The 72,089-nt window shown below is 40.9% G+C and overlaps 1 protein-coding gene across 1 annotated transcript; it reads left to right on the top strand.

The window, feature by feature from the left end:
- Window positions 1-12,218: 12,218 nt before the first annotated feature.
- On the top strand, window positions 12,219-48,064 carry LOC141309777 (uncharacterized). The gene is made up of 15 exons (XM_073832556.1): window positions 12,219-12,746; window positions 15,485-15,543; window positions 15,733-15,875; window positions 22,963-23,066; window positions 23,922-23,972; window positions 30,610-30,669; window positions 33,484-33,723; window positions 44,104-44,157; window positions 45,007-45,195; window positions 45,295-46,248; window positions 46,469-46,530; window positions 47,006-47,163; window positions 47,210-47,271; window positions 47,655-47,812; window positions 48,007-48,064. Exons 1-15 carry the CDS (start codon window positions 12,219-12,221, stop codon window positions 48,062-48,064), a joined length of 2,880 nt encoding a protein of 959 aa, XP_073688657.1.
- The last annotated feature ends 24,025 nt before the right edge of the window (window positions 48,065-72,089 follow it).

The following is a 72,089-nucleotide window of genomic DNA, read 5'->3' as shown; positions in this document are numbered from 1 at the left end:
TCTTTTGTCCTCAGTGTTTTTTATGTTCTTGATCCTGGCTTTTGACCTTGTTTTATGTTTTGCTCAGTTTATGTTTGAGTTTATGTTCAGTTACGCCGTGTTGGCTTTTTGTTTGTTTAGTTTTGTTATTATCATTAAAAAATCACTTACCTGCACCTGGACCCAGACCTCCTCTTTCTCACGTGACAAACATGGTCTATGGAGGGTGAGAAAGCTTTTGGATTTTATCAAAAACATCTTAATTTGTGTTCCAAAGATGAATGAAGGTCTCACAGGTTTGGAACGACATATAGGGTGAGTAATTTTTGGTGAACTTCATGAAATTCATGAATGCTATGCTATGCAACACAGATAATGACAAACTAACAACTGTCACCATACAAGTACATTGCATTGTGCAATTAAAAACTCACAATGTATATAAAGTTTCGTTATATATTTATTTAAAAAAGTTGTACGACTTTGTGGACAAAAATTGCAGTGTGTGCCCAGCTATTGCTTTACCAAAACATCAAAACAAGCAGCACTTAATTTAAATACAGTATCTCAAGCATATGGATCCTATGAGGGACATGGTGGTGAAAAAATATGTGATAGGAGCAAAATTTATATTGCAATGCTACAGTGTTCCCCTGTAAAAACTAAAGTTTTGTGAGCGAAAACAAAGTTTGTCAGGGCAAGTAATTATATCTAATTTGCAAGAAGTTTTTAGGTTTCAAAGTATGAAACAACACATTTTAGACTACATCCACAGTTACCCTGCTTGGATATGTGAAAGAGCAACTTTTACTAGATTTACTAGAATGTATAAAAATACAAAATGGTTCAAAGATTGTCACGTGCCTCAATCATCTGATTCATGAAATGACCCAATTAAAAATAAATGTATGTTATAAAAATGTTGTGTAACCAGATATGTCTGTGTTGGTTATAACAAGGATATTTATGCATGTTTTTTTAATTGTTTACGAGAAAGTTCTTTGTTTATTAGTATTCACACAAAGACAAATACAATTAATGGATGAAACTAAACTTCTTATTGAGCTATTGTGTTCGTATTGTCAGTGTTACCGTAACTGACAGGTGCATTTGTGTGGAAATAACATGCTAGTCTTTGACGTCAGTAACAAAAAGGTTATAGGTAGCATTACTGCCTCCCTTTTAAAGCTGAGAAGCCTGTTTATATTGTTATGCCAGCTATGCTAAAGTAAATAATAAAATGCAACTAACCAAATAATTGTATTTTCCCTGCTGTTTTGACTTACTTTTATTCATTTAGCACTAAATTTTGAATTTACCATCATCTCTAAACCCATTATAATCATCTGGTTTATCACTTCTGCACTAGATTAAGTAGGGTGAAATGGACGACGTGGTTAAGCAAATAGTTAACGTAGCTCAGGGCTGGTAACCACAAGGATGAATGGAAGTTTCAGTGCTGGTTTTTGGATGGAAACCCATGAACATCGGCAGTTGCTTCCAACCTAAACAGCATTTGGGCATCATAGATGCTGCCTAAAAATTATTTCTAGGTAGGGAGCCCCTTACTTTTGAAACAGCCCACATCTTTAGTCCAGTTCACCTGCTGTATTTATTTATTTATTTTTAAAAAGAACATACTGTGAAAATTTTGCATGTGACTCTGGGATTCCTGTTGTGTGATGACTTTACAAAATGCATGCGGCTCATCAAGTTTGTTGACCTTTAGAAGTGACAATCAAATCAGATTTTATAAGCCTTTCTGAGCGAAAGAGAAAGTAGTTTAATTACCTGCTTGAACAATTAGATGGACATTTCTATTATGTGAGCATACGCATCACACCCACTCCATTGTAAAACACTTTGTGAGGTAGTCCACAAATATGTCCCAGTTAATTGGGGCACACAAAAAAGACTCTTACTGTAAGATACTTTAAAAGTGGTACATAAAAAGGCAAAAGGTGCTCACATCAAACATTAATTTGATTTGTTATTAGAAATAATCAATAAAAACTACTGTTGGAATTCATTTTGAAAACATCCACACAGTGGTTTTGTGTTAGCTGGTTGTTCCAAGCATTTTGAAGCATTTTGAAGAAGCGGACATCTAGAAGTTTCTTCTAGGAATTAAGTCTGCTTCTCTTTATGTAATCCCAGACACACTTGGTAATCTCAGATCTCTGTGCAAACCACACCCTGCTGTTTTGTAGGACTCCTTGTTTACACAAATCCCAAAATATAGTGATATTTTCAAAAAGAATGTTTAGAAATCCAAAATGGATGTTACCTATTGGTCCACTAAGCCACAAGTAAAAATGTATGTGTAATATGCAGTTAATACATGTTCTATGTGAGCATATTTACAGACTAGTTTGGTCTAGCTAGTTAAATAATGTGATAAATACAGGATATGTTTATGTGTTTGCTAAAATATGCATACCTGGCTAGAGTTTCTGTGTAACTAGAAGCTCTAACCTTTCATGCAATTTCATAAAACTCCCAAATGTTTCTTAAATTTGTATGCCATTTTTTGAAGAGCCTGATGATGATCCAATATCTTATTTAAATAACAAGCCAGCCCACTAAGATCCCAAATTCATACCCTGGGGATCTCTATACAGTAACTGAACTAAAAACAGTAGAGTTTGTTTTACTTAATATCATGTTAAGCACAAGCGCTTCATAGGGGAGAGCGGGGCACAACCCAACACTTTTTGAATTTCGCGGTTTATGTAAATCCACTTGGGGTTCAGAGTACAATTTTTTCCACATTATTTTCACACTTGTCTAGTACAAATATATCGCTTTGTTTCATATTTACAGTGTATACGTTTTTCGTTATTTACCTCAAAAGAAAGGAAGTGAAACGTGACAACATGCCCCATAGATGGGGTACATTGTAACGTCTGAGGGGCACGTTGTAACACGACCATATGACAGCTTAAAATGTTATCTGATCGAATGAAAAAAATATACACAACAAACTAAAATATTTTGTCAGTAAAATACATGTGTTAACTTTTTCAAATGAAGTAATGACGTTTTTTTTAAAAATAAAAATGGTCTAATTTTGGAGTTTGACAATGGACACATCACAACAATGCTTTGAACAGCCCTGATCGCAACACACAGCTGTACAGTAGTTCAGAACAATGTGGACAAATAAATGAAACACATTTAGACATTCAGAAAAACACTCCACTCCTCCACACACAGATCTCACAGAACACGACACACATAAACGAGCAAAAATGCTTTACATTTCTTGAAATAATAACATCTGAACATTAAACATTGATTGTCAGCCTTTATTCACTTGTTTCTTGTGGTTTCTTATCAAAATCCTTAGAAGTAAATTGTGTAAATTGCACCGCATATGCCATAGAATAGCATAGTTTAATAACAGCAGGGAATATTGTAACACAGTGTTACAACGTTCCCCATCTGCGCGACTGGAGTTTCAAAACAGGTTAGTGTCTTCTGCTGGTTTGTCAAGCATTAATAAACTATCTAAACTGATAAATAACAAATTGGAGATTAAAATAATAGCAGTTTTGTCTAACTTTAAATGAATACTAAAAACAGAAATGAACAGTTTACTTCAGCCAGAAATGTACTTTTACTATGGCAAAATAAACATTCAGCGATATCTTCAAAATGTGTATGCCATTGTAAACAGTTTCAATGACATGTAATTTATGTGACCTATGTGACGTCTATTAGGCAGTTTGGTCAGGCCTGTCTGCCTGCTTCCTTCGCCAGGTCCTCAGTGAATGACTACCATCTTTAAAAGAGAGTGACATCTAACCACTTAGACAGTCGCCCTTCTTTTTGTTTATTTTTTTTTCCTGCTATGGCTGGAGATAGCTTCATGTTGCATGTTTTGCATGTTGTTTACATGTAATGTCACCTTTAAAATCAACTAAAATCCGAGTAATTCAGAACAGTATTGTCCCATGTCACCGATGTCACAAATAAGGTTACAGGCATTATACTGTATAGCAGGGGTTCTCAGCTCTGATAATAAAATAATAAAGCTCCAACCTTTATCAAACTCACCTGCCTGTAACTAGTGATCCGCAAGACCTTCATTAACTTGTTTAGGTGTGTTCGATTAGGGTTAGAGCCGAAATCTGCAGGAAAATGGATCTCCTCTGCTGTATACTGTAACTGGCAAATGGCTTTTTTAAAGAATAACGCTTTTTACTATTTGGTCAATTTTATTGTTATCCTTTCTAACAGCTGCTAAAATAGGATTTGGACTTCATTGGTATGTGGCCTGTCTAGTTGGACGCTTGCATCGTGTGTCATCTTTTTAAAGCCTAGTTGAAAGCACTCGGTTTCTAATATGCTGATTAAAATACAAGTATCCTGCTTGTCAAGTCTGAGCTTTTTGTTCTTTTAAATAATGATTGAAGCAACAATACAATAGAACTAAACTTCCTGATTTGCCAACGCTTGAAAAGCACCATTCCTGAGAAACTGCGTCACGAGCATGACAGGATATGATGAGTCTGCATCACTGCAATGGTTTGCTGTGTGGGATGTGTTGCTATTGTTGCTATGTCTTGAGGGTACCTGAGCTCTTTCGAATTTAGATTTTTTTTGGGGTTATATAGTCCAATTTGAATTGTGTTTAAAAAAAATCACTCTTATTCAGTGGTGTTAGAGAGAGTCAGTGCATCTACACTCTCATTTAGTTTACATAATTATCTTAATGAACCCTTTCAGTGTGGCCTCTGCGTAGCACTAAAATTGATTACCTTCACTCATAAATAATGGTTCTTTACTGGCAACTGTGGTTCCATGAAGAACCATTAAATGATTATTAATTAAGGTTTTTGAGGAAAACATTTCAGGATTTTTCTCCATATCATAGACTTCAGTGTCCAAATATATATTATCTAGTTGTACAATTGGTCATTTTCAAAAAAAAAAAAAATCTAATGTATTTAATTTTTAACTACAAATGCTTGTCTTGCACTAGTCAAGATTATTTATACTAGCTCAACCCTCACACATTACATAATCACGCACACACGACAGTCAGTTTCACAGAAAGTCAAACAGCCTTTACAAAAAAATTCAAAACAATGATTTTGGAAAGTTGTTTCCAAATCTTACCATTCAAGCAATTTTAAACAATTCAAGCACAATAAAAGGCGAAAGAGAATTTGCTCTACAGTTTGGTACATGTGCTGTTTTCTGTGCATGCGCAAGAAGTACTTAAAGGATTACTCCACTTCCAAAATAAAAAAATCCTGATAATTTACTCACCCCCATGTCATCCAAGATGTTCATGTCTTTTTTCATTCGCAAAGAAATTACGTTTTTTGAGGAAAACATTCCAGGATTTTTCTCCATATAGTGGATTTCAGTGGTGCTCAGTGGATTGAAGGTTAAAAATTTCTGTGAAGAGCTTCAAAGGGCTCTCTACACGATCCCAGCTAAGGAATAATGGTCTTATCTATTGAGTGGATTGTCAATTTTCTAAAATAAATAAATAAAATGTATGTACTTTTTAACCACAAATGCTTGTCTTGCACTAGCTCAACCTCACATATTACGTAATCACACAGTGCATTTGACAGAAAGTCAAACTGCCATTACAAAAAAATGGTAAACAACGATTTTGGATGATTTTGAAATTGGAGGAGAAAATGAGATGGAGTATTTTGCCATACCCCATCTTTTGGAACCAGAGTACAAGAAGTAACCAAGAAGTAACCATGTGTGACTTTTCCAACATGCTTACACAATGTGCGAAGACATGCATGTGCATCGCAGAGCTAGTTTTTTTATTTTTAATTTATTTGTGATTAAAAAGTATATACATTTTTCATTGTTTTAGAAAATGACAGATCAGTTTGCTAGATAAGACCCTTATTCCTCAGCTGGGATAGTGTAGAGTACTTTGAAGCTGCACTGAAACTGCAATTTGGACCTTTCACCCATTGGGTGCTAATGAAGTCCGCTATATGCAGAAAAATCCTGGAATGTTTTTCTCAAAAACCTTTTTTTATTTTCAACTGAAGAAAGAAAGTCATGAACATCTTGGTTGACACAGGGCTGAGTAAATTATTAGGAATCTGTTTTTCTAGAACTAAACTAATCCATTAATGTCCAGGGAAACTTTTCATTGCACAAGAAGTTCTTTATAGTGTAAAGCAGTACTTTAGACCAGTGTTTCCCAACCAGGGTCTGGCGAGAGCAGGGGTAGCGTGTAGAAAGTCTGTAAAGTGATCCGTATGGACAAGGCCCCACGGTTCGGCATGCATGTCATTCGCAGATTAGTTGCAAAGTTTAACCTTCATAGAGTGAAAGTTTATCATTTGCACGTGTTTTTAAATCTTACCATTCAAGCAATTTAAAACTATTCAAGTGCAATAAGAGGCGAAAGAGAATTTGGTCTACAATTTGGTACACATGTGCTATTTTCTGTGCATGCGCAAGAAGTACTTAAAGGATTTCTCCACTTCCAAAATATAACGTTCCTAATAATTATTTGGATGTCATCCAAGATGTTGATGTCTTTCTTTCTTCAGTCACAAAGAAATTAAGTTTTTTGAGGAAAACATTCCAGGATTTTTCTCCATATAGTGAACTTCAGTGGTGCTCAGTGGATTGAAGGTTTGTAAAGGCCCTTTATAAAAAAAAAAAAAAGAAAAACAGAATTTTTGGACATACCCTAACTGTCTTGAACCAAAGTGCACATGCGCATCGCAAAGCCAAAGAAGATGAGCATTTGTGGTTAAAAAGTGTATAAATATTAATTAATTTAAGAAAATGACAAATCGTTTTACTAGATAAACTGCTTCTTCCTCAGCTGGGATTGTTTAGAGCCCTTTGAAGCTGCATTAAAACCAAATTTTTAACCTTCAATCTGTCAAGCACCATTGAAGTCCACTATATGGAGAAGCATCCCTGAATGTTCTCCACAAAAAGCTTAATTTCTTTGCCACTGAAGAAAGAAAGACATGAATATCTTGGATGACATGGGGGTGAGTACATTATCAGGGAATTTGTATTTGGGAAATGGAGTAATCCTTTAAAGTGCTTTTTAAGATGGTTTTGAACCATCAGGTTCATCCTCATGTAGAAGAGCCAGTAGACTGCGGGGCCTGTAGAGCAGTATTGTGTTTTTGTGTGGTGCCAAATTGTTTATGCAATGGCATTGTTGTGAAAACCCACTTTTGTAATATTTATTCCTTGCATTTCCCTTTTTTGTCGCCTTTTTTGCACTCATTTAGTTGAGTTGCTGAATTCTGATATTCATTGTAACAACTAATCACTTACATTATTCCAACATGATGCAGATTCATTTGCATTAGGATGAAGGTCTAAGGTGGAAAATAAGAGGTAAACAACATCATACCAAGTTTTTGTATTTGACGTGACATTTAAAGTAAAGCATACTACTTCTTGTTACTGTACTCTAAAAGGCATCTCAGCTTTCCTATGTAGAAAAGGGTGCATCTGCCTCATAATTGGTCTGATTGTCCATTGGAAATGGTTATGAGCTCAGTCTATAATGAAGTAAACAATCCCACTGCAAAAGCAAATTAAAAATGTGGTTTGGAGAAGGACCACATACAGCTTCAAATAAAGAGGAAGCATTTAAATAAGCAATACGCATTTAACTGCTGGGGTAAATATTCAGTTGTTATTGATAAATTAATTTATCTAATGAATATAATTATTGCTGATGGGTATCCATGATATTCTTCAACGCGGTATGAGAATTCCGGTTCATTAACCGCTATCAGAAAGAATAACAACGTGGAGTAAACGGTAAAACTGTTGCACTACAAACCAGTGTGCTCAGAATTAAGAGAATACATTAAAATAATATGGTAAGACACACCAATTTGTGATGACAAGCAGCAAAACGACCTGTTTTCTACAGCTAAAAATAGCTGGATGCGGATGAGACCTGAAGCCTGACCGATGACATTTACAAAAGGCTACACCCGCTCTTAGGGGAAAAATAAGGTGAATACTGTATTTATATTTTCAGGAAATAACCCAATGAACAAAGCCTTTATTATTTGTTTATGTAAATGATTTATCCTTTAACCATGGGGCTTACTAGTCCGTACAGAGAATATAGTTTCCTTTATGTGTAATTCTATCACACCCATTTAAAAGAGTGTCATGTGACATTGCAGCACAAGCATGATACATGGTGGATGAACCCTTTTCATTTTGTTTCCACATTCAATATTCAATCTTTCATACATACCTACACAATGCTAAAGCACAAAACCACACTGGTAAAAAATAAAGTGCAGTGAATTCCTCCCCACCAATGGCAACCATGTTAACTCTTCTTTTACCCTTGCTGTACCACGTTTAGGTGCAGTATCACAACCATTCGATAAAATAACAATGATTACATCTTAAATAAATAAATAAATCATAAGAAAATCAGTACAAAAATCAGTACAATCAGTTACACGTTACAGTTAAATAACTGACTCTGGATTGACTGCTTGACTGCAGTCAATCCAGGGAATGACAAATTCAAGGCTGAGTCATCATGTGCAAGCAGACGTTTAGGGCAGCAAGATATATCAATCTCAAAAATGTCATATAAATTCAAATATATCAAATTTATAGTAGATTAATTGATAATCAGGTTGATAGTTGAAGAGTATGAGCTGCAATTTCTGAGGTTTCCTGCTTATCAATATTATGGGTTGATTTCCTGCTGACTGACTGACAGAAAGAACATTTTTTTTATAAGAATGTGGAATCCAATTTTATAGACATTAATAATTTAAAATCATTCAAGTTATGAAGTAATCATTCTAAACCTATAATCTTTCTCAGAGAATTTTAGATTTAGATTTAAATCTGTAGAATTTATTTTTAAATTTAGAATATTGTATATAATTATAGTGTATACTGGATCCTTGTCAAAATGCAGACATTTGCTGGCATGATGTTTTGTGACATTTGCTATAAATCCTCACCCGGGAACCTGCTCGGGAGCTAGTGAAGTTCACAGAAAAGGTTGCTATTTTTACTAACACACCCTGATAATTAGTCTGGTTAAGGTACACATCTATGCAAGTATCTAAGTGTATGTACCATGTATACACACATCAACACAGATAAATTGGACAGTTTAGTAATTAGACAATAATACCATTTCCTTCATGTTATGCTATTTAATATAAAACATCTCTCCTAAGTTTCACATGATGTCCACAGCATCACTAGGGAAGTTTCAGAAAGTGGTGGGTGGTTCTGAGTAACACCCACCACACCCATCTATTCACTTCTAAGACTTGATTGTAATGGCAAGAATGACAGCTTCTTGGGTTTACATTATAAGCAAAGTGACACTTAAAAACAAAACAACTTACTGAAAAACTTTATACTTACACTTTTAATGACATACTCCAAAGCTGCTTATTGTTTGCTATTCAATAATTTCCTTTCAATACCTGTTTATATTCATTACCTATATTCAGCAAATGTCATTTCTAATTAAAAAATAAATAAAAAGAGATTTGATTTGTCCATATTTAGTTTATTTATTGGATTTCCACTTAAAACCATTCAATACTTCTTTAAACATTTACATTTGAATTCAATTTAAACTCTATAAACACAATATGAACAAGCAACAAAACTTATTATTGATTAGTAACATGCTAACGAACTGAATTAAAGTGTATCTGTGCAGTATATACATTGATTTTCTACCTGTTAGACCTGTAAAGAAATATATCAGTTTCATATTGTGCTAAAGATTTTCTTTAATCCAATCAGCACTAGGAGTTCAACTAGTGACACAAAAAGAGGTCTATGTGGGAAATGTTCCCAGAAGCAGTGAATGTGAAGAATGCGTTGGTTAATCAGGTGTCTCTTGACATCTTGCATGTGTAACAAGCGTGAACATTTGACGTAGGAAAAATAAACACGCATATATGTAAATGTGCGCTGCATGATTATCTAAATGAAAGCATGCACCTACGTACTCACCAGGCATGAATCCAGGTTTTCCAGTTTTATATATGTTTGCTTATGATTGCTTTATTCAAGAAGAAACTAAAAATGTTTGTAATTAGTGCAATATTAACTGAATAAACATATTATAATATTTAAAGCATTATTTACTTACATCAAAAAACTCTGAATATGCCTATTTTGTTTTATAAATACATGTGACATAACTATAATCTTGTTTATCAGTATTAATGACAATCAGCAAACAGAAAGATAAGTTCCTAACATTACAAAGAATAGAACTATTTTAACAAAAATAGCAAGTTTAGAATTACTTATGAAAGTAATTGCAACGTTCCATAACAAAATACACTCTATAACATATAATATTGTCACACTTATATTTGTATCTCCAGCCTTTTAAAGACAGGGTTGTCAAGTTGTTTAGCAGCCTCTATTAATAAACCTGGCAAACTTTCCTTTAGCAGCATCATCACAGCTGTAATAAATTGGTCTGGAGAGAGAGAGAGAGAGAGAGAGAGAGAGAGCACACATACTGTTGACAGACACAATAATACAACAAATCACAGCCCCTGCCGAGTAGCATTCCATTGTGTATTTTTGCATTTCAATAAAGGGTAAAAAAACCAACCACGTCATGCATCCTATTTAAGGCAGTATTGCTACAGGTGAGTGAAGAAAAGTGCTGAAACTTGAGCAAAGGATAACTAGTCCTTGCAGCTATTGAACCAACAGTGGATTAACAATTTCACAGTTCAGTGTATTTTCAAGATATATGCTCAAGGATAAGGTAAGGACATTATATAAATGTATTTTATTAAAGATGCTTGTGTAAATTAAAAATGTAACAAGATATTTTAACAGAAAGGAAATATATAGGACATAGGATAACAAAAATTGCATTCATTTCTTGTATGAGTTCTCAAACAATTTAAGGAAAAAAATGGATTTGTGGTAAATTGGTTGTAGAAAAAGTGTGTAGTGTTTGTACTGTCATTAAATGTATTTTGTGAGATATTAAGTTAAATTTCTTCAGTTTATATATGGTCTTTTTTATATATTTTTTATAGCTCATAAAACTGTTTTGGCTGATTTGGCTGTTTTAATTTTGGTTTATTTGAGCTGATAACAGACAGTTGTCTAAATCGACACTTCTATAGACTGCATATATACTTTATGTAATGATTTATTTACCTTTGCCACATGAAATCTGAAGTAAAAACCATTATTTTGATTATTTTAATGCTTTTGTGTTTGTTTTAACGAATACAGTAGATGGCTCATTTTATTTAATGTTTTATTGTATTTTATGTGTTTTATGTTGATTGTGCAGCGCTTTGATCTACATGTGTAATTGTAAATTGCTCTGTGAATGAATGAATTTAGTGAATGATTTGTGCTTTGTTTTCCTTTGATTTAGGAAAATATGTTTGTGCATATATAAAAAAATATCCTAAGTGATCTATTGCTTACTTTACAGATTCTTTTCTTCATCACTTGACACTTTCCACAATGGAGTGGAGAGCTTTAGTTATAATATGGATTTTTGTCTGTAAGTGTTTCAACATTCAACACTAGTATTTCTTTATTTGTTTATTAGAAAAAAGACACCTACATGCAAAATAATTTGGAGAGTGGATCTAAGACACTTGTGGAGAACATGTCAATAAATAGACAAATCTGAAGTGAGAAGTACTGAGAGTAGTGAGAGTACAGAGTAGTGAGGCTGAACAGTTCTGATGATATTCTTAACTTGTAGCGCCCTCTATCATTGGAAAATTGCCCTGTTCCATGTTAACTGAGATTATACACACTATATTGCCACCTTGTGGCTGATTCTTGTCAAATGAGGTATACCACTTCTGTAGGGGCAAAAAAATCCACATTGATCATAGTTTATTCATAGTTAAAATATCATATCATTTTTAGATTTCTTGTAGTTAGTGAAACATTTTAGTGGCATGAATTTTCCTATTGACAAATCAAAAATTATATACCATTATATATATTTTTGTGTGTGTGTGTATATAAGCTTCATCAGTACACTAACTTTTGCCTCTTCTCTAGCAATAGCCAAATCACAAAACACCAATGTTGCGGCGGACACATCTACAACAACAGAGCCTACCACAGTCACAACAGCTCCTGCTGAAACAACCCCCTCTAGTGCACCAGAGCTCAACACAGTCACAACAGCTCCTGCTGAAACAACCACCGCTAATGCACCAGAGCCCAACACAGTTACAACAGCTCCTGCTGAAATGACCACCACTACTGTAACACTAGAGCCCACCACACTCACAACAGCTCCTGCTGAAACAACCACCACTAGTGCACCAGAGCCCACCACAGTCACAACAGCTCCTGCTGAAATGACCACCACTACTGTAACACTAGAGCCCACCACACTCACAACAGCTCCTGCTGAAACAACCCCCTCTAGTGCACCAGAGCCCAACACAGTCACAACAGCTCCTGCTGAAACAACCACCGCTAATGCACCAGAGCCCACCACAGTCACAACAGCTCCTGCTGAAACAACCACCACTAGTGCACCAGAGCCCACCACAGTCACAACAGCTCCTGCTGAAATGACCACCACTACTGTAACACTAGAGCCCACCACAGTCACAACAGCTCCTGCTGAAACAACCACCACTAGTGCACCAGAGCCCAACACAGTCACAACAGCTCCTGCTGAAACAACCCTCACTAGTGCACCAGAGCCCACCACAGTCACAACAGCTCCTGCTGAAACAACCCCCACTAGTGCACCAGAGTCCACCACAGTCACAACAGCTCCTGCTGAAACAACCCCCACTAGTGCACCAGAACCCACCACAGTCACAACAGCTCCTGCTGAAACAACCCCCACTAGTGCACCAGAACCCACCACAGTCACAACAGCTCCTGCTGAAACAACCCCCACTAGTGCACCAGAGTCCACCACAGTCACAACAGCTCCTGCTGAAACAACCCCCACTAGTGCACCAGAACCCACCACAGTCACAACAGCTCCTGCTGAAACAACCCCCACTAGTGCACCAGAGTCCACCACAGTCACAACAGCTCCTGCTGAAACAACCCCCACTAGTGCACCAGAACCCACCACAGTCACAACAGCTCCTGCTGAAACAACCCCCACTAGTGCACCAGAGTCCACCACAGTCACAACAGCTCCTGCTGAAACAACCCTCACTAGTGCACCAGAACCCACCACAGTCACAACAGCTCCTGCTGAAACAACCCCCACTAGTGCACCAGAGTCCACCACAGTCACAACAGCTCCTGCTGAAACAACCCCCACTAGTGCACCAGAACCCACCACAGTCACAACAGCTCCTGCTGAAACAACCCCCGCTAGTGCACCAGAACCCACCACAGTCACAACAGCTCCTGCTGAAACAACCCCCACTAGTGCACCAGAACCCACCACAGTCACAACAGCTCCTGCTGAAACAACCCCCACTAGTGCACCAGAGCCCACCACAGTCACAACAGCTCCTGCTGAAACAACCCCCGCTAGTGCACCAGAGCCCACCACAGTCACAACATCTCCTGCTGAAACAACCCCCGCTAGTGCACCAGAACCCACCACAGTCACAACAGCTCCTGCTGAAACAACCACCACTAGTGCACCAGAACCCACCACAGTCACAACAGCTCCTGCTGAAACAACCCCCGCTAGTGCACCAGAACCCACCACAGTCACAACAGCTCCTGCTGAATCAACCACCGCTAGTGCACCAGAACCCACCACAGTCACAACAGCTCCTGCTGAAACAACCACCGCTAGTGCACCAGAACCCACCACAGTCACAACAGCTCCTGCTGAAACAACCACCGCTAGTGCACCAGAACCCACCACAGTCACAACAGCTCCTGCTGAATCAACCACCACTAGTGCACCAGAACCCACCACAGTCACAACAGCTCCTGCTGAAACAACCACCGCTAGTGCACCAGAACCCACCACAGTCACAACAGCTCCTGCTGAAACAACCCCCGCTAGTGCACCAGAGCCCACCACAGTCACAACAGCTCCTGCTGAAACGACCACCGCTAGTGCACCAGAACCCACAACAGTCACAACAGCTCCTGCTGAAACAACCACCGCTAGTGCACCAGAACCCACCACAGTCACAACAGCTCCTGCTGAAACAACCCCCACTAGTGCACCAGAACCCACCACAGTCACAACAGCTCCTGCTGAAACAACCACCGCTAGTGCACCAGAACCCACAACAGTCACAACAGCTCCTGCTGAAACAACCACCGCTAGTGCACCAGAACCCACCACAGTCACAACAGCTCCTGCTGAAACAACCCCCGCTAGTGCACCAGAACCCACCACAGTCACAACAGCTCCTGCTGAAACAACCACCGCTAGTGCACCAGAACTCACAACAGTCACAACAGCTCCTGCTGAAACAACCACCGCTAGTGCACCAGAACCCACCACAGTCACAACAGCTCCTGCTGAAACAACCCCCGCTAGTGCACCAGAACCCACAACAGTCACAACAGCTCCTGCTGAAACAACCACCGCTAGTGCACCAGAACCCACCACAGTCACAACAGCTCCTGCTGAAACAACCACCGCTAGTGCACCAGAACCCACAACAGTCACAACAGCTCCTGCTGAAACAACCACCGCTAGTGCACCAGAACCCACCACAGTCACAACAGCTCCTGCTGAAACAACCCCCACTAGTGCACCAGAACCCACCACAGTCACAACAGCTCCTGCTGAAACAACCACCGCTAGTGCACCAGAACCCACAACAGTCACAACAGCTCCTGCTGAAACAACCACCGCTAGTGCACCAGAGCCCACCACAGTCACAACAGCTCCTGCTGAAACAACCACCACTAGTGCACCAGAACCCACCACAGTCACAACAGCTCCTGCTGAAACAACCACCACTACTGCACCAGAGCCCACCACAGTCACAACAGCTCCTGCTGAAACAACCACCACTAGTGCACCAGAACCCACCACAGTCACAACAGCTCCTGCTGAAACAACCACCACTAGTGCACCAGAACCCACCACAGTCACAACAGCTCCTGCTGAAACAACCACCACTAGTGCACCAGAACCCACCACAGTCACAACAGCTCCTGCTGAAACAACCACCGCTAGTGCACCAGAACCCACCACAGTCACAACAGCTCCTGCTGAAACAACCACCGCTAGTGCACCAGAACCCACCACAGTCACAACAGCTCCTGCTGAAACAACCACCACTACTACAATTAAAAAGCCGTCTATAACAACTACTGCAAATATAATACCAGTGGAGAAAATAAAGATGCAGTTCAGCTCTTCAGAGACATTTGTAGAAGAACTCAATAATCCAAACTCACAAGTTTACAAAGACAGGGTGAAGCTTGTTAAGGACATAGTGAGTTAAGATCCTTATGACAGATTTCCTGTAATAACTTATTATTAATAATTTCATGGTTAATAAAAAGTAGCCATTACATCAGTAACAATGTTGTAATTGTCTGTCATTTGTTACAGCTTGAAGCCCTCTTCAAAAGATTTTGTTCCTTCTTAAGAGTTGATGTCCTAGGATTCAGGTAAGAGAGAGTCTACTGTCATATTGTTTACACTGTGTGTGTGTGTGTGTGTGTGTGTGTGTGTGTGTGTGTGAGAGAGAGAGAGAGAGAGAGAGAGAGAACACAAGACAGTCCAATATGTAGAAATTATGTAGTAGCCAGATGATCATATTAAAAATAAATTGTATCTCATTGTTTCTTAAATATCAGACGGGGCTCAACCATCACAGACACAGAATTGTTCTTCAACTCCACACAATCTGCACCATCATCTAATGAGATTGAAAACACAATGAATGACTCAAGTGTCAGTGCCCTGAATATTACCGCTGGATCTATCACAGTCGAAGCAGGTTCCACAATCACAACAACTGTGGCTGAAACATCTACAACAACAGAGACTTCCACAATCACAACAACTGCACCTGAAACATCTACAACAACAGAGACTTCCACAATCGCAACAACTGCACCTGAAACATCCACAACAACAGAGACTTCCACATACGCACCAACTGCACCTAAAACATCTGCAACAACAGAGACGTCCACAATCGCAACAACTGCACCTGAAACAACTACAACAACAGAGACGTCCACAATCACAACAAATGCACCTGAAACATCTACGACAACAGAGACTTCCACAATCACAACAACTGCACCTGAAACATCTGCAACAACAGAGACGTCCACAATCGCAACAACTGCACCTGAAACAACTACAACAACAGAGACGTCCACAATCACAACAAATGCACCTGAAACATCTACGACAACAGAGACTTCCACAATCGCAACAACTGCACCTGAAACATCTACAACAACAGAGACGTCCACAATCACAACAAATGCACCTGAAACATCTACGACAACAGAGACTTCCACAATCACAACAACTGCACCTGAAACATCTACAACAACAGAGACTTCCACAATCACAACAAATGCACCTGAAACATCTACAACAACAGAGACGTCCACAATCACAACAACTGCACCTGAAACATCTACAACAACAGAGACGTCCACAATCACAACAAATGCACCTGAAACATCTACGACAACAGAGACGTCCACAATCACAACAACTGCACCTGAAACATCTACAACAACAGAGACGTCCACAATCACAACAAATGCACCTGAAACATCTACAACAACAGAGACTTCCACAATCACAACAACTGCACCTGAAACATCTACAACAACAGAGACGTCCACAATCACAACAAATGCACCTGAAACATCTACGACAACAGAGACGTCCACAATCACAACAACTGCACCTGAAACATCTACAACAACAGAGACGTCCACAATCGCAACAACTGCACCTGAAACATCTACAACAACAGAGACGTCCACAATCACAACAACTGCACCTGAAACATCTACAACAACAGAGACGTCCACAATCACAACAAATGCACCTGAAACATCTACGACAACAGAGACTTCCACAATCACAACAACTGCACCTGAAACATCTACAACAACAGAGACTTCCACAATCGCAACAACTGCACCTGAAACATCCACAACAACAGAGACTTCCACAATCACAACAACTGCACCTGAAACATCTACAACAACAGAGACTTCCACAATCACAACAACAGCACCTGAAACATCTACAACAACAGAGACTTCCACAATCACAACATCTGCACCTGAAACATCTACAACAACAGAGACTTCCACAATCACAACAACAGCACCTGAAACATCTACAACAGAGACTTCCACAATCACAACAACTGCACCTGAAACATCTACAACAGAGACTTCCACAATCACAACAACAGCACCTGAAACATCTACAACAGAGACTTCCACAATCACAACAACTGCACCTGAAACATCTACAACAACAGAGACCTCTACAATCACAACAACTGCACCTGAAACATCTACAACAACAGAGACTTCCACAATCGCAACAACTGCACCTGAAACATCTACAACAACAGAGACTTCCACAATCGCAACAACTGCACCTGAAACATCCACAACAACAGAGACTTCCACAATCACAACAACTGCACCTGAAACATCTACAACAACAGAGACTTCCACAATCACAACAACTGCACCTGAAACATCTACAACAACAGAGACTTCCACAATCGCAACAACTGCACCTGAAACATCTACAACAACAGAGACTTCCACAATCACAACAACAGCACCTGAAACATCTACAACAACAGAGACTTCCACAATCGCAACAACTGCACCTGAAACATCCACAACAACAGAGACTTCCACAATCACAACAACAGCACCTGAAACATCTACAACAACAGAGACTTCCACAATCGCAACAACTGCACCTGAAACATCTACAACAACAGAGACTTCCACAATCACAACATCTGCACCTGAAACATCTACAACAGAGACTTCCACAATCACAACAACTGCACCTGAAACATCTACAACAGAGACTTCCACAATCACAACAACTGCACCTGAAACATCCACAACAACTGCACCTGAAACATCTACAACAACAGAGACTTCCACAATCGCAACAACTGCACCTGAAACATCCACAACAACTGCACCTGAAACATCTACAACAACAGAGACTTCTACAATCACAACAACTGCACCTGAAACATCTACAACAACAGAGACTTCCACAATCGCAACAACTGCACCTGAAACATCTACAACAACAGAGACGTCCACAATCACAACAAATGCACCTGAAACATCTACAACAACAGAGACTTCCACAATCACAACAACTGCACCTGAAACATCTACAACAACAGAGACTTCCACAATCGCAACAACTGCACCTGAAACATCTACAACAACAGAGACTTCCACAATCGCAACAACTGCACCTGAAACATCTACAACAACAGAGACTTCCACAATCACAACATCTGCACCTGAAACATCTACAACAGAGACTTCCACAATCACAACAACTGCACCTGAAACATCTACAACAGAGACTTCCACAATCACAACAACTGCACCTGAAACATCCACAACAACTGCACCTGAAACATCTACAACAACAGAGACTTCTACAATCACAACAACTGCACCTGAAACATCTACAACACAGACTTCCACAATCACAACAACTGCACCTGAAACATCTACAACAACTGCACCTGAAACATCTACAACAACAGAGACTTCTACAATCGCAACAACTGCACCTGAAACATCTACAACAACAGAGACTTCCACAATCACAACAACTGCACCTGAAACATCTACAACAACTGCACCTGAAACATCTACAACAACAGAGACTTCTACAATCGCAACAACTGCACCTGAAACATCTACAACAGAGACTTCCACAATCACAACAACTGCACCTGAAACATCTACAACAACAGAGACTTCCACAATCGCAACAACTGCACCTGAAACATCTACAACAACAGAGACTTCAACAATCACAACAACTGCACCTGAAACATCTACAACAACAGAGACTTCCACAATCACAACAACTGCACCTGAAACATCTACAACAACAGAGACTTCCACAATCGCAACAACTGCACCTGAAACATCTACAACAACAGAGACTTCAACAATCACAACAACTGCACCTGAACCATCTACAACAGAGACTTCCACAATCGCAACAACTGCACCTGAAACATCTACAACAACAGAGACTTCCACAATCGCAACAACTGCACCTGAAACATCTACAACAACAGAGACTTCCACAATCGCAACAACTGCACCTGAAACATCTACAACAACAGAGACTTCAACAATCACAACAACTGCACCTGAAACATCTACAACAACAGAGACTTCCACAATCACAACAACTGCACCTGAAACATCTACAACAACAGAGACTTCCACAATCACAACAACTGCACCTGAAACATCTACAACAACAGAGACTTCCACAATCACAACAACTGCACCTGAAACATCTACAACAACAGAGACTTCCACAATCGCAACAACTGCACCTGAAACATCTACAACAACAGAGACTTCCACAATCGCAACAACTGCACCTGAAACATCTACAACAACAGAGACTTCCACAATCACAACAACTGCACCTGAAACATCTACAACAACAGAGACTTCCACAATCACAACAACTGCACCTGAAACATCTACAACAACAGAGACTTCCACAATCGCAACAACTGCACCTGAAACATCTACAACAACAGAGACTTCCACAATCGCAACAACTGCACCTGAAACATCTACAACAACAGAGACTTCCACAATCACAACAACTGCACCTGAAACATCTACAACAACAGAGACTTCCACAATCACAACAACTGCACCTGAAACATCTACAACAGAGACTTCCACAATCGCAACAACTGCACCTGAAACATCTACAACAACAGAGACTTCCACAATCGCAACAACTGCACCTGAAACATCTACAACAACAGAGACTTCCACAATCGCAACAACTGCACCTGAAACATCTACAACAACAGAGACTTCCACAATCACAACAACTGCACCTGAAACATCTACAACAACAGAGACTTCCACAATCACAACAACTGCACCTGAAACATCTACAACAGAGACTTCCACAATCGCAACAACTGCACCTGAAACATCTACAACAACAGAGACTTCCACAATCACAACAACTGCACCTGAAACATCTACAACAACAGAGACTTCCACAATCGCAACAACTGCACCTGAAACATCTACAACAACAGAGACTTCCACAATCGCAACAACTGCACCTGAAACATCTACAACAACAGAGACTTCCACAATCACAACAACTGCACCTGAAACATCTACAACAACAGAGACTTCCACAATCACAACAACTGCACCTGAAACATCTACAACAGAGACTTCCACAATCGCAACAACTGCACCTGAAACATCTACAACAACAGAGACCTCTACAATCACAACAACTGCACCTGAAACATCTACAACAACAGAGACTTCCACAATCGCAACAACTGCACCTGAAACATCTACAACAACAGAGACTTCCACAATCGAAACAGAACCTGACTTATCACCTACAATATCAACAGGACTTTCAGCTTTTATAACAACTACAGCCAAAATAATAACTGAGAAGAAAATAAGGTTGCAGTTCAGGTCTTCAGACACATTTGTAGATGAACTCAGTAATACAAACTCTCAAGTTTACAAATACCTGGAGAAGCTTGTTAAGGACATAGTGAGTTAAAATCCTTATAACAGATTTTCAATAATTACATATTTCATGGTAAATAAAAAGTAGCCATTATATCAGTAACCATGTTGTAAACTTCTGTCATTTGTTACAGCTTGAAGCCCTTTTCAAAAGGCACTTTCGTTACTTCTCAAGAGTTGATGTCCTAGGATTCAGGTAACTAGGGTATATTGTTTACACTGTGTGTGTGTGTGTGTGTGTGTGTGTGTGCCATTTAGTAGCCAAATGTTAATATTAGAAAATGAATAGTAAATAATTATTTCTTCCAATCCATTTCAGCCGGGGGTCAGTTGTCACAGAGGCAGACTTAGTCTTCAACTCCACACAATCGACACCATCATCTGATGAAATTAAAAACACAATGAATGACACAAGTGTCAGTGCCCTAAACATTACTGCTGGATCTATCGTAGTTGATGACGGCTCATCAATCACAACAACTGTGGCTGAAACCACTAGTCCAGCAGAAACATCTACAACAACAGAGGCTTCCACAATTACAACTCCTGCTGAAACAACTACAACAACAGAGGCTTCCACAATTACAACTCCTGCTGAAACAACTACAACAACAGAGGCTTCCACAATTACAACTCCAGCTGAAACATCTACAACAACAGAGACTTCCACAATTACAACTCCAGCTGAAACATCTACAGAGGCTTCCACAGTTACAACTCCAGCTGAAACATCTACAACAACAGAGGCTTCCACAATTACAACTCCAGCTGAAACATCTACAACAACAGAGGCTTCCACAATTACAACTCCAGCTGAAACATCTACAACAACAGAGGCTTCCACAGTTACAACTCCAGCTGAAACATCTACAACAACAGAGGCTTCCACAGTTACAACTCCTGCTGAAACATCTACAACAACAGAGGCTTCCACAGTTACAACTCCTGCTGAAACATCTACAACAACAGAGGCTTCCACAGTTACAACTCCAGCTGAAACATCTACAACAACAGAGGCTTCCACAGTTACAACTCCTGCTGAAACATCTACAACAACAGAGGCTTCCACAGTTACAACTCCTGCTGAAACATCTACAACAACAGAGGCTTCCACAATTACAACTCCAGCTGAAACATCTACAACAACAGAGACTTCCACAGTTACAACTCCTGCTGAAACATCTACAACAACAGAGGCTTCCACAATTACAACTCCTGCTGAAACATCTACAACAACAGAGACTTCCACAGTTACAACTCCTGCTGAAACAACTACAACAACAGAGACTTCCACAATTACAACTCCTGCTGAAACATCTACAACAACAGAGGCTTCCACAATTACAACTCCTGCTGAAACATCTACAACAACAGAGACTTCCACAGTTACAACTCCTGCTGAAACAACTACAACAACAGAGACTTCCACAATTACAACTCCAGCTGAAACATCTACAACAACAGAGACTTCCACAGTTACAACTCCTGCTGAAACAACTACAACAACAGAGGCTTCCACAATTACATCTCCAGCTGAAACATCTACAACAACAGAGACTTCCACAGTTACAACTCCAGCTGAAACAACTACAACAACAGAGGCTTCCACAATTACATCTCCAGCTGAAACATCTACAACAACAGAGGCTTCCACAGTTACAACTCCAGCTGAAACATCTACAACAACAGAGACTTCCACAGTTACAACTCCAGCTGAAACAACTACAACAACAGAGACTTCCACAATTACAACTCCAGCTGAAACATCTACAACAACAGAGACTTCCACAGTTACAACTCCTGCTGAAACAACTACAACAACAGAGGCTTCCACAATTACAACTCCAGCTGAAACATCTACAACAACAGAGGCTTCCACAATTACATCTCCAGCTGAAACAACTACAACAACAGAGGCTTCCACAATTACATCTCCAGCTGAAACATCTACAACAACAGAGGCTTCCACAGTTACAACTCCAGCTGAAACATCTACAACAACAGAGACTTCCACAGTTACAACTCCTGCTGAAACAACTACAACAACAGAGGCTTCCACAATTACAACTCCAGCTGAAACATCTACAACAACAGAGACTTCCACAGTTACAACTCCAGCTGAAACAACTACAACAACAGAGACTTCCACAATTACAACTCCAGCTGAAACAACTACAACAACAGAGACTTCCACAATTACAACTCCTGCTGAAACATCTACAACAACAGAGGCTTCCACAGTTACAACTCCTGCTGAAACAACTACAACAACAGAGGCTTCCACAATTACAACTCCAGCTGAAACAACTACAACAACAGAGACTTCCACAGTTACAACTCCTGCTGAAACATCTACAACAACAGAGGCTTCCACAGTTACAACTCCTGCTGAAACATCTACAACAACAGAGGCTTCCACAATTACAACTCCAGCTGAAACAACTACAACAACAGAGGCTTCCACAATTACAACTCCTGCTGAAACATCTACAACAACAGAGGCTTCCACAATTACAACTCCTGCTGAAACGACTACAACAACAGAGACTTCCACAATTACAACTCCTGCTGAAACAACTACAACAACAGAGGCTTCCACAATTACAACTCCAGCTGAAACAACTACAACAACAGAGGCTTCCACAATTGTGACATCTACAACAACAGAGGCTTCCACAATTACAACTCCAGCTGAAACAACTACAACAACAGAGGCTTCCACAATTACAACTCCAGCTGAAACAACTACAACAACAGAGGCTTCCACAATTACAACTCCAGCTGAAACAACTACAACAGAGACATCCACAATTACAACTCCAGCTGAAACAACTACAACAGAGACATCCACAATTACAACTCCAGCTGAAACAACTACAACAGAGACTTCCACAATTACAACTCCAGCTGAAACTACAACAACAGAGACATCCACAATTACAACTCCAGCTGAAACTACAACAGAGACATCCACAATTACAACTCCAGCTGAAACAACTACAACAGAGACATCCACAATTACAACTCCAGCTGAAACAACTACAACAGAGGCTTCCACAATTACAACTCCTGCTGAAACGACTACAACAACAGAGACTTCCACAATTACAACTCCAGCTGAAACAACTACAACAACAGAGGCTTCCACAATTACAACTCCAGCTGAAACAACTACAACAGAGACTTCCACAGTCACAACTCCAGCTGAAACAACTACAACAGAGACTTCCACAGTCACAACTCCAGCTGAAACAACTACAACAGAGACTTCCACAGTCACAACTCCAGCTGAAACAACTACAACAGAGACTTCCACAGTTACAACTCCAGCTGAAACAACTACAACAGAGACTTCCACAGTTACAACTCCAGCTGAAACATCTACAACAGAGACTTCCACAATTACAACTCCAGCTGAAACAACTACAACAGAGACTTCCACAATTACAACTCCAGCTGAAACTACAACAACAGAGACATCCACAATTACAACTCCAGCTGAAACAACTACAACAGAGACATCCACAATTACAACTCCAGCTGAAACAACTACAACAGAGACTTCCACAATTACAACTCCAGCTGAAACTACAACAACAAAGACATCCACAATTACAACTCCAGCTGAAACTACAACAGAGACATCCACAATTACAACTCCAGCTGAAACAACTACAACAGAGACATCCACAATTACAACTCCAGCTGAAACAACTACAACAGAGACATCCACAATTACAACTCCAGCTGAAACAACTACAACAACAGAGACTTCCACAATTACAACTCCAGCTGAAACTACAACAGAGACATCCACAATTACAACTCCAGCTGAAACTACAACAGAGACATCCACAATTACAACTCCAGCTGAAACTACAACAGAGACTTCCACAATTACAACTCCAGCTGAAACTACAACAACAGAGACATCCACAATTACAACTCCAGCTGAAACAACTACAACAGAGACATCCACAATTACAACTCCAGCTGAAACAACTACAACAGAGACATCCACAATTACAACTCCAGCTGAAACAACTACAACAACAGAGACTTCCACAATTACAACTCCAGCTGAAACTACAACAGAGACTTCCACAATTACAACTCCAGCTGAAACTACAACAACAGAGACATCCACAATTACAACTCCAGCTGAAACAACTACAACAGAGACTTCCACAATTACAACTCCAGCTGAAACAACTACAACAGAGACATCCACAATTACAACTCCAGCTGAAACAACTACAACAGAGACTTCCACAGTTACAACTCCAGCTGAAACTACAACAACAGAGACATCCACAATTACAACTCCAGCTGAAACAACTACAACAGAGACTTCCACAGTTACAACTCCAGCTGAAACTACAACAACAGAGACATCCACAATTACAACTCCAGCTGAAACTACAACAACTGAGACATCCACAATTACAACTCCTGCTGAAACTACAACAACAGAGACTTCCACAAATACAACTCCTGCTGAAACAACTACAACAGAGACATCCACAATTACAACTCTAGCTGAAACTACAACAACAGAGACCTCCACAATTACAACTCCTGCTGAAACTACAACAACAGAGACATCCACAATTACAACTCCAGCTGAAACTACAACAGAGACATCCACAATTACAACTCCAGCTGAAACAACTACAACAGAGACATCCACAATTACAACTCCAGCTGAAACTACAACAGAGACATCCACAATTACAACTCTAGCTGAAACTACAACAACAGAGACATCCACAATTACAACTCCAGCTGAAACTACAACAACAGAGACATCCACAATTACAACTCCTGCTGAAACTACAACAACAGAGACATCCACAATTACAACTCCAGCTGAAACTACAACAGAGACATCCACAATTACAACTCCAGCTGAAACAACTACAACAGAGACATCCACAATTACAACTCCAGCTGAAACAACTACAACAGAGACATCCACAATTACAACTCCAGCTGAAACTACAACAGAGACATCCACAATTACAACTCCAGCTGAAACTACAACAACAGAGACATCCACAATTACAACTCCAGCTGAAACTACAACAACAGAGACATCCACAATCACAACTCCAGCTGAAACTACAACAACAGAGACCTCCACAATTACAACTCCAGCTGAAACTACAACAACAGAGACATCCACAATTACAACTCCAGCTGAAACAACTACAACAGAGACATCCACATTTACAACTCCAGCTGAAACTACAACAACAGAGACATCCACAATTACAACTCTAGCTGAAACTCCAACAACAGAGACATCCACAATTACAACTCCAGCTGAAACAACTACAACAGCGACATCCACAATTACAACTCCAGCTGAAACTACAACAACAGAGACATCCACAATTACAACTCCAGCTGAAACAACTACAACAGAGACATCCACAATTACAACTCCAGCTGAAACAACTACAACAGAGACATCCACAATTACAACTCCAGTTGAAACAACTACAACAGAGACATCCACAATTACAACTCCAGCTGAAACAACTACAACAGAGACATCCACAATTACAACTCCAGCTGAAACAACTACAACAGAGACATCCACAATTACAACTCCAGTTGAAACAACTACAACAGAGACATCCACAATTACAACTCCTGCTGAAACAACTACAACAGAGACATCCACAATTACAACTCCTGCTGAAACAACTACAACAGAGACATCCACAATTACAACTCTAGCTGAAACAACTACAACAGAGACATCCACAATTACAACTCCTGCTGAAACAACTACAACAGAGACATCCACAATTACAACTCCTGCTGAAACAACTACAACAGAGACATCCACAATTACAACTCCAGTTGAAACAACTACAACAGAGACATCCACAATTACAACTCCTGCTGAAACAACTACAACAGAGACATCCACAATTACAACTCCTGCTGAAACAACTACAACAGAGACATCCACAATTACAACTCCAGTTGAAACAACTACAACAACAGAGACTTCCACAATTACAACTCTAGCAGAAACTACAACAACAGAGACATCCACAATTACAACTCCAGCTGAAACTACAACAACAGAGACATCCACAATTACAACTCCTGCTGAAACTACAACAACAGAGACCTCCACAATTACAACTCCAGCTGAAACAACTACAACAACAGAGACTTCCACAATTACAACTCTAGCTGAAACTACAACAACAGAGACCTCCACAATTACAACTCCAGCTGAAACAACTACAACAACAGAGACTTCCACAATTACAACTCCAGCTGAAACTACAACAGAGACTTCCACAATTACAACTCTAGCTGAAACTACAACAACAGAGACATCCACAATTACAACTCCAGCTGAAACTACAACAACAGAGACCTCCACAATTACAACTCCAGCTGAAACAACTACAACAGAGACACCCACAATTACAACTCCTGCTGAAACAACTACAACAGAGACATCCACAATTACAACTCCTGCTGAAACAACTACAACAGAGACATCCACAATTACAACTCCAGCTGAAACTACAACAACAGAGACATCCACAATTACAACTCCAGCTGAAACTACAACAACAGAGACATCCACAATTACAACTCCAGCTGAAACTACAACAACAGAGACATCCACAATTACAACTCCAGCTGAAACTACAACAACAGAGACATCCACAATTACAACTCCAGCTGAAACAACTACAACAGAGACATCCACAATTACAACTCCAGCTGAAACAACTACAACAGAGACACCCACAATTAAAACTCCAGCTGAAACTACAACAACAGAGACATCCACAATTACAACTCTAGCTGAAACTACAACAACAGAGACATCCACAATTACAACTCCAGCTGAAACAACAACAACAGAGACATCCACAATTACAACTCCTGCTGAAACAACTACAACAGAGACATCCACAATTACAACTCCAGCTGAAACTACAACAACAGAGACATCCACAATTACAACTCCAGCTGAAACTACAACAACAGAGACATCCACAATTACAACTCCAGCTGAAACTACAACAGAGACATCCACAATTACAACTCCAGCTGAAACTACAACAACAGAGACATCCACAATTACAACTCTAGCTGAAACTACAACAACAGAGACATCCACAATTACAACTCCAGCTGAAACTACAACAACAGAGACATCCACAATTACAACTCCTGCTGAAACAACTACAACAATAGAGACTTCCACAATTACAACAACAGCTTCCACAATGAAGCCTGTAAATGAAGTGAAAATTCGGATAGTGTTTCACTCCAGAGATTCCTTTATAGCTGACTACAGAAATTCACAATCGTACGCTTTCCAACAAAGGGCTCGATTTGTTGAGGCTTTAGTGAGTTCAAATCCACATACTCTATTCACCATACAGTTCATTAATGAGAAAACTGCAATTGCATTTAATATTAAAAAGTTTCTTAAAAGTTATAATATTTTGTTTAAAATGTCTCTATTTTGTTTCAGCTTAAAGCAATTTTCCAGAGGGCTTTTTCTTCCTTCATAAGAATCACTGTAATAATGTTCAGGTAAATAATCTACATTTTCGTGCAGATTATGTTTTTAATACAGTGCCATTGTTAATGTTTGAAACTGTGAGAGACAAAAGTAAAATGTAAAGATAAAATGTGATTAATCCATTTATTGGTCAGGTGGGAATATTAAGATGTAATTCCATTATGACAATATTTCTAAAAACATTTTTTCCAGCCAAGGGTCAGTCATTACCACAACAGATGGCATTTTCAACAGTTCAGAGGTCATCCCAACAGAAACCGAAATTGCACAAGCATTATTAAATGACACAGAAAACAGTGGCCTGAACATGACTTCTTTAAAAGTTAATGATACAGGTATGTTTGACAAAACCTAAAAGCAATATGAATGTCTAAGCAAATCTTGTATTGCACATGTGTGAGACACTGTATTGACTGGTAAAATGTTTAGATGAGACATGGTTTTTAGATTAGCTTTGGTCATTTTTAATGTTTTAAAACAAAATCTCAGCAAACTTGTTTTAATTTGTCACTGCTTTTGAGTGCCATCTAAACTGACAAGCATTTTCTTATGAATCAACAACAGTTCTTGTACTTACAACAACTCCTGAACCAACTACAACATCAGAGACTTCCGCAATTACAACTCCAGCTGAAACATCTACAACAACAGAGGCTTCCACAATTACAACTCCAGCTGAAACAACTACAACAACAGAGGCTTCCACAATTACAACTCCAGCTGAAACATCTACAACAACAGAGACTTCCACACTTACAACTCCTGCTGAAACATCTACAACAACAGAGGCTTCCACAATTACAACTCCAGCTGAAACAACTACAACAACAGAGGCTTCCACAATTACAACTCCAGCTGAAACAACTACAACAACAGAGGCTTCCACAATTACAACTCCAGCTGAAACAACTACAACAACAGAGGCTTCCACAATTACAACTCCAGCTGAAACAACTACAACAACAGAGACTTCCACAATCGCAACAACTGCACCAGAAACATCTACAACAACAGAGACTTCCACAATCACAACAACTGCACCAGAAACATCTACAACAACAGAGACTTCCACAATCGCAACAACTGCACCTGAAACATTTACAACAACAGAGACTTCCACAATCACAACAACTGCACCTGAAACATCTACAACAGAGACTTCCACAATCACAACAACTGCACCTGAAACATCTACAACAGAGACTTCCACAATCACAACAACTGCACCAGAAACATCTACAACAACAGAGACTTCCACAATCACAACAACTGCACCTGAAACATTTACAACAGAGACTTCCACAATCACAACAACTGCACCTGAAACATCTACAACAGAGACTTCCACAATCACAACAACTGCACCTGAAACATCTACAACAGAGACTTCCACAATCACAACAACTGCACCTGAAACATCTACAACAACAGAGACTTCCACAATCGCAACAACTGCACCTGAAACATCTACAACAACAGAGACTTCCACAATCGCAACAACTGCACCTGAAACATCCACAACAACAGAGACTTCCACAATCACAACAACTGCACCTGAAACATCTACAACAACAGAGACTTCCACAATCACAACAACTGCACCTGAAACATCTACAACAACAGAGACTTCCACAATCACAACAACTGCACCTGAAACATCTACAACAGAGACTTCCACAATCACAACAACTGCACCAGAAACATCTACAACAGAGACTTCCACAATCACAACAACTGCACCTGAAACATCTACAACAACAGAGACTTCCACAATCGCAACAACTGCACCTGAAACATCTACAACAGAGACTTCCACAATCACAACAACTGCACCTGAAACATCTACAACAGAGACTTCCACAATCACAACAACTGCACCAGAAACATCTACAACAGAGACTTCCACAATCACAACAACTGCACCTGAAACATCTACAACAACAGAGACTTCCACAATCGCAACAACTGCACCAGAAACATCTACAATAGAGACTTCCACAATCACAACAACTGCACCAGAAACATCTACAACAACAGAGACTTCCACAATCGCAACAACTGCACCTGAAACATCTACAACAGAGACTTCCACAATCACAACAATTGCACCTGAAACATCTACAACAACAGAGACTTCCACAATCGCAACAACTGCACCTGAAACAACTACAACAACAGAGACTTCCACAATCACAACAACTGCACCAGAAACATCTACAACAACAGAGACTTCCACAATCACAACAACTGCACCTGAAACAACTACAACAACAGAGACTTCCACAATCGCAACAACTGCACCTGAAACAACTACAACAACAGAGACGTCCACAATCACAACAACTGCACCTGAAATATCTACAACAACAGAGACGTCCACAATCACAACAACTGCACCTGAAACATCTACAACAACAGAGACGTCCACAATCACAACAACTGCACCTGAAACATCTACAACAACAGAGACGTCCACAATCACAACAACTGCACCAGAAACATCTACAACAGAGACTTCCACAATCACAACAACTGCACCAGAAACATCTACAACAGACACTTCCACAATCACAACAACTGCACCTGAAACATCTACAACAACAGAGACTTCCACAATCACAACAACTGCACCTGAAACAACTACAACAACAGAGACTTCCACAATCGCAACAACTGCACCTGAAACATCTACAACAACAGAGACGTCCACAATCGCAACAACTGTACCTGAAACAACTACAACAACAGAGACGTCCACAATCACAACAACTGCACCTGAAACATCTACAACAACAGAGACGTCCACAATCGCAACAACTGTACCTGAAACAACTACAACAACAGAGACGTCCACAATCGCAACAACTGCACCTGAAACATCTACAACAACAGAGACGTCCACAATCGCAACAACTGTACCTGAAACAACTACAACAACAGAGACGTCCACAATCGCAACAACTGTACCTGAAACAACTACAACAACAGAGACGTCCACAATCACAACAACTGCACCTGAAACATCTACAACAGAGACTTCCACAATCACAACAACTGCACCTGAAACATCTACAACAGAGACTTCCACAATCACAACAACTGCACCTGAAACAACTACAACAACAGAGACTTCCACAATCGCAACAACTGTACCTGAAACAACTACAACAACAGAGACGTCCACAATCACAACAACTGCACCTGAAACATCTACAACAGAGACTTCCACAATCACAACAACTGCACCTGAAACAACTACAACAACAGAGACTTCCACAATCGCAACAACTGTACCTGAAACAACTACAACAACAGAGACGTCCACAATCACAACAACTGCACCAGAAACATCTACAACAACAGAGACGTCCACAATCACAACAACTGCACCTGAAACATCTACAACAACAGAGACGTCCACAATCACAACAACTGCACCTGAAACATCTACAACAACAGAGACTTTCACAATCACAACAACTACACCTGAAACATCTACAACAACAGAGACTTCCACAATCACAACAACTGCACCTGAAACATCTACAACAGAGACTTCCACAATCGCAACAACTGCACCTGAAACAACAACAACAGAGACTTCCACAATCGCAACAACTGCACCTGAAACATCTACAACAGAGACTTCCACAATCACAACAACTGCACCAGAAACATCTACAACAACAGAGACTTCAAAAATCACAACAACTGCACCTGAAACATCAACAACAACAGAAACTTCCACAATCACAACAACTGCACCTGAAACATCTACAACAGAGACTTCCACAATCGCAACAACTGCACCTGAAACATCTACAACAACAGAGACTTCAACAATCACAACAACTGCACCTGAAACATCTACAACAACAGAAACTTCTACAATCACAACAACTGCACCTGAAACATCTACAACAGAAACTTCCACAATCGCAACAACTGCACCTGAAACATCTACAACAGAGACTTCCACAATCGCAACAACTGCACCTGAAACATCTACAACAACAGAAACTTCCACAATCACAACAACTGCACCTGAAACATCTACAACAGAGACTTCCACAATCGAAACAACTGCACCTGAAACATCTACAACAGAGACTTCCACAATCGCAACAACTGCACCTGAAACATCTACAACAGAGACTTCCACAATCGCAACAACTGCACCTGAAACATCTACAACAACAGAGACTTCCACAATCACAACAACTGCACCTGAAACATCTACAACAGCAGAGACTTCCACAATCACAACAACTGCACCTGAAACATCTACAACAGAGACTTCCACAATCACAACTGCACCTGAAACATCTACAACAGAGACTTCCACAATCGCAACAACTGCACCTGAAACATCTACAACAACAGAGACTTCCACAATCGCAACAACTGCACTTGAAACATCTACAACAACAGAGACTTCCACAATCGCAACAACTGCACCAGAAACATCTACAACAACAGAGACTTCCACAATCGCAACAACTGCACCTGAAACAACTACAACAACAGAGACTTCCACAATCGCAACAACTGCACCTGAAACATCTACAACAACAGAGACTTCCACAATCACAACAACTGCACCAGAAACATCTACAACAACAGAGACTTCCACAATCGCAACAACTGCACCTGAAACAACTACAACAACAGAGACTTCCACAATCACAACAACTGCACCTGAAACATCTACAACAGAGACTTCCACAATCACAACAACTGCACCAGAAACATCTACAACAGAGACTTCCACAATCACAACAACTGCACCAGAAACATCTACAACAGAGACTTCCACAATCACAACAACTGCACCAGAAACATCTACAACAACAGAGACTTCAACAATCACAACAACTGCACCTGAAACATCAACAACAACAGAAACTTCCACAATCACAACAACTGCACCTGAAACATCTACAACAGAGACTTCCACAATCGCAACAACTGCACCTGAAACATCTACAACAACAGAGACTTCAACAATCACAACAACTGCACCTGAAACATCTACAACAACAGAAACTTCCACAATCACAACAACTGCACCTGAAACATCTACAACAGAAACTTCCACAATCACAACAACTGCACCTGAAACATCTACAACAGAGACTTCCACAATCGCAACAACTGCACCTGAAACATCTACAACAGAGACTTCCACAATCGCAACAACTGCACCTGAAACATCTACAACAACAGAGACTTCCACAATCACAACAACTGCACCTGAAACATCTACAACAACAGAGACTTCCACAATCGCAACAACTGCACCTGAAACATCTACAACAACAGAGACTTCCACAATCACAACAACTGCACCTGAAACATCTACAACAACAGAGACTTCCACAATCACAACAACTGCACCTGAAACATCTACAACAGAGACTTCCACAATCACAACTGCACCTGAAACATCTACAACAGAGACTTCCACAATCGCAACAACTGCACCAGAAACATCTACAACAACAGAGACTTCCACAATCGCAACAACTGCACCTGAAACAACTACAACAACAGAGACTTCCACAATCGCAACAACTGCACCAGAAACATCTACAACAACAGAGACTTCCACAATCGCAACAACTGCACCTGAAACAACTACAACAACAGAGACTTCCACAATCACAACAACTGCACCTGAAACATCTACAACAACAGAGACTTCCACAATCACAACAACTGCACCTGAAACATCTACAACAACAGAGACTTCCACAATCACAACAACTGCACCTGAAACATCTACAACAGAGACTTCCACAATCACAACAACTGCACCAGAAACATCTACAACAGAGACATCCACAATCACAACAACTGCACCAGAAACATCTACAACAGAGACATCCACAATCACAACAACTGCACCAGAAACATCTACAACAGAGACATCCACAATCACAACAACTGCACCAGAAACATCTACAACAGAGACTTCCACAATCACAACAACTGCACCTGAAACATCTACAACAACAGAGACTTCCACAATCACAACAACTGCACCTGAAACATCTACAACAGAGACATCCACAATCACAACTGCACCTGAAACATCTACAACAGAGACTTCCACAATCGCAACAACTGCACCTGAAACATCTACAACAACAGAGACTTCCACAATCACAACAACTGCACCTGAAACATCTACAACAACAGAGACTTCCACAATCACAACAACTGCACCTGAAACATCTACAACAGAGACTTCCACAATCACAACTGCACCTGAAACATCTACAACAGAGACTTCCACAATCGCAACAACTGCACCTGAAACATCAACAACAGAGACTTCCACAATCACAACAACTGCACCTGAAACATCTACAACAGAGACTTCCACAATCACAACAACTGCACCAGAAACATCTACAACAGAGACATCCACAATCACAACAACTGCACCAGAAACATCTACAACAGAGACATCCACAATCACAACAACTGCACCAGAAACATCTACAACAGAGACATCCACAATCACAACAACTGCACCAGAAACATCTACAACAGAGACATCCACAATCACAACAACTGCACCAGAAACATCTACAACAGAGACTTCCACAATCACAACAACTGCACCAGAAACATCTACAACAGAGACTTCCACAATCACAACAACTGCACCAGAAACATCTACAACAACAGAGACTTCCACAATCGCAACAACTGCACCTGAAACATCTACAACAACAGAGACTTCCACAATCGCAACAACTGCACCTGAAACATCTACAACAACAGAGACTTCCACAATCACAACAACTACACCTGAAACATCTACAACAGAGACTTCCACAATCACAACAACTGCACCTGAAACATCTACAACAACAGAGACTTCCACAATCGCAACAACTGCACCTGAAACATCTACAACAACAGAGACTTCCACAATCGCAACAACTGCACCTGAAACATCTACAACAACAGAGACTTCCACAATCGCAACAACTGCACCTGAAACATCTACAACAACAGAGACTTCCACAATCACAACAACTGCACCTGAAACATCTACAACAACAACAGAGACTTCCACAATCACAACAACTGCACCTGAAACATCTACAACAGAGACTTCCACAATCACAACAACTGCACCAGAAACATCTACAACAACAGAGACTTCCACAATCACAACAACTGCACCTGAAACATCTACAACAACAGAGACTTCCACAATCACAACAACTGCACCTGAAACATCTACAACAGAGACTTCCACAATCACAACAACTGCACCAGAAACATCTACAACAACAGAGACTTCCACAATCACAACAACTGCACCAGAAACATCTACAACAACAGAGACTTCCACAATCACAACAACTGCACCTGAAACATCTACAACAACAGAGACTTCCACAATCACAACAACTGCACCTGAAACATCTACAACAGAGACTTCCACAATCACAACAACTGCACCAGAAACATCTACAACAACAGAGACTTCCACAATCACAACAACTGCACCAGAAACATCTACAACAACAGAGACTTCCACAATCACAACAACTGCACCTGAAACATCTACAACAGAGACTTCCACAATCACAACAACTGCACCAGAAACATCTACAACAACAGAGACTTCCACAATCACAACAACTGCACCTGAAACATCTACAACAACAGAGACTTCCACAATCACAACAACTGCACCTGAAACATCTACAACAGAGACTTCCACAATCACAACAACTGCACCTGAAACATCTACAACAACAGAGACTTCCACAATCGCAACAACTGCACCTGAAACATCTACAACAGAGACTTCCACAATCGCAACAACTGCACCTGAAACATCTACAACAACAGAGACTTCCACAATCGCAACAACTGCACCTGAAACATCTACAACAACAGAGACTTCCACAATCACAACAACTGCACCTGAAACATCTACAACAACAGAGACTTCCACAATCACAACAACTGCACCTGAAACATCTACAACAACAGAGACTTCCACAATCACAACAACTGCACCTGAAACATCTACAACAACAGAGACTTCCACAATCGCAACAACTGAACCTGAAACATCTACAACAACAGAGACTTCCACAATCGCAACAACTGAACCTGAAACATCTACAACAACAGAGACTTCCACAATCGCAACAACTGCACCTGAAACATCTACAACAACAGAGACTTCCACAATCGCAACAACTGAACCTGAAACATCTACAACAACAGAGACTTCCACAATCACAACAACTGCACCTGAAACATCTACAACAACAGAGACTTCCACAATCACAACAACTGCACCTGAAACATCTACAACAACAGAGACTTCCACAATCACAACAACTGCACCTGAAACATCTACAACAACAGAGACTTCCACAATCGCAACAACTGCACCTGAAACATCTACAACAACAGAGACTTCCACAATCGCAACAACTGCACCTGAAACATCTACAACAACAGAGACTTCCACAATCACAACAACTGAACCTGAAACATCTACAACAACAGAGACTTCCACAATCGCAACAACTGCACCTGAAACATCTACAACAACAGAGACTTCCACAATCGCAACAACTGAACCTGAAACATCTACAACAACAGAGACTTCCACAATCGCAACAACTGCACCTGAAACATCTACAACAACAGAGACTTCCACAATCGCAACAACTGAACCTGAAACAACTACAACAACAGAGACTTTCACAATCGCAACAACTGCACCTGAAACATCTACAACAACAGAGACTTCCACAATCACAACAACTGCACCTGAAACATCTACAACAGAGACTTCCACAATCACAACAACTGCACCTGAAACATCTACAACAGAGACTTCCACAATCACAACAACTGCACCTGAAACATCTACAACAACAGAGATTTCAACAATCACAACAACTGCACCTGAAACATCTACAACAACAGAGACTTCCACAATTACAACAACTGCACCTGAAACATCTACAACAACAGAGACTTCCACAATCACAACAACTGCACCTGAAACATCTACAACAACAGAGACTTCCACAATCGCAACAACTGCACATGAAACATCCACCACTACTGCAGCAGAAACATCCACAACAACAGAGACATCAGCAACCACAACAACTGCACCTGAAACATCTACAGCAGAGACTTCCACAATCGCAACAACTGGTCCTGAAACATCCACCACTACTGCAGCAGTAACATCCACAACAACAGAGACATCCGCAACCACGACAACTGCACCTGAAACATCTACAGCAGAGACTTCCACAATCACAACAACTGCACCTGAAACATCTACAGCAGAGACTTCCACAATCACAACAACTGGTCCTGAAACATCCACCACTACTGCAGCAGTAACATCCACAACAACAGAGACATCCGCAACCACAACAACTGCACCTGAAACATCCACCACTAGCGCAGCAGAAACATCCACAACAACAGAGACATCCACAACCACAACAACTGCACCTGAAACATCTACAGCAGAGACTTCCACAATCACAACAACTGCACCTGAAACATCTACAGCAGAGACTTCCACAATCACAACAACTGGTCCTGAAACATCCACCACTACTGCAGCAGTAACATCCACAACAACAGAGACATCCGCAACCACAACAACTGCACCTGAAACATCCACCACTAGTGCAGCAGTAACATCCACAACAACAGAGACATCCGCAACCACAACAACTGCACCTGAAACATCCACCACTAGTGCAGCAGTAACATCCACAACAACAGAGACATCCGCAACCACAACAACTGCACCTGAAACATCCACAACTACTGCAGCAGAAACATCCACAACAACAGAGACATCCGCAATCAGAACTGCACCTGAAACATCCACCACTAGCGCAGCAGTAACATCCACAACAACAGAGACATCCGCAATCACAACTGCACCTGAAACATCCACAACTACTGCAGCAGAAACATCCACAACAACAGAGACATCCGCAATCACAACTGCACCTGAAACATCCACCACTAGCGCAGCAGTAACATCCACAACAACAGAGACATCCGCAATCACAACTGCACCTGAAACATCCACCACTAGCGCAGCAGTAACATTCGCAACCACAACAACTGCACCTGAAACATCCACCACTAGCGCAGCAGTAACATTCACAACCACAACAACTGCACCTGAAACATCCACAACTACTGCAGCAGAAACATCCACGACAACAGAGACATCCGCAACCACAACAACTGCACCTGAAACATCCACCACTAGTGCAGCAGAAACATCCACGACAACAGAGACATTCGCAACCACAACAACTGCACCTGAAACATCCACCACTACTGCAGCAGAAACATCCACAACAACAGAGACATCCGCAACCACAACAACTGCACCTGAAACATCCACCACTAGTGCAGCAGAAACATCCACGACAACAGAGACATCCGCAACCACAACAACTGCACCTGAAACATCCACAACTACTGCAGCAGAAACATCCACGACAACAGAGACATCCGCAACCACAACAACTGCACCTGAAACATCCACCACTAGTGCAGCAGAAACATCCACGACAACAGAGACATCCGCAACCACAACAACTGCACCTGAAACATCCACCACTAGTGCAGCAGAAACATCCACAACAACAGAGACATCTGCAACCACAACTGCTCCTGAAACATCCACAACAACTGCACCTGAAACATCTACAGCAGAGACTTCCACAATCACAACAACTGGTCCTGAAACATCCACCACTACTGCAGCAGTAACATCCACAACAACAGAGACATCCGCAACCACAACAACTGCACCTGAAACATCCACAACTACTGCAGCAGAAACATCCACAACAACAGAGACATCCGCAATCACAACTGCACCTGAAACATCCACCACTAGCGCAGCAGTAACATCCACAACAACAGAGACATCCGCAATCACAACTGCACCTGAAACATCCACCACTAGCGCAGCAGTAACATTCGCAACCACAACAACTGCACCTGAAACATCCACCACTAGCGCAGCAGTAACATTCACAACCACAACAACTGCACCTGAAACATCCACAACTACTGCAGCAGAAACATCCACGACAACAGAGACATCCGCAACCACAACAACTGCACCTGAAACATCCACCACTAGTGCAGCAGAAACATCCACGACAACAGAGACATTCGCAACCACAACAACTGCACCTGAAACATCCACCACTACTGCAGCAGAAACATCCACAACAACAGAGACATCCGCAACCACAACAACTGCACCTGAAACATCCACCACTAGTGCAGCAGAAACATCCACGACAACAGAGACATCCGCAACCACAACAACTGCACCTGAAACATCCACAACTACTGCAGCAGAAACATCCACGACAACAGAGACATCCGCAACCACAACAACTGCACCTGAAACATCCACCACTAGTGCAGCAGAAACATCCACGACAACAGAGACATCCGCAACCACAACAACTGCACCTGAAACATCCACAACTACTGCAGCAGAAACATCCACGACAACAGAGACATCCGCAACCACAACAACTGCACCTGAAACATCCACCACTAGTGCAGCAGAAACATCCACGACAACAGAGACATCCGCAACCACAACAACTGCACCTGAAACATCCACCACTAGTGCAGCAGAAACATCCACAACAACAGAGACATCTGCAACCACAACTGCTCCTGAAACATCCACAACAACTGCACCTGAAACATCTACAGCAGAGACTTCCACAATCACAACAACTGGTCCTGAAACATCCACCACTACTGCAGCAGTAACATCCACAACAACAGAGACATCCGCAACCACAACAACTGCACCTGAAACATCCACAACTACTGCAGCAGAAACATCCACAACAACAGAGACATCCGCAATCAGAACTGCACCTGAAACATCCACCACTAGTGCAGCAGTAACATCCACAACAACAGAGACATCCGCAATCACAACTGCACCTGAAACATCCACCACTAGTGCAGCAGAAACATCCACAACAACAGAGACATCCGCAATCACAACTGCACCTGAAACATCCACCACTAGCGCAGCAGTAACATTCGCAACCACAACAACTGCACCTGAAACATCCACCACTAGCGCAGCAGTAACATTCGCAACCACAACAACTGCACCTGAAACATCCACCACTAGCGCAGCAGTAACATCCACAACAACAGAGACATCCGCAATCACAACTGCACCTGAAACATCCACAACTACAGCAGCAGAAACATCCACGACAACAGAGACATCCGCAACCACAACAACTGCACCTGAAACATCCACCACTAGTGCAGCAGAAACATCCACGACAACAGAGACATTCGCAACCACAACAACTGCACCTGAAACATCCACCACTACTGCAGCAGAAACATCCACAACAACAGAGACATCCGCAACCACAACAACTGCACCTGAAACATCCACCACTAGTGCAGCAGAAACATCCACGACAACAGAGACATCCGCAACCACAACAACTGCACCTGAAACATCCACCACTAGTGCAGCAGAAACATCCACGACAACAGAGACATCCGCAACCACAACAACTGCACCTGAAACATCCACAACTACTGCAGCAGAAACATCCACGACAACAGAGACATCCGCAACCACAACAACTGCACCTGAAACATCCACCACTAGTGCAGCAGAAACATCCACAACAACAGAGACATCTGCAACCACAACTGCTCCTGAAACATCCACAACAACTGCACCTGAAACATCTACAGCAGAGACTTCCACAATCACAACAACTGGTCCTGAAACATCCACCACTACTGCAGCAGTAACATCCACAACAACAGAGACATCCGCAACCACAACAACTGCACCTGAAACATCCACAACTACTGCAGCAGAAACATCCACAACAACAGAGACATCCGCAATCAGAACTGCACCTGAAACATCCACCACTAGTGCAGCAGTAACATCCACAACAACAGAGACATCCGCAATCACAACTGCACCTGAAACATCCACCACTAGTGCAGCAGAAACATCCACAACAACAGAGACATCCGCAATCACAACTGCACCTGAAACATCCACCACTAGCGCAGCAGTAACATTCGCAACCACAACAACTGCACCTGAAACATCCACCACTAGCGCAGCAGTAACATTCGCAACCACAACAACTGCACCTGAAACATCCACCACTAGCGCAGCAGTAACATCCACAACAACAGAGACATCCGCAATCACAACTGCACCTGAAACATCCACAACTACAGCAGCAGAAACATCCACGACAACAGAGACATCCGCAACCACAACAACTGCACCTGAAACATCCACCACTAGTGCAGCAGAAACATCCACGACAACAGAGACATTCGCAACCACAACAACTGCACCTGAAACATCCACCACTACTGCAGCAGAAACATCCACAACAACAGAGACATCCGCAACCACAACAACTGCACCTGAAACATCCACCACTAGTGCAGCAGAAACATCCACGACAACAGAGACATCCGCAACCACAACAACTGCACCTGAAACATCCACCACTAGTGCAGCAGAAACATCCACGACAACAGAGACATCCGCAACCACAACAACTGCACCTGAAACATCCACAACTACTGCAGCAGAAACATCCACGACAACAGAGACATCCGCAACCACAACAACTGCACCTGAAACATCCACCACTAGTGCAGCAGAAACATCCACAACAACAGAGACATCTGCAACCACAACTGCTCCTGAAACATCCACCACTACTGCAGCAGAAACATCCACAACAACAGAGACATCCGCAACCACAACAACTGCACCTGAAACATCCACCACTAGTGCAGCACTAACATCCACAACAACAGAGACATCCGCAACCACAACAACTGCACCTGAAACATCCACCACTAGTGCAGCAGAAACATCCACAACAACAGAGACATCCGCAACCACAACAACTGCTCCTGAAACATCCACTACTAGTGCAGCAGAAACATCCACAACAACAGAGACATCCGCAACCACAACAACTGCACCTGAAACATCCACCACTAGTGCAGCAGAAACATCCACAACAACAGAGACATCCGCAACCACAACAACTGCACCAGAAACATCCACCACTAGTGCAGCAGAAACATCCACAATGACAGAGACATCCGCAACCACAACAACTGCACCAGAAACATCCACCACTACTGCAGCAGAAACATCCACAACAACAGAGACATCCGCAACCACAACAACTGCACCTGAAACATCCACAACTACTGCAGCAGAAACATCCACAACAACAGAGACATCCGCAACCACAACAACTGCTCCTGAAACATCCACTACTACTGCAGCAGAAACATCCACAACAACAGAGACATCCGCAACCACAACAACTGCACCTGAAACATCCACCACTAGTGCAGCAGAAACATCCACAACAACAGAGACATCTGCAACCACAACTGCTCCTGAAACATCCACCACTACTGCAGCAGAAACATCCACAACAACAGAGACATCCGCAACCACAACAACTGCACCTGAAACATCCACCACTACTGCAGCAGAAACATCCACAACAACAGAGACATCCGCAACCACAACAACTGCTCCTGAAACATCCACTACTACTGCAGCAGAAACATCCACAACAACAGAGACATCCGCAACCACAACAACTGCTCCTGAAACATCCACTACTACTGCAGCAGAAACATCCACAATGACAGAGACATCCGCAACCACAACAACTGCACCAGAAACATCCACCACTACTGCAGCGGTAACATCCACGACAACAGAGACATCCGCAACCACAACTGCTCCTGAAACATCCACCACTACTGCAGCAGAAACATCCACAACAACAGAGACATCTGCAACCACAACTGCTCCTGAAACATCCACCACTACTGCAGCCACAACTGCTCCTGAAACATCCACCACTACTGCAGCAGAAACATCCACAACAACAGAGACATCTGCAACCACAACTGCTCCTGAAACATCCACCACTACTGCAGCAGAAACATCCACAACAACAGAGACATCCGCAACCACAACAACTGCACCTGAAACATCCACCACTACTGCAGCAGTAACATCCACAACAACAGAGACATCCGCAACCACAACTGCTCCTGAAACATCCACCACTACTGCAGCAGTAACATCCACAACAACAGAGACATCCGCAACCACAACAACTGCACCTGAAACATCCACCACTAGTGCAGCAGTAACATCCACAACCACAACAACTGCACCTGAAACATCCACCACTAGTGCAGCAGAAACATCCACGACAACAGAGACATCCGCAACCACAACAACTGCACCTGAAACATCCACCACTAGTGCAGCAGAAACATCCACAACAACAGAGACATCCGCAACCACAACAACTGCACCTGAAACATCCACCACTAGTGCAGCAGAAACATCCACGACAACAGAGACATCCGCAACCACAACAACTGCACCTGAAACATCCACCACTACTGCAGCAGTAACATCCACAACAACAGAGAAATCCGCAACCACAACTGCTCCTGAAACATCCACCACTAGTGCAGCACTAACATCCACAACAACAGAGACATCCGCAACCACAACAACTGCACCTGAAACATCCACCACTACTGCAGCAGTAACATCCACAACAACAGAGACATCCGCAACCACAACTGCTCCTGAAACATCCACCACTAGTGCAGCAGTAACATCCACAACAACAGAGACATCCGCAACCACAACAACTGCACCTGAAACATCCACCACTAGTGCAGCAGTAACATCCACAACCACAACAACTGCACCTGAAACATCCACCACTAGTGCAGCAATAACATCCACAACAACAGAGACATCCGCAACCACAACAACTGCACCTGAAACATCCACCACTAGTGCAGCAGTAACATCCACAACCACAACAACTGCACCTGAAACATCCACCACTAGTGCAGCAGTAACATCCACAACAACAACTGCACCTGAAACATCCACCACTAGTGCAGCAGTAACATCCACAACAACAGAGACATCCACAACAACTGCACCTGAAACATCCACCACTAGTGCAGCAGTAACATCCACAACCACAACAACTGCACCTGAAACATCCACCACTAGTGCAGCAGTAACATCCACAACCACAACAACTGCACCTGAAACATCCACCACTAGTGCAGCAGTAACATCCACAACAACAGAGACTTCCTCAATCACAACAACTGCACCTATAACATCCACCACTAGTGCAGCAGTAACATCCACAACCACAACAACTGCACCTGAAACATCTACAGCAGAGACTTCCACAATCACAACAACTGCACCTGAAACATCCACAACAACAGAGACATCCACAACAACTGCACCTGAAACATCCACCACTAGTGCAGCAGTAACATCCACAACAACAGAGACTTCCTCAATCACAACAACTGCACCTATAACATCCACCACTAGTGCAGCAGTAACATCCACAACAACAGAGACTTCCTCAGTCACAACAACTGCACCTATAACATCCACCACTAGTGCAGCAGTAACATCCACAACAACAGAGACTTCCTCAATCACAACAACTGCACCTATAACATCCACCACTAGTGCAGCAGTAACATCCACAACAACAGAGACTTCCTCAGTCACAACAACTGCACCTATAAAATCCACCACTAGTGCAGCAGTAACATCCACAACAACAGAGACTTCCTCAATCACAACAACTGCACCTATAACATCCACCACTAGTGCAGCAGTAACATCCACAACAACAGAGACATCCTCAATCACAACAACTGCACCTATAACATCCACCACTAGTGCAGCAGTAACATCCACAACCCCAACAACTGCACCTGAAACATCCACCACTAGTGCAGCAGTAACATCCACAACAACAGAGACATCCTCAATCACAACAACTGCACCTATAACATCCACCACTAGTGCAGCAGTAACATCCACAATAACAGAGACTTCCTCAATCACAGCAACTGCACCTATAACATCCACCACTAGTGCAGCAGTAACATCCACAATAACAGAGACTTCCTCAATCACAGCAACTGCACCTATAACATCCACCACTAGTGCAGCAGTAACATCCACAATAACAGAGACTTCCTCAATCACAGCAACTGCACCTATAACATCCACCACTAGTGCCGCGGTTACATCTATGACACCAACAACAGTAGTCACAGCTCTTGCTGCAAGTAGTACTGCAGGAATTTCCACAACAGCTTCACAAACAACATCTTCTGCAGTATCTGTTGTGATTGCCTCTTCAACCACTGTTGAAAGCACCACTGTCAGTATGGCCACAACACCAACAGCTACAATAACGGGGCCCACAACTACCACAGCATCTCCCAGTGAATTTACAACACTGTCACAAACAGTGTCTTCTTCTGCCTCAGCAACTCAGTCTTCAGCAGTCTTTGAAAGTACAACATCCATACCAGCTCCTGCTACTAGTGGAGCAGTCACCATGATAAAACCACCAACGTTTATGTCATTATCTCCATCTCAAAATGTCTCCAAGAGCACAACTGTTAGTACCATTGAAACATCTGCAACAACAACAACAGGATTCCCTCCACTAAAAACAGAAACTTCTGTTTTTACTTCAGCAACTCCTTCTTCAACTACCTTTAACACTACAACTGGTAGCACAGCTGGAACATCAACACATTCATTTGCCTCAACCACTAATAAAACCACTGTCTCAATCACTAATGCAACAACAACAACAACAACAACAACAACAACACCATCTACAACTAAAGTGCCTACACCTACAATTACACCATTTGTACCTGTGTATCGAACATTTCTAGTGTTCCGCTCTTTAGACAACTTTACAGTTGAGCTCAGTGATCCAGCCTCTCAGACCTTCAAGACAAGATCTGACCTTGTCAGAGCTCATGTGAGTTAAAATGAAGATTCGCTGGTATTTTAAGTAACAGAGAACAGATAATTTAGACCAAAGCCAAACATATTTTATACAGGGGTTTGTTATTATTTTATTTGTTTAGTTTACCATAAATAATTGGCACATTTTTTCACCTCATAAAGTTAAAAAGGCCTCAAAAGATATCAATTTAATTTAACAAATGAAAAAGTTAATTGTTAATTGTATGTTACAGATTGAACCAATCTACAGAGCAAAATATCCTTCCTTTATCAAAGTGACTGTCTTACGTTTCCGGTAAATATTGAATTTATGTGCATATTCTATGCTTTTATACAGTACAATTGTTATACAGTGGTAATATGCTCATATTAAGGAATGCTATTTTCTCCAGTCCTGGGTCAGTCATCACGGAGAATGAACTAGTTTTCAACTCCACACAAGCTGTTCCAACTGTTCAACAGATTTCAGATGACCTCTTTACAGCAGTGATAGCAGGACATGTTGATCGACTGAACATAACTCCTTATTCAATTTCAGTCAATGGTTCAAGTAAGTTTGCTTGCATTTCAGAACACAATTTGCAAATTTTGTCTTAGCACTTTTTATTGAATACTTCTTGTTGAATTTACAACATTCAATAGCAGTAGTCTATCATAAGAAGGACACATGAAACACAAAGTAAATTTAGATTGTAATGAAACAAACAACAAAAAAATAGGCCCTAAGACCCTACATTTTCATTATCTAATTTGTAAATCTTTTTTCTTAGTTATAAATGCGACTACTTCAACTACAACATCAACAACAACAACAACAGCAGCAACGACACTGACAACAAGAACGACTACAGCAACGACAACAACAACAACAACACCCTTGACATCTACAACCAAAGCACCTACAGCTACAACTACAAAATTTATACCCGTGTATATAACAGCTCTGGTGTTCCGCTCTTTTGACATATTTATAGTTGAACTTAGTGACCAAAACTCTCAGGCCTTCAAGAGAAGATCTGAGCTTGTCAGAAATCAGGTGAGTTAAAATGAAGATTCACTGGTATTTTAGGTAACATACAACAGATATTTTAGACCAAAGCCAAACATATTGTAAATAGGGGTTTGTTATTATTTATACTGTCAATTTACCATGAGTAATTGACACATTTTCCCCTCATAAACTTCAATTCAATATATTTTAACAAATTAAAAAGTTAATTCTGCCTGTTATTGTATGTTACAGCTTGAACCGATCTACAGAGCAAAATATCCTTCCTTTATCAGAGTGATTGTCTTACGTTTCCGGTAAATATTGAATTTATATGCATTATGTGGGTTTATATATGGAGTAAACATATTATATAATAGTAATATGTTCGTATAAACAGATCCTATATGACATTCTTCTATTTTTTCCAGTGCCGGATCAATCGTCACAGACACCCAACTTGTTTTCAACTCTTCACAAACTGCTCCAACAGTTCAAGAGATTTCAGACGACCTTGTGTCAGCAGTTGTAACAGGAGGTGTGGATCCACTAAAAATAATCCCTACTTCAGTTTCAGTCAATGGTTCTGGTAAGTTTGGTTGCATTTCAAAACATATCTTGCAGCATGTTCTAAAAGTCTTACAACACTGCACTTTTGCTCAATATATCTATAAGATAGACCTAGAATATAAGAACACACAAAACGCATGGTACATTTGAACTGTAATGAAAAAAAGAGATACAGTAATTGGTTGATCTAATTCGTTCATCTTTTTCTCACAGTTATAGCTACAACTGTCGCTCCAACTACAGCTACAACTGCAGCTGCAACTACAGCTAAAACTGCAGCTGCAACTACAGCTTCAAGTGGTTTGAAGATTGAATCCAGCATGCTCCTAGCAACATGGCTCATTATTTTGGCAAAAATATTACAGCTTCTCCTATAGATCCCTTAACATTGAATGCAAGTTGTGAGAAATGCAAGGCATGTGCAAGGCACAAATTATATTAGCAAATTATATTATTTTTGTATGTGTATGTGTATTATGTGTTATTTAGAGTTGTAGCACACTCTCAAAATATGGCAATGGCAATATAAGCATAAGCCTAAAATGGCATTGATTCTCAGGAGTATAATTTGTAATGAGAAAAATTAATATATATACCTATTTATTTATCGTCAGGTTGTAGAAATCATTCAAAAAAGGAAAATTCCTTTTTGATCTTTTCCTCAGTGTTTTAAATGTAATGCTTTTGTTCACCTGTCTGCAGGTTCAAGACTATTTATACTGTGATTCTCTTTTGTCTAGTACTGTATGTGCTGACATTGCAAGACCTTAAAATCAAATAAACCTATTTATTAAGTTCATATTGTCCAAATTTGTTTGACTGTTTGAAGTATCTACATTTATTTTGCATGTACATTCACAAAGGGTTTTATGTTAATTTAATTAAACATGCATAATTTAACATGCATAATTCTTTCATTGTAAACTATTTATAGCTCAATTGTCAAAACTGGTCATTTAAACAAATGATCATAAATTTAAGAAAGTATGATTAATAAGGCCTATTAAATAGTATGCATTAATGAGGTCTATAATGTTCTTTCTTCATAGCATATTTGGTTACAATGAAAGCTTTTTTTACTGAAATGAAATGCATGATAATGACGCATATGACAGCTAGGTGGCCCATATATTATTATACACCTTACTTTCCACCTTACTAGCAATTACTGTATTTTAAATGAATATATATTTTAATTTATAGCCAGAGTGGGTTATGGCTGGGGAAAACAATAAAAGTGTCTTTAAAAACAGTTGTAATATCCGCATAATAACCTGCTCTGCAAACCATGTTTTTGCAGAGGTTTTCATCTTCCACTTCAGGTATGTACCGCTCACAAACAATGCAAAGCATTAAAACATTATTATGGTGCCAAAACACTCACAAATTGAACTACTGTAATCTAATGTCATAATCAACTGCCTTATTTTTACTGCATATGGTATTTTAAAGTCAGCTTTTTGCTAAAAGTGTATGACTTTTTTCACATACTGTATGATTACAGATTGATAAATTGCATGCAGTGGGGAAATATCTCCTTCTCATGCCATGAAAAATAACATCTCTGGGTCTTTGTCAGGTGATATGATTATAGCACATGACCTCTTATTTCTCTATATCCTTGCCTGTGTCCATTCTGGTGTGCAAGGCATATTTGTCAGAAAGTTTTAATGACCGACAGTACATTTTATTTATTGATAGTGAAAACCAGTTGATAGCAGTATGATACGCAAGAGCTATTTATTGGCTTAAAGATAAAAGTCAGTTACATTTAATACTAAAAGCTTTTTCATTTCTAGATTTCATGTCTACATGCATGGCTATTACACTGAATAGATGTCTGGGTGACGTCCAGCGCTATCAAGCATAACCATGAAATACTGTGTTTTAGTGGCAGTTTATAGAATCAGATAGTTAATTTCTTTTATTATAACCTCAGCTAAGTGCAATCGTACTGTGACTTGACCTTATCTTTCACAGGACTTAAATTGTTTGCGGTGAGCCACTGACTTGACCAGTCTTGCTTGCTTGTTTGCATTACAGACTTGACTCGAAACTTAATTTGCAACATACTTGATATACTCAATCACAGCTTTGGTAAAGCAGTGCATTAATGAGTCAATAACAGATGGAACAAAAGACTGAATACTGCCTTTTGTAAAAAATAAAGATAAGTTGTCAGCATATGTTTATGAAAAGAGAGCACACCTTTACATCAAAGGAAATCCTATTTTACCTAATTTCTTACTCATCTTGGCTATTTCAGAGAAGGCGATGTTAGCTTTTACCCCAGGTAAACCCATGTCTTCATGCGTGCCTTTTTTAGCCTTTAGTTTTCATTCATTCGACAGGAGACTTGTCTTGCATAACAGTTTAGCTTTTTTTAACTGTGTATGTCATGTTATTGTGCATTTTAGAAAATGTGTGAAAAAAATAACAATAAAGTCTATGCATAACATTACGTAGGGTTGCATACTGTATATCTTTAAGGCTTTAGGAGGACTTATGTCGGATGAATTACAAAGCATTTCAGTCGTGATCGGTCTTAGTACTGCTGAAACAGGCGAGTCTTGGGTCACTGCCTGAGGGATTCTACTAATCTGACATTCCGCCTTTACACCTTCTTTTTATTCTAGATGCTGAAAGAGTCCTTTATAAAACAGTCCGCAGAGATTAAAGAAGTTATAATTAAAGGTAAATAAAACGCCCACATTTTTAGAGTGTCACCATGAATGGAATGTCACACGGTCACATTCTGCTGTTTGATAACACTGTGCAACCTGCCATGTTTGCCCCAGATAATTCTAGGTTCTTTTTATCTCTCTGTGAAGACTGTTTCCTGATTAATGGGACTTCAAAATACACTCTAAAAAATGCTGGGTTAAAAACAACCCAGTGCTGGGTGAAATATGGACAAACCCAGCGATTGGGTTGTTTTGACCCAGCAGTTGGGTTAAATGTTTAACCCATCCTTCTGGGTAGTTTTATTTAACTCAAATATTGCTTTAAAATTACTATATTTCTTGTTTAAAACATGCCCAAATAGCTTAGAAAGTAACATTTATTAATCATTTAAAAAATAAACATTTAACAAGTTGAATAAATAATAATTTAAAAAAAAATTAATTGCTTAATAAGTAATAAATAATAATAAATGCATGTTCACCTTTTGATTATTGCTGATGCCTAGGTTACTTTCTAAGCTCTTTGGGCATGTTTTAAGCAAGAAATATAGTAATTTTAAAGCAATATATGAATTAAATAAAACTACCCAGAAGGATGGGTTAAACGTTTAACCCAACTGCTGGGTCAAAACAACCCAATCGCTGGGTTTGTCCATATTTCACCCAACATTACTTATAAGAATCTTTGTGGTTATTTGTCCTGCACTGTGGTGTTTCACATGAGTTTTTTTCTGAGTGCTTAAATGATGATTCACTTATATTTGATCAGCAACAAGTAGTTAAATTGCAATGTTGAAATTAAAAAATGTATACAAGGTTTATTTTCTTTGTACCTGCCTGCAGTATACAATTTAAAGAGATAGCTCACTCAGAATTGGAAATTAGGTCATTGTTTATTCAACTTGGGAATGTCAACTAACTTTAAAAATATATTCTTTTGCTTTCCAGAGAAATAAGAAAATCATACAGGTTTGGAACGCCAAGGGGTGAGTAAATGAATTATTTTGGGGTGAACTACCTCTTTCAACCTCAGTATAACTGGTGTCAACAAGACATGCATGAATATGTAGTTTTAGCCTGCCCTCTGCTGGTCAAACACAAGCTTATCTTAAAAAAAAAAAGAGTAGGTTACATGAGGACAGAGTAACTGGGACATCCATGCACAACTCCATGAACTGCTGGACTTTTATTCTGTCTTATTCTCAGTTTTGCTCGATAATGTCCCAAATAGCCAGTGCATAAATAACAGCAGACTACAGCCATGACAACTTGGGAAAGTATCATTAAAATAATTTATATTTAAGTGTGCTGATATGAAAAAAACCCTAAGAAAAAAGGTACAAAAGCTATCACTGGACTTGTAACCTTTCGAAAGGTACTTTTATGTACCAATTACATATTAATATGTACACTTTAGATACTAATATATACATTTAAGGTATTAATATAGGTATTATCCAAATTAGTTTGGTTGTTTGAAGTATCTACATTTATTTTGCATGTACATTCACAAAGGGTTGTATGTTAATTTAATGAATCATGCATAATTCTTTCATTGTAAACTATTTATAGCTCAATTGTCTGAACCGTTCATTTAAAATAATGACTATAAATCACCAGAAAATCACTCTGGACCCCTCACATCCAAGCCATCCCCTCTTTGAACTCTTACCATCCGGCCGGCGCTACAGAGCCCCAAATATCAGTACTACCAGACGCATGAACCGTTTTTTCCCCCACTCAATCCACCTTATGAACAGTTAAAATGTTCCTCCCATTGTGCAAAAAATGTGTGGCATAATCTGACATCTGCTACCACCTCCACCCTAACACATCCCTGCATTCCATCCTATCACATATAGCACAACTGTACATACATATTTATTTGTCAATTTATTTATTTTTTCATAACTATTTATGCTTACATATGTGTAATTTTTCTTATTCTCTTATTTTTATTGTCTGTGCGTCTCTGTGTACTGGAAGCTAATAACACTGAAACAAATTCCTTGAATGCGCAAGCATACTTGACAATAAAGCTCTGTCTGATTCTGATTCTGAATGTAAGATAGTATAATTAATAAGGCCTATTAAATAGTAGGCATTAATGAGGCCTATAATGTTCTTTCTTCATAGCATATTTGGTTACAATGAAAGTTTTTTTTTTTTTTTTTTACTGAAATTAAATGCATGACAATGACGCATATGGGACAGCTGGGTGGCCCACATATTATTATACACCTTACTTTCCAGCTTACTAGCAATTACTGTATTGTAAATTAAGATATATATTTTAATTTATAGCCAGAGTGGGTTATGGCCGGGAAAACAATAAAAGTGTCTTTAAAAACAGTTGTAATATCCACATAATAAACTGCTCTGCAAACCATGTTTTTGCAGAGGTTTTCCACTTCCACTTCAGGTATGTACCACTCACAAACAATGCAAAGCATTAAAACATTATTATGGTGCCAAAACGCTCAAATTGAACTACTGTAATCTAATGTCATAATCAACTGCCTTATTTTTACTGCATATGGTATTTTAAAGTCAGCTTTTTGCTAAAAGTGTATGACTTTTTTCACATACTGTATGATTATATGAATGTATGAAATAAGGTAGTATCTTTTAAAAAGATACATTCTCAGTCACAGCTTTTGTACCTTTTTGTCTGAGAGTGTAAAACATTTGCTCAGAATATTTGCACTGGCTAATTTTCTTCTATCTAAAAATATTGCTTCATTGTGAATGCATTCCGTTAGCAACATTTGTTTATTCAGTACTTTCTTTTCCAAGTCCACCTGCATTGTGGCAATTTCGCCAGTAGAGAACGCTTTCGCTCCCTGAATCTCTTTTAATCAAGCCTTTTACGTCTTAGTGGGTGCGGAGCAAAACGTGAAATTTGATCGAAAAAAATTAGCTGCAGATACAATATACAAGTATCCTGATTACTAAGTTTGATATTCTTCTTATTGTTTTTAATAGTGACAATACCTATAATAGATGTGCACTACTTTGAGTTTAGCAAACCAATAGTGTTGAAGTTTTTGAATCCAGGAAGAAGGAAGAAAGCCAAATGGGGAAATTTGATTTGAAATTCTTTACTGAGGGATTTCAGTAAAGTTTTGCGTTGGATTTGTGTAATAAATATAAATTAAACATATACATCCCGACTAAGGCTGCCATAGATGAAATTAAAGAACTATGCTGATGAACAATCTATTTATCTGCTGTTATCTACTGATAATTCAAATTCTTCGCTCTGCAAGACAAAATTTAACACACATGGATTTATGTTCTACAGTTTCAAAATATTTAGACTGGATAGTCTTTTTCTGTAAAAATGTATTTCATAATACAATCAAAAATTAAAAATTAAAAAATCATCCATTCGGACTACTACTGTAGGCTATTGTAGGTGGCACCATGTCTTTTTAATTGCGCATCTGTTTTTTTTTTTTCTTATGCACTTCAGATTTGTTTATCAAGTCAAGTACAAAAGCATCACTGTGTTTCTGGAAATAAAGTGATGGGTGTTCACCGGTACCGCCCACCACACCTTAAGGATTCATTTGTTAAACTTGATTGTAATGACTGGAATGACAACTACTTCACTTGACTCGATTATCAAAGATGGCACTTAAAATACTATGACTGTACTTATGCTTCTATTACAACCCACTTATTAGCCACTTACTGGCGTCCTGCCTTTTCAACAAATGTTGTTTCTGATTATGATATCGTTTTCCTTTTATTATTAGTATTATTTCTCTTCTACTTTCTTAAATTAAATGCTCTTTTTATAATTAAATTAAATAATCTATTGTTTTTCTATCATAACAAAACACATTTCAAGAAGGTTCTTTCAAAAGTATAATTGACTTTTCGAGTTGCCTTTTAGCCATGGTGATTGAAACGAAATAATATCATTTATATAGGTCACAACTGAAAACAAATTACGAGATACAAACACATCAGCAAACATTACTGACCAGTATGTTCCAGCGTCAAAAGTTTTATTTTTATTTCGATGAAAACATTTTTTCTAACCAAATAAAAAACGTGTCATCATACTTTATGTCAAATATTTATTTTAAACAGATATTTAAAATATATTGTCTGTCTTAAAAAAATATTATAGGTCTACATCAATTGTTATGAATAAAAAATAAATCGTTGACTTTACAATTAGTCTGCATTACATTCGATATCGGCTGGAAAACAAATACGTAAGGAAATTCCCAGATTTGTCCTAGGCCTACTAAACATGCACTTCTCAGCATTACGAATGTAATTTTTTATTTTGATTTTTTATTAATGCTTGAACAGATAGTACAAAAAGAACAAAGCCAAGGGATCACATACAAATTCATAAAATAATGACCAATAATTTAAATTAAATATTGATGACACAAACATATACACATTAAAAGTAAATAAACATTGATACAAAAAAAACCCACCAGAATTTACATGAAATTACAAAGACATTACAAAGAAATTGAAACAAACACATATAAGGAAAGCATCTACACACACAGGTTTTCTTTAAATAACTCAGTATAATAATTCAGGAATCTTGCGTTCCCTTCCGGGAACTCGAGCCGCGTCTGGAAACGCTATGGGGAACGCCATTGGCGGGCCGCACTCTGAATCATGTCTAACAACCAATGAAATGACGGGAGTGACGTCACAGGCGCGGTGACGTCATCGACCGGGAAGTATAAAGCACGTGCGTTTGAAGCCCGCGGCAGCTTTTGTCATTCAGCGAGAGCGCTCTGTGTCTGTGTCTGTCCCGGTCATGCTGCTGTTTTTTCGTGCCAGTTTGCACGGCTTTTATTTGAGCCGTATGACCACTTAAAATGCAACCAAGGGGGAAAGAAAGAAAGTTTTAATTTAGGCGGTTCAAGCAGCTAAATAGATAGTGAAACACAGTCTGTTTAGTCTGCTTGTGTGTAGAGCACACACAGTCAGCCCTCGAAAAGGCTGACTGTCCACAGTGTGAGCATAAATTTCTCCACTGCGGGTGCTCCACGGAAGGCTCTCTTCGAGGAGGGAGCTTTCGCCAGCGTTTCCCGCGGGTCTGGCTCCGCTGCCGCGATGCGGAGCGGCTGCTGCACTCGCTGGGATCGCGGCTCGATCCATTAGAAGGATGGCAGACGGGTGTTGAAAAATACCCTATCTCCTCTCCTATCTCGTGGATCGGTAAACCTTATGCTGGATAGGAAGCCCGCAATGCGGTTACTTCCCTCCAGGAAAGGTTTTCAGCGCTTTCCATATCTTCCTCCGAGGAGGTCGATGTGAAGTGCGTTGTCAAAAGTATTCAACCGCCCCCCCTGATCGCCTCAGTATGATGAGCTGGTGGTTGTGCTGACTAATGCATTAGCTAATTAAGCAACTATGAGCCGCAGAAAAGCAAACGTTTTGCTTCCTGCGGACTAAGTCAGCACTTCCAAACGGAGCTTTCTGTCCTTCTCAAGCTAGAAAGCTAAGATGATACCACGGGTTGGACAGACGCTATCTGCTATCTGTCACCCAGTCTGGCATCATCCTTGAAGGCTCCGTCTTTGCTTTCCAAGCCGCCTAAAATAAAAAATTTCAGGCTTGATCAGCAAATATACACGTCCTGGGATTCTTGACGGGAAAAATAACCCCAGTCGTGTTCCAGCTCCTCACACAGAGGCTCATAATAGGAGCATTGCAGCCCGTTTTCCTCCGGTGACACCTAGAGGGCGGGGTTAGCAATACTTCTCGACCTAACGGCCCCGACTTTCATAAAAATACATGTGTACACACATATATAGGGCCGATGAGGGCAGCCCCTCTCAGGGAGATTTGTGGTGCACCATAGAAAAAATACGGTGACCACATCTTCTAGGGCCCTCAGGAGATATGTCGGTAAAACCCGCCAGTATTATAGGGCGCGACAATCTCCCGCGAACATCATTCTCTAGCGGTCCTAGGGAGTTCGCAACCCCCACGGGGGTCTTCAGAGAAACTAGTTCAGGATTATCCTGCCAGCACGCTGTTACAGGTCCCTGATCTAGTCCCTCAAACAAATCCAGAAGCCAGTCTCGAGAGACTGGTTCCCTAAGTAGATTTTCTGGCAGCGTGGAAACTACTGCCGAATATCTCCACATGGGTCCTGCGCACTGTAGAGAAAGGTTACTGCATTCAGTTCGGCGCAAAGCCGCCACCTTTCAGCGGGGTATTCCCAACTCTAATGAGCCCCGAGCAGGGTCTGGTAATGGAACGAGAAGTAGAAACTCTCTTAAGGAAGGAGGCCATCGAGGTGGTCCCTCCTCAAGGTAGAGAATCCGGGTTCTACAGCCGGTACTTCATAGTTCCCAAAAGGATGGCGGGCTCCGGCCCATATTAGATCTCAGGCAACTGAACCGCTCAGTAAAGAAACTGAAGTTCAGAATGCTCACTATCAAGCAGATAGTGTCACAAATCAGGTCCTAGGACTGGTTTGTCACGATAGATCTAAAAGACGCATACTTTCACGTCTCCATCCTTCCTTAACACTGGAAGCTACTTAGGCGTGGTGTGGGATTCGACCACGAGGCAGGCACGAATGTCTCCTGCTCGGACCGAGTCGATCCCCACTGCAGCGAATGCGGTCAAGCTAGGCCAGTCACTCACTGTCAAACAGTTCCAAGTACTGTTAGGCCTTATGGCAGCTGCATCCAACGTGATACCCTTTGGACTGCTGCACATGAAGCCACTACAGTGGTGGCTCAAAACCAGGGGGTTCTCCCCGAGGGGAAACCCATTTCGCAAGATCAAGGTCACGCGGCGTTGCCTACGTGCCTTGGCCATGTGGAAAAATCCCTGGTTCCTCTCTCAGGGCCCAGTTCTGGGAGCTCCGTGTCGCCGTATCACACTAGCGACGGACGCTTCCCTCACTGGATGGGGAGCGGTCATGAGTGGCCGCTCAGCCACTGAGAGCAGTCCAGTATCTCTGGACATGGGAGCAGACGTCCTGCTGAGGCAGGGGCCGAGGCCCGGGGAATACATGCTTCACCTAGAAGGTACAAGAAGCAAATCTGGAGAGTGTTTGTCCAGGTTCAGTGGACCTCCTTGCGACTCAAAAGATATCGCAATGTCCCCTCTGGTACTCTCTAATGCCTCCAGTTCCTAAAACAGCACTGGACGCTATGGTACAGATGTGGCCGAGGCCTCGTCTGTACGCCCTTTCCCCGATCGCTCTGCTCCCGGGAGTTCTGGAACAGGTGTGACCCCCGAGGGGGCACACCTCATAGAGGCCGGTATCTCAATTAAGGTTGCCGAGACCATCCCTCACTCCAGAGCTCCCCGTATGAGGAAACCCTATGACCTTAAAGGAAGTGGTCGACTGCACGGTGTAACCCACACCAGTTTGACCCAGTTTACTGCCCGCTCGGTACAGTACTGGAGTCTCTGCAGTCTCACTGTCCGCAGGACTAACCCACTCCACCTGATAAAGCAGAACCGGTTAGTGGGCAAAATCCCCTGGTCACACGTTTCCTCCACGGTCGAGAATTCTAGCGTACGGACTGGACGCCATAAGCACAGACGTGGCCATAGCTGCGTCCATACGCATTCTCCCGATCGCTGTGCACCCTGGAGCCCTGGAAAGAGCATGCCGGCATCGACTCGGCTAGTCCGACCATGGTCTCGGACCTCCCCTCTCAGGCTGGGGGCGCGGTTCGCTACCCCCACATGGAGAGATGGAAAGTCATGGCCCCCGGGGGGGCGCTACTCATAGACTCAGGTCTCCCAACCGAGGTTGTTGAGACCCTGCTCCTTTCCAGAGCTCCCTCTACGAGGAAACCTTAAGTGGAACTTGTTTGCTTCATGGTGTCACGAACACCATCCAGACCCAGTTACTGCCCTTTTGTACAGTACTAGAGTCCCCGCAAACTTTCCTGTCCACAAAACCAGCTCACTCCACCCTGAGGGTGTTCGTGGCGGCTTTGGCCTACCACGCCCCTCGTGGAGGCTTGTCGACATGGTTTCCTTGGTGGTGCACTTAGGTTGAGACCCCGAGGGGTCTCAAGCCTCTATTAGCTCCATCCTATGGAGTACGACTCATGGGAAGTATATTTGTCCAGTGTGAGCACTGGACTCATACGGCCACAAAAGAAAGCATGTGGCACGATCAGAGCTGTCAGTAGATGAAGCACGGATGCTATTCCTACTACGTCCAAGCCCTCTGGTCTCCCAACTCCATGGGGAGCCAAGACTTACTCCTACTGAGGCTGTCTGCCTCGAGAAAGCTCTGACGGCAAAGTGTCCCCATTCAGGACATTTGCAACGCTGCGGGTTGGTCCTCGCCCCTGACGTCGTCAGGAATTGACCTCGAAGCCACCAAGCGTAAGAGCTGATGGATCGAGCGTTGCCAGGCCTCCTCTCATTGTAGAGACTCTTATATGAGGCCTCCGTTCTCCAGAGGCTCCGCTTCTGTACTTACAAGCGTGGGTTTGGTCAGGTCTCCCCTCACAAAAGGGTTCATGTTTGAGACCTTCACTCCTAAGAGCTTCTCATAGGGTTGAGCGTTAGCAAGCCTCCTCTCACTGTAGAGAGTCGTTTATGAAGCCTCCGCTCCCCAGAAGCTCCGCTTCCAGTACTTCTTAGCGTGAGTGTAGCTAGGTCTCCCTTCACGGAAGGGTTATCTGAGACCTCCACTCTTAAGAGCTGTCGGATCGAGCGTTGAGATTTCCTCTCATTTAGAGAATCCCCCGTTCTCCAGAAGCTCCGCGTCTAGTACTAGAATAAGCCAAAAGAAATCAGCCATCTCCCTAGCCAGGAGGAGACTTCTCAAGGCGCATTCTTTTAATTAAAAGAAGAGAAGTCGTTAATCGCCATTGGATCCTCGTGTGCCTGAGGGCCGAGGATCACAATACCATTTGTCCTAGTCCCTCGTGTGCTGGCAAACTCCAGACAAAGGACTACTATTCCCCGTGGGCCTGAGGGCCGGGGATCATGTCACCTCTTGTCAGTAGAAAGCTAGACAAAGGTTGTTTCTCTCAAGCCCTGGCAAGATTACCAGGCCGAATTCATCTAGTCCCTCTTGCTCTGGCGTATTCGCAGACAAAGGACTAAGACTCCTTGAGTGCCTGAGGGCCGAGGAGTACCTCTCTCTTGGCTTACGACTCAGCAAGGCTAAGGTAAGTATAGTTCGGTCCCTCTTGTTCTGGCCCTTCCCAGACAACGGACTAAGACTCCTCGTGTGCCCGAGGGCCGAGGAGTGCCCCTTGCACTAACTACGTAAGCCAAGTAGAAGGTCTGCTCTTACCCTCGTTACTAGCGTGAGTGTAGTCAAGGTCTCCCCTCACGGAAGGGTTATTTGAGACCTCCACTCTTAAGAGCTGTCGGATTGAGCGTTGAGATTTCCTCCCTTTTCGGAGAATACTCTACGGAACCTCCGCTCTCCAGAAGCTCCGCTTCGAGCATCTTACAACCCTCTTGTCCGCGGAATGCTAGACAATGGTCCATTTCCCTCGCGTTCTGGCAAATTCACCAGACCGAGTGTAATTCGGTCCCTCTGGTTTCTGGCTTTCTCCAGACCACGGACTAAGACTCCTCGTCTGCCTTCAATAAGGCCGAGGAGTGCCTCATGCTCTGGCTGGCTACCAGGCAGAGGCCCATACTGTCCTCCCCGTGTGCCCGAGGGCCGGGGAGCGCAGTGTCCTGTTGTCCGCTTAGGCTAGACAAAGGCTTATCTTCTCGCGTCCTGGCGGAGCACCAGGCCGAGCCTTGAGTCCCTCTTGCTCTGGCAGTACCCCAGACAATGGACTACCCTCTCCTCGTGAGCCCGAGGGCCGAGGAGTACCTCTCGCTCTGGCTGGCGACCAGACAGAGGCGGACCACCTGGCTGAGGTCCACTTCTCCCTCTGCACTTATCAATGTCAAGCAAAGGTCGAGAACCCTATCCTCGTGAGCCTGAGGGCCGAGGATCTTGTCACCCTCTTGTCCGTAGAATACTAGACAATGGTTTATCTTCCTCGTGTTCTGGCAAGACCACCAGACCGAGTGTAGTTCGGTCCCTCTGGTTTCTGGCTTTCTCCAGACCACGGACTAAGACTCCTCGTCTGCCTTCAATAAGGCCGAGGAGTGCCTCATGCTCTGGCTGGCTACCAGGCAGAGGCCCATACTGTCCTCCCCGTGTGCCCGAGGGCCGGGGAGCGCAGTGTCCTGTTGTCCGCTTAGGCTAGACAAAGGCTTATCTTCTCGCGTCCTGGCGGAGCACCAGGCCGAGCCTTGAGTCCCTCTTGCTCTGGCAGTACCCCAGACAATGGACTACCTTCTCCTCGTGAGCTCGAGAGCCGAGGAGGACCTCTCGCTCTGGCTGGCGACCAGACAGAGGTGGACCACCTGGCTGAGGTCCATTTCTCCCTCTGCACCTTCAATGTGTAGCGAAGGTTGAGAACTTCATCCTCGTGAGCCCGAGGGCCGAGGATCCTATCACCCTCCTGTCCGTAGAACACTAGACAAGGGTTTATCTTCCCCACGTTCTGGCAAGACTACCAGACTGGGCGTAATTCGATCCCTCTGGTTCTGGCTCTTCCCAGACCAAGGATTAAGACTCCTCGTCTGCCTGAGGGCCGAGGAGTGCCTCCCACACTGGCTGGCTACCAGGCGGAGGCCCATACTGCTCTTCCCGTGTGCCTGAGGGCCGGGATGCTGCAGTGCCCTCTTGTCCGCTTAGGCTTGACAAAGGCTTATCTTCTCGCGTCCTGGCAGAGCACCAGGCCGAGCCTTGGGTCCCTCTTGTTCTGGCAGAACCCCAGACAAAGGACTACCCTTTCCTCGTGAGCCCGAGGGCCGAGGAATACTCCTGAGGTCGATCTTACTATCCTCGTGGGTCCGAGGACCGAGGATCTCTCCCACTTGTCCGTACAGACAATGGTCATTTCAGTCCCTCTCGTGCTGGCTGTTCCCAGACAACGGACTAAGACTCTGCGTGTGCCTGAGGGCCGCCGAGTACCTCTCGCTCTGGCTGGCGACCAGACAGAGGAAGACTACCTATCCTCGTGTGCCCGAGGGCCGAGGACCACAGGGCCTTCTTGTCCGCGGAATGCTAGACAAGGGCTCCTTCTCTTTCCACCTTGTTTTTCCTGACACAGCGCAAGGTGTGGAAATTATGGGGGCGTTGGTAGTCTCGTTCCCCATAGCGTTTCCAGACGCGGCTCGAGTTCCCGGAAGGGAACGTCTCGGGTTACGTATGTAACCTTAGTTCCCTGAGGGAACGAGACGCCGCGTCTCGGACCATAATTCCCGCACCCTGCGGCGCTCGCTTCATTCCTTAAAGAGCTGCCGCGGGCTTCAAACGCACGTGCTTTATACTTCCCGGTCGATGACGTCACCGCGCCTGTGACGTCACTCCCGTCATTTCATTGGTTGTTAGACATGATTCAGAGTGCGGCCCGCCAATGGCGTTCCCCATAGCGTTTCCAGACGCGGCGTCTCGTTCCCTCAGGGAACTAAGGTTACATACGTAACCCGAGACGTTTTCAGAGCTTTGAGACTCTAACATAATAATTCATGCAAAATTCTTCTAACACCTTCAGATGTGCATTACTGCATTGCAAACAGCATTTTATTCATGCACTTGACAATTTTTTAATGTTTGACAGAGTTTCAGTAACATTGCATCAAACCAGGTTTGTCCGGAGCAGAAACGCTGTTTTCAGAGCTTTGAGAGTCTAACATAATAATTCATGCAAAACTCTTCTAACACCTTCAGATGTGCATTACTGCATTGCAAACAGCATTTTATTCATGCACATGACAAACTTTTAATGTTTGACAGAGTTTCAGTAATATTGCATCAAACCAGGTCTGTCCGGAGCAGAAACGCTGTTTTCAGAGCTTTGAGACTCTAACATAATAATTCATGCAAAACTCTTCTAACACCTTCAGATGTGCATTACTGCATTGCAAACAGCATTTTATTCATGCACATGACAAACTTTTAATGTTTGACAGAGTTTCAGTAACATTGCATCAAACCAGGTTTGTCCTGAGCAGAAACGCTGTTTTCAGAGCTTTGAGACTCTAACATAATAATTCATGCAAAACTCTTCTAACACCTTCAGATGTGCATTACTGCATTGCAAACAGCATTTTATTCATGCACATGACAAACTTTTAATGTTTGACAGAGTTTCAGTAACATTGCATCAAACCAGGTTTGTCCGGAGCAGAAACGCTGTTTTCAGAGCTTTGAAACTCTAACATAATAATTCATGCAAAACTCTTCTAACACATTCAGATGTGCATTACTGCATTGCAAACAGCATTTTATTCATGCACATGACAAACTTTTAATGTTTGACAGAGTTTCAGTAATATTGCATCAAACCAGGTCTGTCCGGAGCAGAAACGCTGTTTTCAGAGCTTTGAGACTCTAACATAATAATTCATGCAAAACTCTTCTAACACCTTCAGATGTGCATTACTGCATTGCAAATAGCATTTTATTCATGCACATGACAAACTTTTAATGTTTGACAGAGTTTCAGTAATATTGCATCAAACCAGGTCTGTCCGGAGCAGAAACGCTGTTTTCAGAGCTTTGAGACTCTAACATAATAATTCATGCAAAACTCTTCTAACACTTTCAGATGTGCATTACTGCATTGCAAACAGCATTTTATTCATGCACATGACACATTTTTAATGTTTGACAGAGTTTCAGTAACATTGCATCAAACCAGGTTTGTCCGGAGCAGAAACGCTGTTTTCAGAGCTTTGAGACTCTAACATAATAATTCATGCAAAACTCTTCTAACACCTTCAGATGTGCATTACTGCATTACAAATAGCATTTTATTCATGCACTTGACAAACTTTTAATGTTTGACAGAGTTTCAGTAACATTATATCAAACCAGGTTTGTCCGGAGCAGAAACGCTGTTTTCAGAGCTTTGAGACTCTAACATAATAATTCATGCAAAACTCTTCTAACACCTTCAGATGTGCAGTACTGCATTGCAAACAGCATTTTATTCATGCACATGACAAACTTTTAATGTTTGACAGAGTTTCAGTAATATTGCATCAAACCAGGTCTGTCCGGAGCAGAAACGCTGTTTTCAGAGCTTTGAGACTCTAACATAATAATTCATGCAAAACTCTTCTAACACCTTCAGATGTGCATTACTGCATTGCAAATAGCATTTTATTCATGCACATGACAAACTTTTAATGTTTGACAGAGTTTCAGTAATATTGCATCAAACCAGGTCTGTCCGGAGCAGAAACGCTGTTTTCAGAGCTTTGAGACTCTAACATAATAATTCATGCAAAACTCTTCTAACACCTTCAGATGTGCATTACTGCATTGCAAACAGCATTTTATTCATGCACATGACAAACTTTTAATGTTTGACACAGTTTCAGTAATATTGCATCAAACCAGGTTTGTCCGGAGCAGAAACGCTGTTTTCAGAGCTTTGAGACTCTAACATAATAATTCATGCAAAACTCTTCTAACACCTTCAGATGTGCATTACTGCATTGCAAACAGCATTTTATTCATGCACATGACAAACTTTTAATGTTTGACAGAGTTTCAGTAATATTGCATCAAACCAGGTCTGTCCGGAGCAGAAACGCTGTTTTCAGAGCTTTGAGACTCTAACATAATAATTCATGCAAAACTCTTCTAACACCTTCAGATGTGCATTACTGCATTGCAAACAGCATTTTATTCATGCACATGACAAACTTTTAATGTTTGACAGAGTTTCAGTAACATTGCATCAAACCAGTTTTGTCCTGAGCAGAAACGCTGTTTTCAGAGCTTTGAGACTCTAACATAATAATTCATGCAAAACTCTTCTAACACCTTCAGATGTGCATTACTGCATTGCAAACAGCATTTTATTCATGCACATGACAAACTTTTAATGTTTGACAGAGTTTCAGTAACATTGCATCAAACCAGGTTTGTCCGGAGCAGAAACGCTGTTTTCAGAGCTTTGAAACTCTAACATAATAATTCATGCAAAACTCTTCTAACACCTTCAGATGTGCAGTACTGCATTGCAAACAGCATTTTATTCATGCACATGACAAACTTTTAATGTTTGACAGAGTTTCAGTAATATTGCATCAAACCAGGTTTGTCCGGAGCAGAAACGCTGTTTTCAGAGCTTTGAGACTCTAACATAATAATTCATGCAAAACTCTTCTAACACCTTCAGATGTGCATTACTGCATTACAAACAGCATTTTATTCATGCACTTGACAATTTTTTAATGTTTGACAAAGTTTCAGTAACATTGCATCAAACCAGGTTTGTCCGGAGCAGAAACGCTGTTTTCAGAGCTTTGAGACTCTAACATAATAATTCATGCAAAACTCTTCTAACACCTTCAGATGTGCAATACTGCATTGCAAACAGCATTTTATTCATGCACATGACAAACTTTTAATGTTTGACAGAGTTTCAGTAACATTGCATCAAACCAGGTTTGTCCGGAGCAGAAACGCTGTTTTCAGAGCTTTGAGACTCTAACATAATAATTCATGCAAAATTCTTCTAACACCTTCAGATGTGCATTACTGCATTGCAAACAGCATTTTATTCATGCACTTGACAATTTTTTAATGTTTGACAGAGTTTCAGTAACATTGCATCAAACCAGGTTTGTCCGGAGCAGAAACGCTGTTTTCAGAGCTTTGAGAGTCTAACATAATAATTCATGCAAAACTCTTCTAACACCTTCAGATGTGCATTACTGCATTACAAACAGCATTTTATTCATGCACTTGACAATTTTTTAATGTTTGACAAAGTTTCAGTAACATTGCATCAAACCAGGTTTGTCCGGAGCAGAAACGCTGTTTTCAGAGCTTTGAGACTCTAACATAATAATTCATGCAAAACTCTTCTAACACCTTCAGATGTGCAATACTGCATTGCAAACAGCATTTTATTCATGCACATGACAAACTTTTAATGTTTGACAGAGTTTCAGTAACATTGCATCAAACCAGGTTTGTGCGGAGCAGAAACGCTGTTTTCAGAGCTTTGAGACTCTAACATAATAATTCATGCAAAATTCTTCTAACACCTTCAGATGTGCATTACTGCATTGCAAACAGCATTTTATTCATGCACTTGACAATTTTTTAATGTTTGACAGAGTTTCAGTAACATTGCATCAAACCAGGTTTGTCCGGAGCAGAAACGCTGTTTTCAGAGCTTTGAGAGTCTAACATAATAATTCATGCAAAACCCTTCTAACACCTTCAGATGTGCATTACTGCATTGCAAACAGCATTTTATTCATGCACATGACAAACTTTTAATGTTTGACAGAGTTTCAGTAATATTGCATCAAACCAGGTCTGTCCGGAGCAGAAACGCTGTTTTCAGAGCTTTGAGACTCTAACATAATAATTCATGCAAAACTCTTCTAACACCTTCAGATGTGCATTACTGCATTGCAAACAGCATTTTATTCATGCACATGACAAACTTTTAATGTTTGACAGAGTTTCAGTAACATTGCATCAAACCAGGTTTGTCCGGAGCAGAAACGCTGTTTTCAGAGCTTTGAAACTCTAACATAATAATTCATGCAAAACTCTTCTAACACATTCAGATGTGCATTACTGCATTACAAATAGCATTTTATTCATGCACTTGACAAACTTTTAATGTTTGACAGAGTTTCAGTAACATTGCATCAAACCAGGTTTGTCCGGAGCAGAAACGCTGTTTTCAGAGCTTTGAGACTCTAACATAATAATTCATGCAAAACTCTTCTAACACCTTCAGATGTGCATTACTGCATTGCAAACAGCATTTTATTCATGCACATGACAAACTTTTAATGTTTGACAGAGTTTCAGTAATATTGCATCAAACCAGGTTTGTCCGGAGCAGAAACGCTTTTTTCAGAGCTTTGAGACTCTAACATAATAATTCATGCAAAACTCTTCTAACACTTTCAGATGTGCATTACTGCATTGCAAACAGCATTTTATTCATGCACATGACACATTTTTAATGTTTGACAGAGTTTCAGTAACATTGCATCAAACCAGGTTTGTCCGGAGCAGAAACGCTGTTTTCAGAGCTTTGAGACTCTAACATAATAATTCATGCAAAACTCTTCTAACACCTTCAGATGTGCATTACTGCATTACAAATAGCATTTTATTCATGCACTTGACAAACTTTTAATGTTTGACAGAGTTTCAGTAACATTATATCAAACCAGGTTTGTCCGGAGCAGAAACGCTGTTTTCAGAGATTTGAGACTCTAACATAATAATTCATGCAAAACTCTTCTAACACCTTCAGATGTGCAGTACTGCATTGCAAACAGCATTTTATTCATGCACATGACAAACTTTTAATGTTTGACAGAGTTTCATTAATATTGCATCAAACCAGGTCTGTCCGGAGCAGAAACGCTGTTTTCAGAGCTTTGAGACTCTAACATAATAATTCATGCAAAACTCTTCTAACACCTTCAGATGTGCATTACTGCATTGCAAATAGCATTTTATTCATGCACATGACAAACTTTTAATGTTTGACAGAGTTTCAGTAATATTGCATCAAACCAGGTCTGTCCGGAGCAGAAACGCTGTTTTCAGAGCTTTGAGACTCTAACATAATAATTCATGCAAAACTCTTCTAACACCTTCAGATGTGCATTACTGCATTGCAAACAGCATTTTATTCATGCACATGACAAACTTTTAATGTTTGACACAGTTTCAGTAATATTGCATCAAACCAGGTTTGTCCGGAGCAGAAACGCTGTTTTCAGAGCTTTGAGACTCTAACATAATAATTCATGCAAAACTCTTCTAACACCTTCAGATGTGCATTACTGCATTGCAAACAGCATTTTATTCATGCACATGACAAACTTTTAATGTTTGACAGAGTTTCAGTAATATTGCATCAAACCAGGTCTGTCCGGAGCAGAAACGCTGTTTTCAGATCTTTGAGACTCTAACATAATAATTCATGCAAAACTCTTCTAACACCTTCAGATGTGCATTACTGCATTGCAAACAGCATTTTATTCATGCACATGACAAACTTTTAATGTTTGACAGAGTTTCAGTAACATTGCATCAAACCAGGTTTGTCCGGAGCAGAAACGCTGTTTTCAGAGCTTTGAAACTCTAACATAATAATTCATGCAAAACTCTTCTAACACCTTCAGATGTGCAGTACTGCATTGCAAACAGCATTTTATTCATGCACATGACAAACTTTTAATGTTTGACAGAGTTTCAGTAATATTGCATCAAACCAGGTTTGTCCGGAGCAGAAACGCTGTTTTCAGAGCTTTGAGACTCTAACATAATAATTCATGCAAAACTCTTCTAACACCTTCAGATGTGCATTACTGCATTACAAACAGCATTTTATTCATGCACTTGACAATTTTTTAATGTTTGACAAAGTTTCAGTAACATTGCATCAAACCAGGTTTGTCCGGAGCAGAAACGCTGTTTTCAGAGCTTTGAGACTCTAACATAATAATTCATGCAAAACTCTTCTAACACCTTCAGATGTGCAATACTGCATTGCAAACAGCATTTTATTCATGCACATGACAAACTTTTAATGTTTGACAGAGTTTCAGTAACATTGCATCAAACCAGGTTTGTCCGGAGCAGAAACGCTGTTTTCAGAGCTTTGAGACTCTAACATAATAATTCATGCAAAATTCTTCTAACACCTTCAGATGTGCATTACTGCATTGCAAACAGCATTTTATTCATGCACTTGACAATTTTTTAATGTTTGACAGAGTTTCAGTAACATTGCATCAAACCAGGTTTGTCCGGAGCAGAAACGCTGTTTTCAGAGCTTTGAGAGTCTAACATAATAATTCATGCAAAACTCTTCTAACACCTTCAGATGTGCATTACTGCATTACAAACAGCATTTTATTCATGCACTTGACAATTTTTTAATGTTTGACAAAGTTTCAGTAACATTGCATCAAACCAGGTTTGTCCGGAGCAGAAACGCTGTTTTCAGAGCTTTGAGACTCTAACATAATAATTCATGCAAAACTCTTCTAACACCTTCAGATGTGCAATACTGCATTGCAAACAGCATTTTATTCATGCACATGACAAACTTTTAATGTTTGACAGAGTTTCAGTAACATTGCATCAAACCAGGTTTGTGCGGAGCAGAAACGCTGTTTTCAGAGCTTTGAGACTCTAACATAATAATTCATGCAAAATTCTTCTAACACCTTCAGATGTGCATTACTGCATTGCAAACAGCATTTTATTCATGCACTTGACAATTTTTTAATGTTTGACAGAGTTTCAGTAACATTGCATCAAACCAGGTTTGTCCGGAGCAGAAACGCTGTTTTCAGAGCTTTGAGAGTCTAACATAATAATTCATGCAAAACCCTTCTAACACCTTCAGATGTGCATTACTGCATTGCAAACAGCATTTTATTCATGCACATGACAAACTTTTAATGTTTGACAGAGTTTCAGTAATATTGCATCAAACCAGGTCTGTCCGGAGCAGAAACGCTGTTTTCAGAGCTTTGAGACTCTAACATAATAATTCATGCAAAACTCTTCTAACACCTTCAGATGTGCATTACTGCATTGCAAACAGCATTTTATTCATGCACATGACAAACTTTTAATGTTTGACAGAGTTTCAGTAACATTGCATCAAACCAGGTTTGTCCGGAGCAGAAACGCTGTTTTCAGAGCTTTGAAACTCTAACATAATAATTCATGCAAAACTCTTCTAACACATTCAGATGTGCATTACTGCATTGCAAACAGCATTTTATTCATGCACATGACAAACTTTTAATGTTTGACAGAGTTTCAGTAACATTGCATCAAACCAGGTTTGTCCTGAGCAGAAACGCTGTTTTCAGAGCTTTGAGACTCTAACATAATAATTCATGCAAAACTCTTCTAACACCTTCAGATGTGCATTACTGCATTGCAAACAGCATTTTATTCATGCACATGACAAACTTTTAATGTTTGACAGAGTTTCAGTAACATTGCATCAAACCAGGTTTGTCCGGAGCAGAAACGCTGTTTTCAGAGCTTTGAGACTCTAACATAATAATTCATGCAAAACTCTTCTAACACCTTCAGATGTGCATTACTGCATTGCAAACAGCATTTTATTCATGCACATGACAAACTTTTAATGTTTGACAGAGTTTCAGTAATATTGCATCAAACCAGGTCTGTCCGGAGCAGAAACGCTGTTTTCAGAGCTTTGAGACTCTAACATAATAATTCATGCAAAACTCTTCTAACACCTTCAGATGTGCATTACTGCATTGCAAACAGCATTTTATTCATGCACATGACAAACTTTTAATGTTTGACAGAGTTTCAGTAATATTGCATCAAACCAGGTCTGTCCGGAGCAGAAACGCTGTTTTCAGAGCTTTGAGACTCTAACATAATAATTCATGCAAAACTCTTCTAACACCTTCAGATGTGCATTACTGCATTGCAAACAGCATTTTATTCATGCACATGACAAACTTTTAATGTTTGACAGAGTTTCAGTAACATTGCATCAAACCAGGTTTGTCCGGAGCAGAAACGCTGTTTTCAGAGCTTTGAAACTCTAACATAATAATTCATGCAAAACTCTTCTAACACATTCAGATGTGCATTACTGCATTACAAATAGCATTTTATTCATGCACTTGACAAACTTTTAATGTTTGACAGAGTTTCAGTAACATTGCATCAAACCAGGTTTGTCCGGAGCAGAAACGCTGTTTTCAGAGCTTTGAAACTCTAACATAATAATTCATGCAAAACTCTTCTAACACATTCAGATGTGCATTACTGCATTACAAATAGCATTTTATTCATGCACTTGACAAACTTTTAATGTTTGACAGAGTTTCAATAACATTGCATCAAACCAGGTTTGTCCGGAGCAGAAACGCTGTTTTCAGAGCTTTGAGACTCTAACATAATAATTCATGCAAAACTCTTCTAACACCTTCAGATGTGCAATACTGCATTGCAAACAGCATTTTATTCATGCACATGACAAACTTTTAATGTTTGACAGAGTTTCAGTAACATTGCATCAAACCAGGTTTGTGCGGAGCAGAAACGCTGTTTTCAGAGCTTTGAGACTCTAACATAATAATTCATGCAAAATTCTTCTAACACCTTCAGATGTGCATTACTGCATTGCAAACAGCATTTTATTCATGCACTTGACAATTTTTTAATGTTTGACAGAGTTTCAGTAACATTGCATCAAACCAGGTTTGTCCGGAGCAGAAACGCTGTTTTCAGAGCTTTGAGAGTCTAACATAATAATTCATGCAAAACTCTTCTAACACCTTCAGATGTGCATTACTGCATTACAAACAGCATTTTATTCATGCACTTGACAATTTTTTAATGTTTGACAAAGTTTCAGTAACATTGCATCAAACCAGGTTTGTCCGGAGCAGAAACGCTGTTTTCAAAGCTTTGAGACTCTAACATAATAATTCATGCAAAACTCTTCTAACACCTTCAGATGTGCAATACTGCATTGCAAACAGCATTTTATTCATGCACATGACAAACTTTTAATGTTTGACAGAGTTTCAGTAACATTGCATCAAACCAGGTTTGTGCGGAGCAGAAACGCTGTTTTCAGAGCTTTGAGACTCTAACATAATAATTCATGCAAAATTCTTCTAACACCTTCAGATGTGCATTACTGCATTGCAAACAGCATTTTATTCATGCACTTGACAATTTTTTAATGTTTGACAGAGTTTCAGTAACATTGCATCAAACCAGGTTTGTCCGGAGCAGAAACGCTGTTTTCAGAGCTTTGAGAGTCTAACATAATAATTCATGCAAAACTCTTCTAACACCTTCAGATGTGCATTACTGCATTGCAAACAGCATTTTATTCATGCACATGACAAACTTTTAATGTTTGACAGAGTTTCAGTAATATTGCATCAAACCAGGTCTGTCCGGAGCAGAAACGCTGTTTTCAGAGCTTTGAGACTCTAACATAATAATTCATGCAAAACTCTTCTAACACCTTCAGATGTGCATTACTGCATTGCAAACAGCATTTTATTCATGCACATGACAAACTTTTAATGTTTGACAGAGTTTCAGTAACATTGCATCAAACCAGGTTTGTCCTGAGCAGAAACGCTGTTTTCAGAGCTTTGACACTCTAACATAATACTTCATGCAAAACTCTTCTAACACCTTCAGATGTGCATTACTGCATTGCAAACAGCATTTTATTCATGCACATGACAAACTTTTAATGTTTGACAGAGTTTCAGTAACATTGCATCAAACCAGGTTTGTCCGGAGCAGAAACGCTGTTTTCAGAGCTTTGAGACTCTAACATAATAATTCATGCAAAACTCTTCTAACACCTTCAGATGTGCATTACTGCATTGCAAACAGCATTTTATTCATGCACATGACAAACTTTTAATGTTTGACAGAGTTTCAGTAACATTGCATCAAACCAGGTTTGTCCGGAGCAGAAACGCTGTTTTCAGAGCTTTGAAACTCTAACATAATAATTCATGCAAAACTCTTCTAACACATTCAGATGTGCATTACTGCATTACAAATAG

The sequence above is a fragment of the Garra rufa genome, unplaced genomic scaffold, assembly GCF_049309525.1.
Source record: "Garra rufa unplaced genomic scaffold, GarRuf1.0 hap1_unplaced_003, whole genome shotgun sequence".
Classification (NCBI taxonomy): domain Eukaryota; kingdom Metazoa; phylum Chordata; class Actinopteri; order Cypriniformes; family Cyprinidae; genus Garra; species Garra rufa.
Note: the sequence above shows the minus strand (reverse complement) of the source record. Positions and strands in the feature narration are given on the sequence as shown.

Excerpts from the sequence above, each read along its gene's own strand:
- LOC141309777 (XM_073832556.1), top strand. The coding sequence starts at position 12,219 with ATGACCACCACTACTGTAACACTAGAGCCCACCACACTCACAACAGCT. Across the intron at positions 15,544-15,732 it reads GTTGATGTCCTAGGATTCAG|ACGGGGCTCAACCATCACAG; the intron begins GTAAGAGAGAGT and ends CTTAAATATCAG. Across the intron at positions 23,067-23,921 it reads CAACAGAGGCTTCCACAGTT|GTCACAACTCCAGCTGAAAC; the intron begins ACAACTCCTGCT and ends GAGACTTCCACA.